This window comes from Balaenoptera acutorostrata, chromosome 2 (genome assembly GCF_949987535.1).
Source record: "Balaenoptera acutorostrata chromosome 2, mBalAcu1.1, whole genome shotgun sequence".
NCBI lineage: Eukaryota > Metazoa > Chordata > Mammalia > Artiodactyla > Balaenopteridae > Balaenoptera > Balaenoptera acutorostrata.
The window spans coordinates 158,926,341-158,998,429 of NC_080065.1; the positions used below are offsets into that span (position 1 = coordinate 158,926,341).

Below are 72,089 nucleotides of genomic sequence, written 5' to 3' on the forward strand. Positions count from 1 at the left end.
TGTTTGAGGAGATGACTTTTGTAAAGTGCCTGGCACGGTTCCCGGCCCACAGTGGCTCTCTCCTTTGCTGTGCTCGCATCCCTTCCTTCCCACCCATCTGCTCTATACAAGCAGAAGTTGCTGTTTTAACGAATAACCGCCCCCCCTACCGAGGACCAAGTTCAATCCCATGAAATGAACTGATCATGGTAGAATTTCATTCAGATGCTGAGGGAGAGGGGGGAGAGGGATTTGAGGTGGCAAGGGTAGGGAAAATATAGGTTGCTTGGCTAATATATATACTATATATATATATTTTAAAAATCTATTCTGTTCACAAGGGCTATCCCAATGAATAGGGCCAAAACTGGGAAGCAAGAGAGTGTCTTAAAAACAAAGTCTTAAAACCCACCTGCATACCCTTCCCCTTCCCCGTGTCCTCAAGTCCATTCTCTATGTCTGCGTCTTTATTCCTGTCCTGCCCCTAGGTTCAGAAGCTAACACACCATTGTAAAGCAATTATACTCCAACAAAGATGTTAAAAAAAAAAAAAAAACCCACCTGCATCATGTTAGGGTTAAAGCTATCAGAAATAGAACCTCCCTCGCCCTCAGATGGCTGTTCTGATGGTATGCCTGGCAAAGCTGTGAGTAAGCATGGATCCTGCTTGCAGGGGACGAGTGGCTGCCTGGCATGGCCCATGAGTCACTGCTGCCTGCCCTGGCCCCCTGCCTGCGAGGTGGCCACTATCTTTGGACATTTTAATTTTCCTTTGTGGGGAGGGGTAACTATGGCCTCCGTGCCCTGTGGCTGTTTCCATTTTGCACAGCGCCTGGACAGAGGCAGAGATCCTTCAAGAACTCTTTTTTTTTTTTTTCAGGGACATTGGTGGGGGCTGGTGGCGGGGATCTGAGCCCGTCTGAGGTGTGCAGAAGCAAGGCTGGTGCAAGTGTAGCAACCTTTCAGGATTTGCAAGATGCTTAACTATGCGCCATCAATTACTGCCAAATGTGGTTGTTATGCAAAGTAGCTTAATTGGCCTACCGGTTGGTTGAGTTTTAAGCCCATGGATTGTACCAGTGCAAGAGAGGGGAAAACAGATTTGACAGATGCAGGATGGGGCTGTGTGGTTTATATGAACACAGAAGCAAAACATCTGGGGACAGAATGGGCCTTAAATGGAAAATGGTCAGGTGATAGACGACAGATCGATAGATAGATCAATTGATGGATGGATAGATGGATGGATGGATGGATGGCTGTTAGCTGAGAGGGACCGAGGATAAATGCAGACATCAGGAGTTTGGGGTTGTGATAGTTTTAAAATGCAACCATGACCATATGGAAGATGCGCTAGACAGATGCTGGATACGGAGAAGTCAACCCGGGATTGAAGATAATGATTCACTCTAAAGAGTTACTCCACATTGTAACTGAAGCAGAGTTGGCTGTAGACATCATCAGTTGAGTTGTGTCACCAGGGGAAAATGTTTATTCATGGAGACTAGAGTTAGGTTTTGAGTGTGTGTTCAACAGATTCCTGATTTTGAACTGCCACCCCCAGGAAGCCAGGTAACCTTGGGTGAATTATTTAACTTCTTTGGATCTCAGTTTCCTCATCTACGAATGAATGCCTGTTTCTCGGAGAGTGTGGAATGCGGTAAAGGGCATGCCTGGCATATAGTTAGAACTTGGTCCATGGTTGTGATTATACTTTCATGTATTACTTTTCTCAACACACTTTAACTGTACTTGAGCACATACTTTGTGCCCAGACCTTGCTAGGAACTAAGGATACAGACTTGTTTGATTCATTTCACAAATATTTGCTGAGTACCTACGATGTGCTTTGCAGACACTGCTAAGCCCTGGAAACTGACTTGGGTGGAAACAGTAAAGACCCCTGCCCACAAGGTGCCTCCAGCCTGGGGAGGAAGACAGACATTCAAATAAGGAAAATACTTGTCACGGACAGGTCCTTGCCGAATGCCAGAACTTCAAAGGGCTCCAGTGCAATGGGCTCATCACAGGGATTATCAGCCCTTTCTGCAGACGAGAAAACTGAAGCTCAGAAAGGTGAAGAGACTTGCCCAGGTTCCCACACCTAGTGACTGGCAGAGCCTCAGCTGGAACACACACCAGCCTGACTCCAAAGTCCACGATCTTTCTCAACAGCACACAGCTGCCAGGGTGTGTTTCAAGTTTCTGGATCAAGACGTCCAGCGAGGCAGGGTGGAGAATATGCACGGACACCAAGAGGTATTCAGTTTTCAGAGGCTCCAATTTGGGAAGGATGTAATTTGAGGACTACAGAGGAGGGCTTTGAGAAGAGTAGGCTCCTACTGGCAGCAAGGGGGTGCTGGGTGTGTCTCGGTGTGTGTATGTGTGTCTGTGACCGTCTTTGTGTGCCTCTATTTCTGTGCATGTGTGAACGTGTGCATGTACCTCTGTGTCTGTGTGTTTGCATGAGGAGGGGAGGCGTGCAGGTATGTGTGTATGTGTACTTGTGTATGTCTCTCTCTGTGCGACTGTATATCTCTGCATGTGTCTGTATTTATGTGTGTCTCCGTGTGTGCATGTGTATTCAAGTGACTGTGTGTGTCTGAGTTGGAGGTGTGTGGATAGATGTGTGTCTGTGCCTATGCATTTGTGGGCATCTCTCGATTTGCATGTGTGTCTTTGGAGACGTGTGTGTGTGTGCGTGTGTGTGTTGGTGTCTGTGAGTGACTGTGAGTGTGTGCGTGCCTCTGTGGGTGTGTGTGGGGTGAGCTGCCTCCCTCCCCGTCCCCCAGGTGTTTCTGTGGAGCTAATCTAACTTGTGCTTCAGAACGGGGGAAACGACAGCGTCGGTGCCTTTCGCCTTATCTCCCAGGCTGCCGCTCTGCCAGAGGAAATTAGATTTGCTTGGCACAATCTGCTCCTTATGAGGTCATGTTGCTGTGATCTGCACGTTCTGCTCTCCTAGGTATTTGTCTTTTGATTGCTTGATGAATACCTGCCAATGTAGAGATTGAAAGAACATGAGTTTGGGTTATTTTTTAAAAAATAAGAAACATCCAGGAGTGGAACAGTAGCTGTCCATCTTCTTTCTGGACTTGGGAGCCATGATAAAGGAGATAGAGCTTTGGCTTTGGAATGGTAAGAGCTCTGTTCAAGTTTCCAGTTGTCCCCTTCAAAAGCTGTGTGACCTTGGGGAGGACACTTTACCTCTCTGAGCCAGGGTTCTTTACCTGCTAAATTCAGAAGGTTCTTTGCAGGAGCAAATATAATAATAGATGAAAATGTTCTCAGAAATCCACAAAGTCCTTAAATCCTATGATGTCGAAGCAGAGAGGCTGAGCGAGAAGACTCCAGGCTCGGAGGTCAGGCAGATGTGTGTTTGGATCCTGGCTCTATTCTTTTCCTAACGTATGACCTTCAGCAAGTTATGATGCCTCTCTGAGCCTCAGATTGCTCCTCTGTTAAATAGGATATTATTTATAAAGCTCTTAGCTCACTGCTGGCCACTGTGAGGGCCCCCCCCAAACGAGAGTTGTTAATATTTTGGCTAGTGCAACAGGGGTGATGGAAATATGAATACCTGCCCACTTTCAAACTGTCAGTGAGTGTAGGCAAGACATGGCCTCTGGAAGTGAGGGTGAAATGGACGATGTGATAGAAGTGATTTACTCTCATTTGTTTTTACGACTTCAAGATGCAGAGTGTTCTTGGCCTCACCATATTCCTGGCAAGCAATTCGCGTATCATCTAGAACTCAGAGGCTGTTCTAGTTGCAGAAAGGAGCTGAGACTGAGGCAGCCTCCAACCCAGAGTGGTCCAGGCCAACTGCCGGGGGCCAGCTTTCCCACATGTCCAACCACATCCCTTCTACATGATTCCCTCACTCCAGCAAGACCTCAAACCCCCTTGCCTTGGAACGTGCTGTTCCCTCCCCTGGAATACCCCTCACCACCACTCTAGCCCCAGATCGTCTGGGCTGGGCTCTAGGTGCCTCTGCTCAGGCTAAGACAGATGTCCCTGCTCTGTGTCCCTAGCCTACCCTGGATTCATCCCACTGTGCATGACATCCAGGGCATTTGAATGGTCCGCTCTGTGTCTGGCTCCCTCCCAGCCAGTGCCCTCCAGGAGGGCAGGGACAGGGGACCACAAAGCCCTCGGTGGACATTTGCAGAGTGAACACATGGAGATCAACTGTCTTCTTTCATTTTCTGTCCCCACCTCCTTAGATGCAATGCCTTCAGATATCAATCTATTCATCTGGACCCGTTTCTGACAACCATTTTGCTCAATAACAGAGATCCTGGAGAGCTTTGCTTTGTTGATTTGGTTTGGTTTGGAAGCAGATGGGTTTCTCTCTGCTGGACTGCTTGTCTTTAATAAGAGTGCCACGCAGGCCAGAGAACAAAAGATGCCCAAGTGTTTGACTAGCTTTATCCTGTGTTTTAGGGCTAGCATGTGGGTTTGCCATAAGGACCGTGGTTGTCCATGTGGGCCTGTGACATCAGCTTTGGAGAGTGGTTGGGGACCTAGGTTCTGGGATTGGACTGCCTGGTCCCAAGCCTCTGAGCCTCTTTGTACCTCAGTCTCCTTATCTGTAAAAGGGGATACATCATAGTACATACCCACCTCACAGAGGTTTTGTCAGCATTAAAGAAGATCATTCAAGTAAAGCCCAGTGTCTGGTGCAGAGTGAGTATTCAATGAAGGTGAGCTAGTATTTCTGTTGCGCTGCATTTAATGGAATTATCAGCCCAGGATCTCCACTGTGACTGTAACAGAGAATGAGCATCTGCAGTGAGACATCAGCCTCCATCCTGCCAGAGCTGGGCTCCAGGGACTAGATGATGGAATTACTCTTCAATTTCAAATGAGTTTTTGTGATCAGGTGGGCATAATTCAAGGAGAGATATAACGTCTATCTGTACCTGCTGAGGCGTGAGCCTTTCTCTCCCTTAACAGCCACCTGGCACACTTAGTTGGTCACCTTACTTGGTGCTTGGGCCACCTGATGACACAGAGCAGGGTCAGTAAATGACAGCTCTCAGGCCAAATCTGGCCCACAGCCTGTTTTTGTAAATAAAGTTTTATTGGAACATAGCCATGCCCATTCACTTGCGTATTGTCTATTGCTGTTTTCGCACTATAATGGCAGAGTTCGGTAGTTGCAACAGAGACCACAAGGCTTGCAAAGTCTAAAATATTTTCTGTCTGGTCCTTTACAGAATAGTTTGCCGACCCCTGGTGTTAGATTGAAGCAGGATTAAAGCTGATTGAGCTCAACCAGTACATCGGGCACCATCCGATCTCTCTCTCCCTCAGCCCTGACATCTGGTTGATCACCAAGACCAGATTACTTTGCCCCACTCTATCTCGTACATTTGGTCCCCCATCTCTTCCTCAAATGCCACAGCCTTAGTTAAGCCCTGTCCCCGCCCCTCTTGGCTATCACACACGAGAGCCACCACCAGCCCGTAAGGTGTCTGGGTGAATTAGATAAGGATATCTTCTCTGGGTAGATGCAGCTCCACAGCACATCATTGGGCAGCAGGAGTGCCTCTCTGCAGGAAAACCCGCCACCTAACCCTATCGATTATACCCAGTCAAGCATGGCTCTTACACCTCTTGGTTCTATTGATTATACTGTCTCCTTGCCTCCCTGTCCAGGCAGCCCTCCACACCAGAGCTAGAGTGATCTTTCTAGCCAACTATGTTCCTCTCCTGCTCGACCACTCCACGGCTCACCCTGCCCTCAGGACAGAGCCCATGAACATGACATTCAAGGCCTGCCGTGGTCTGGTCTCGGCTGGTCTCCCAGTCTCATGGCTCACCACCTACTCAGCCCACATCACACCTGAGTGTTGTCATGCAATTTGAGGCCCCCCAGACCTAGACTTCCACACTTGCTCATACTTTGGGGATTGGCACAGTCCTCCTTAGTGAAATACTCTGCTCTGGAAAATTTCTAGTCATCCTTCAAATCCACCACAAGCATCTTCTCCCTGTTTTGCCCTCCCTGATTCTCCCAGGCAGACTTGGGCCCTCCTTCTATAGTTCAATTCAATCTTCACAAACCATGGTCCACAGCCCATAGATGGGTCAGGATAGCAGTGTAGTGGATCTTGACAAGCACGTCTTGAAAGATGAACTAGACTAGAAAACACAAAAGTACATCGCTCTTTGTCAGGTGTGGTTATAACATAGGACGAATAGCACAGACTCTGGACCTGGACTGCCTGGGTTCAAATCTATCTCTACAGTTGATTAGCAATGACCTTGGGCAAGTGATTTCATCTTTCTGTACCTCAGTTCCCTCATCTAGAAAACAATGATAATGATAGCACTTCCTTTATGGCTGCCACGAAGATTAAATTAATATACTACTAAATATATATTTATATATTATGTATAAATATATATATCTATGTATTTACCTTGGAGATATTGCAGGATCGGTTCGAGATCAACACAATCAAGCAAATATTGCAATAAAGCAAGTCACACAAATTTTTTGGTAACCCAGTGCATATAAGTTATGTTTATACTATACTGTAGTCTATTAAGTGTGCAATAGCATTATGTCTAAGAAAACAATGAAACAATGTACATACCTTAATTGAAAAACGATGCTATTAGAAAAATGGCACTCATAGACTTGCTCGACACAGGGTTGCCACAAACCTTCAATTGGTAAAAAACGCAATATCTGAGAAGTACAATAAAGTGAAGCAAAGTAAAAGGCCATATATTATCTGCTTAGAAAGATCTCCGGGCACATGGTGAGTGCTATAAACATGTTAGCTAGTGTATGTGTGCACATGTGCATGTGCGTGCACGTGTGTGTGACCGTGGTTTATGATGAGCATTATCTGAAAGCCTATGCTCTGGCTGCAATCTATTCTGATCCTTATTAAAGCAATTATTTGACTATGTTATGATTTTTTTGTATTATTTTGCTTTTCTCTCTCCTTTGCTAGACAGGGAGCTCCTGGGAGGCAGTAAGTACGTCTTATTTATCTCTGCATTCCAAGCACCTAGCATCAGGCTTAGTCGATCGATGTTTTTTGAGTAAATGAGAAAATGAGGCCGAGATGCTGAAGCTGAACCACCCCAGGGTCTCCTTCCTGCAATCGCAGGACCAGAATCCTCCAGCCCCTCCCCCCAGCCCCCACCTTCTCCTGGGAGAAACACGCCAAGCCTGCCTGGGATTTGGGCGACTTTCTCAGGCTATCTGGTCCCCACGATGAGAATACGTAACTACATCTCACTGTCGGCAAGAGGAAGAAAGGCGTGAGGGACCCTCGAGCAAGAAACGGAGCTTCCAGACTGATGCTGAGGAAAATGGAAACTCCAGCTGACCTAAGAGATTTCTATAATGAGAGAAAACCAATTTAAATGCAAATAGCCCACAGCTAGTTGGGGAAAGATTCCGTGCTGCCAGAAAGGCTGGGAAAACAAACACAGCCCTCATCACGAGGTCGATTCACCATTGGACAGGAGGATTGCTTTATCCGTTTAGGATTAAAGTCTAAACTAGTGACAAAAGTCACATGCGTTGCTGGCAGCATTTTCTGGTGCTTCATGGTGCCTACTGAGAAATGGGTGTCCCTAAGGGGGGCTGTCGTCAGCCACTATCATTTACGGAGCCCGTGGCAGGCGTCGATTGCCTGGCAAGGCATAGAGGACAAAAGATGTCCCATAGATGGGCACTACCTCTGAGAGGCTCACAGCCTAAGGACCTTTAGACCCTAAAGTCAATTCTGGGGCCATAATAAGAACTAACATTTTATGCAGCATTTACTATGTGCTAAGCCCATGGCTAAATACTTTATGTGATGGTAACTCAGCAAATTCTCACAGTGACCCTGTGAGGTAGGGCCTATTATTATTCCCATTTTATAGATAAGCAAACTGAGGTTCTAGGACCTCAGGAACCCCAGACAGGGTTCCAGGACTCTGACTCATACTCCCCCGTGATGTGCTGGGAAGAGACACGGGGTGCTTGTGCCCTGTTCTCTGCAGAGCAGAGGTGCCCAAAGTCAGGATGCCTGGGGACAGAGGCTGCCCCTGGCCTTGGCCTGGGGCAGCAAAAAAATAACCCTGTTCAATAAAACAAGAAGTGTGGGTTGCTCTGCCACTAACTGGCTCTGTGACCTTGGGGGTCACTTTCCCTCTCTGGGCCTCATTTGCCTATATAAAATGAAGAGGGTAGCCTCAAATTATTTTAGGCTATAAAATCATATTATTCTAGGACTCCAGCTACCTTCAAGAATAGCCATTGTCCAGCTGATAAAACACCTCCTCCACTCTCCTTTGTGCCCCAGCCACTGCCCTCTACCCCTGCTGGCCCATATCTGTTGCAACAGAGCACTTTAATTTCCTCCTTTGGTTTCATAATTCAAGGACAGCACCATCTGCCACATTAAATCCACAGTTTCTGATAGCCTCCTTCTAAAACAAGAGATGGATAAAGGCTTCATCTGGTTATTTCATGGATGAAGCAAGAGCTGGCAAAACCAAGTGGGGACAGCTTTGGCCTTGCAAGCTGCATTAATCCCCTGATCTTCTGGGAGGGCCCCAGAGCCCATTCTGTCATCTTCACCGCCTACTCTGGCCAAGTCATCATGATGATGATGATGAGAGATGACATTTACAGAGGCGCTTCTGAGTCAGGCATTTTCTTAAGTGTTTTGTGGGGTAATTTATTTCATCCCCACCACATCTCTGCAAAGAAGGGGCTAATAATCATAGCCCCACTTAACAGATGGAGAAACTGAGGCCCAGGAGGCTTCAGAAACTTGCCAAAGGCTGAATTTGAACTGGCTGGGGAAATAAACAAATGCACCCAAAGATGGCCAGCCCTAGAGGAACTGGGTTTCATAGCTGAGTGTTCTGACTTCTGCTATTTGAGGAGTTGAGGCCACTCTCCTTTATTAAACATTCATTCAACACATTTGTATTGAGCCGCCCACAGTGCGCCAGGTGCTGCTCTCCAGGCAGCGGGGAACAAGCCCCAGGGGGCCCCGCTCTCCTAGGGCTGACCTTCTCCTACAGGAGACGGGCCCCAAACAAGCAACTGAATATACAGACACAGTCATTTTAGGAAAATACAATAGGGGGTGAGAGAGAAAGAAATGGGTGGATGGTCAGAGAAGGCCTCTTAGAGTGGAGAAGTTTTGATCGGAGACGTGGGCATTCAGCCGTGCCACTGGACTCCTCTGCCTTGGCATTAGGGACATTAGGGGCCTGATAATTCTTTGTTGTGGGGTCTGTCCTGTGCATTTTAGGATGTTTAGTAGCATCTCTGGCCTCTACCCACAAGATGCTGGTGGCAGCCCACTCTCCAGTGTGACAACCACAACTGTCTCCAGATGTCACCAAATGTCCCTGGAGGGTAAAGCTGCCCCTGATGGAGAACTGCTGTACCATGAGGTCAGCAAAGCAGGCAAATGGGTGGAAGGGGTAGCAAAGTAGGCTGAGTATATAAGAAGCAGAAAGAAGACTGGTTTGGCTGGAGGGCAGTGGGCTCCTTTGAACTCTCCAGAAAGCCCTCATCAACACTTACAGAGTGTTACAGGAATTGCACCAGCTGTACCCAAGGACACAGCACATGCTCCAAGGTGGTCACGGTCAAGGTGCCTGGGGAAGGAAGCTGTCAGCATGGGGCTGTCCATGGTAACAGAATATTCCGGACATAAGTCCAGCAGAGAGCTCCTTGGAAGGCAATGACCACAGAGCTGGAAGCCCTAGGGAAGGCAGTGTCTGGACCGCCTCGCGAAGAGGAGGTAGCAGGTGACTGAAGCCCTCACCTTCCCAGCATCCTGGCCCTTCCGTTTCCATTAGCAGCCACCCCGCCACCCCACACCCCGGGCCCCATCCCCCATCGCAAACTATTTTGGTGGATTTCTAATCACGGTGCCCCCCTAGCCTAGCCAAGGGGCTGTCATGAGACCCAGGCTTGGCTATTGAATTCTTTCTTCCTGGAATTAGAATACTGGGCAGAGAAACCCAAGGGCAGAGAATGGCTCAAGACAATTTTTCTAATGGAAATGGAACAAGGCATGTTCTTTTGTTCTGGCATATTTTTTACTCTCTCAACTCCCTAAGAAGCAATCGTTTCTCTCTCTTCCAAGGCCTAGTTTTTCAGCTTTTCCTTGTAATACCCTTTCCATAGATGTATATCTATTTAATTTACCGGAGTGGGATTCTGATGCTTGAAACCACAATTAAAATAGAAACAGTGCATTGTGAACAGGGAAAAAGAGAGGGTAGATTTCTGATCCATTGCACTTGGTACTTGATATTAAATAAGCTGTGTGTCCCTCTCTCTCCTAGCTGCAACCAGGAGATTCTCCAGGGCCAGAACTATGCCTTTTCCTCTTTGTACCCACAGTGCTCAGCTCAGGGCTGGCTTCTTTTCTGCATTCACCATGGCTCGTAATTACTTATGTCTTTGTGGGATAATTTGTTTACTGTCATCCTCTCCCACTATGCTGGAGGTCCCACGGAAATAGAGCATGTGTAGTCTAACCCAGCAGGGTGACCAACCATCCTGCTTTGCCTTTGTCCCAGGTGTTTCCTGGTTCTGGTCTTCCAGTGCCAGGACCAGGAAAATGCTCAGCGAATCGAGACAGTGGTCACCCCACCAGGGCCAGGCATATAGGAAGCCTTTGAGCACCATTTGTCCCTGACACTCAAGAACTACATGTTGAAATGGACAGTAGAGGCAGTCCAGCATAAGATATACTCTTTTATTCCATTACATTTCCACACCTACTATGTGCCAGGGAACAAACTTGCCAGAAGCAGGGGATTCAAGGAAGGACATCCCAGCAGCCATGGCTGCAAATGCAGATTGGAACCAGACGGGAGGGGCTTGCATGTCAGGCTAAAGAATCTGGATGCAGCACAGGTGTGGCAGATCCCAGCCAATTTAGAAGCAGGTCAAAGACCTGAAAAGGGGAATAATTTAGGAGCGAAGCCTCAGCAGCTCCTCCCACGCTCTCTGAGGAAGGCAGCACTTGCAGAGGCTGCCGAACAAGGGGATGAAACCTGAGGTCGTTTTGTCATTTCTTCCGAGGATCTAGGCTGGGCAGAGAGGGGTCTTGGCTACTTCCTTTTTCAGCTGAAACATAGCCATCCAACCGCTCAGTTCAACATGCAGAAAGTCCACCCCCGGGAAACGTGAATTCATTTGTGGCTGTGTGGTGAATCACACATCTTGGCTTCTCATGGACATCCAGAGACCGGAACTATTCCAGGAAGCCATCCTCCGGATGGATTTCACTCCTGCTCCATCAGCAGGTAAAAAACATAGATGGGCAGCCGACATACTTTGGGGGCCTGGAAATCATCACAGAAGAACATTTTTCTAATTCAGCCCCCTAGCCTTCAGAGAGGGCTAAGAATCTTCCTAAAATGACCTAACAAGTGAGAAGCAGAGGATGGGCTGGTCTTTCCTTAGCTTTTCTCAATAAAGAACTGAATCAGGGTTTCCCTGGTGGTGCAGTGGTTAAGAATCCGCCTGCCAAGGCAGGGGACACAGGTACGAACCCTGATCCGGGAAGATCCCACATGCCACAGAGCAGCTAAACCCGAGCACCACAACTACTGAGCCTGCACTCTAGAGCCCGCGAGCCACAACTACTGAAGCCCACGCACCTAGAGCCCGCGCTCCGCAAGGAGAAGCCACCGCAATGAGAAACCCGCGCACCGCAACGAACAGTAGCCCCTGCTCGCCGCAACTAGAGAAAGCCCGCGTGCAGCAACGAAGACCCAACGCAGCCAAAAATAAATAAATAAATTGGGAAAGAAAAAAAAAAAAAAGAGCTGAATCACATAGAAGGGATCCCCTGGCAGACAGGAGAAAGTTCTAGAAGGTGAAGAGACAGAGAAATAAAAACACTGAATCATGTGATTAGGGACTTTTTCCTCTTTAAATTGTTTTCAATCCTTCTTATTACACCAAGAAGACAATCTTACTGTGGTACTAATAGGTCTGTCACACCTCTCCAGATCTCTCTTTTAAATGGAAATCAAACAGGCTTCAAGAGCCCAGAGTCTTCAATGGGCAACCCTATTCCTCTAGAATTCAATAATACTGCTTTATTTTCATGATATTTCTTTTTATGAGTAGCTTCTATTTGTGGCTTTCCATTTATGGTAACGAGTACATCTCCCTTTTGAATAAATGTATTTTGAGTTTTCAATGTGAGACAAGTTCAAGAAAAATAATGAGGGAAAGACTAGACCCAGTGGTATACAGCTGTTGCACAATTATTGGTGGTCCTCAAACAACTGAAGCTTGAAAAGAGGGGTGGAGGTCAGAGGTCCCATGACCCCAGGCCACTCACTGGAGGAGGCTCCTTTCATGTCATTAAGCAAATGTCAAGCCTGAAATGTAAAAAGTGGCTCCTTAAATGAATTAGCGACAGACACTGGAAAATGCCAGGGAATTCTTCCCATGACCTTGAACAGACAGAAACCTCCTGAGATGGGAGAGAGTAGATTTATTTGTTTAACTTGGCAAGGGACCGTCCTGGTGGGTAAGGACGGGTAAGGGTAAGGGGTCTCCTTTCTAAACAAAAAGATGGACAGTGAATTTATATGTTTCCTATGAAAAACCACTGAAGCAGTAATAAAGGCAGGCATGGTGGTAGAAAGGCAGTAGCAGCAGCTTCTACTGCTTGGCACCCTGTGATAAGTTCTTCTGTGCTTCTGAAAGCTTCTCCCTTAATGCAAGCTCCTTATAATGCTAATGCTAACATTATCTGACATTTAAGGAGCAAATACTATGTGCTGAGACCTCTTCAAAGTTCTCTATCCATTCATTTAGTCCTAACACCAACACTAGGAGACAAGTATTATTTTATTATTATTATTTTTAATCAGTCATTAATTTTATACACATCACTGTATACATGAGACAAGTATTATTACTCCCACTTTACAGATGAGAAAACTGAGGTGTTAAGAGGCTAAGCAGCTCCACAAGGGCATAGCTAGAACAGGGTAGAAGTAAATTCAAGCCCAGGCAGCTGGGCTCCAGAGCCTGCCCCCAACTATCACACTTCACAGAGGTGAACGAGTACAGACTTTATCTCCATTTTACAGAGGAGGACTCAGGGCTTGGAAGGTAGAAAAATTAACCTAAGATCATGCAGCTACTGAATTGTGAAGTCAGCTAAACCGCTTCCCTAGGGTAAGCAGCATTTTCCTGAAAGCAAGTTATTTCATTAATTAACAAATGTTTATTGAGCATCTACCATGTGGGCAAGACCCCTCTTCTTGCACACACGTGCTCTTGCACTAGCCATTTGCAGTTGGGGGCAGTAGGTCCCTCCCGCTCTCCCCCAAGCAGGAAGGAGTAATTCGGTGACTTCTTCCTGGGACCTCTGGGTGTCTGGTTGCATCTAAGGCAGACCCGCCCAGAGGCTCGGCTATGTGGCAAAATCAGCCAACCCGGGCAAAGGCTGTAGAGACTTGATTCTGGTCCCAGTTCTAACATTTTCTGCCAGAGTCTCTGCACCTTCCAACCTCAATTTTCTCACCTGTAAAATGGAGCTCATTAAAATGGTCTGACTTAACTCACGGGGTCATTGCGAAAAGCCAATGAGACGGCGTGGGCAAAAGTCTTTTCTTACTGCAGCTCCACATGATTGGCAGCCATTAGCTCACACTGGTGAATTTGTTTTTTTTTTAAGAGAAATTACTGTTTGCTTCTAACTGCCAAAGTTTGGGAGCTACAGAAAAACACACAGAAGCAAATAAAAAATTGTTCATTATCCCACTATCCCTTGATGATCTCTATTAACCCGTTGATGTATTTCCTTCTGGTTACATAAATATAAGTGTAAATATAATCATTGCCTGACTTAAAATCCAGTAGCATCCCACTGCAGTTAGAATAAAATCCAAACCCGTTGTAAACACCTCACTTTGGTTTTCAGACTCTACTTTATCCTGCCTGTGCCTGCCTCTCCCCTACCTCTTCTCTCCCTACTCACACACTCTTTCTCTTCCTTTATTTTTTTGTTTCTAGTACTCCAACTGCATTGTCCCTCAAGGCCTTTGTCGCTCTGCCTGAAAGGCTCTTCCCCAGATCCTCATGACTAGATGTTTTTCAATATGCAGGTGGCAATCAAAATGTCAGCTCCTCAGATAATCCCTCCCTTGTTACTCACTCTAAACTAGCCCATCTTATATCTTCTTCATGGCATTGTACTACTCTCAGGAATTACCTTGTTTATTCCTGAACACAGTCTATATGCTCGTTGTCTGACTTCCCCCCAGTAATACACTAAACTTGCTCCCCTCCATACCCACAGTGCCCAGAATATTGCCTGGGACACAGCACATTAACTACTTAATAAGTGAATGAATTAGATTAATGTACTTTCAAGCTGGGATAATATTATATTAATGTTTTGCAACTTGATATTTTCACTTAATATGGTGTGACCACAATGACTTTTAATGGCAGTGTAGTATTCCATTGAAGGGATATATCATCGTTTTTAACCAAGTCCGTGTTATTGACTGGTTGGGACATTTTTTTTTTTTTTACTTTATTTTGTTGAAGTATAGTTGATTTACAAGGTTGTGTTAACTTTTGCTGTACAGCAAAGTGATTCAGTTATAATACATATTCTGTATTATATTCTTTTTCATATTCTTTTCCATCATGGTTTATCACAGGACATTGAATTTAGTTCCCTGTGCTATACAGTAGGACCTTGCTGTTTATCCATTCTATATGTAATAGTTTGCATCTGTTAACCCCAAACTCCCAATCCATCCCTCCCCCACTCCCCCTTCCCCTTGGCAACCACAAATCTGTTCTCTATTTTTGTGTGTGTGTGTGGGGGGTACATTTCTGATTCTTGTGTTTGCAAGTGATACTATTGCAACTATCCTTGTACACACACTGTTTTGCACACCTCTATGACCATTTCCCTAGGATTAATTCCTAGCAGTAAAATCATGGGATCAAAGGGGGCTTGCATTCATCCTCTTGATATATATTGCCAGACTGGCTTGAAGAAAAGTTGTACCATCTCTGAGTTTGCTTTGATGACCCTTAGCATTTGTTCTTCTTAGTGGAATCCTCTGAAGGCAAAGGGAATGTCATTATCTCCTTACCTAAGGTTGAGGCCACTGGGCAAGACAGGTGATGTCTACTGACTGCAGAAACCTCCTTCCTTTCCAGCAACAGGTACACCTTCGAGCACTGCTGACTAGGCCCAGCACGTGATTTGTAGGCATCCTCTAAGCAGTGATGCTCTAAGGCTAGAAATCACTTCAGCTGGGCTTGAGGAGTTTATCATTCTGGAAATTGATGATAGCCAGCCCCAACCAGATTCTATCCCAACTGGATATTCCTCCTTTTGCTTCCAAAACACGCCTTGGGCTCGGCCAGCTGGCCTCTCGCTGAACCCTGCCCATACCTGGCCAAGTCCTGTGTGCTTTTGCTCACCTGCTTTCTCTATACCCTCCTCCATCTCCTTTCTCAAGGTCTAGTGCTACTCCCCGCCCCCAACTTCTATGAAGTCCCTCAGGGAGCCCCTCCCAGCCCAGAACTGTTATTACTCTGATGACCAGTCTCTCCTCTGGCATTTCATCATCTCACTGCCCTGTGCTGTCTAGTTACCCTTGTGCCTGAATAAGTTGAAATCTCCAACTGAGGGTTTTTCTCCCTCTGGGATCTGGTCCATTGTAGAATAGTCAGGACCTTTGGAAGAGTCAGGCCTGGGATTGAGCCTCGGCTCTGCTACCTACTAGCTCTGTGCCTTTGGATGACGTATTGAATCCTTCTGAGCCTCAGTTTTCCCGTCTATAAAATGGCATTATAATAGTACTGATCTAAAAGAGTTGCTCTGAGAATCCAATACTAAGTGCTTCGCAAAGTGCTTGACACGGAACAGTTGCTAAAAACAATGGAAAAATAAGAATGTTTATCTTCATTTCGTTTGTCTCTACCTCCACAGAGGCTGAACCAGTGACATGAACAATGTTAAAGGAAACATTTGTGGATGGAATGAACATATATCATATAAGAATTCACTGTGTGTGTATTTACCTTACTAAACAGCAGCCAGGGGGACCAGAACCAGCCATCTCAGAATCTAGGGGCAAAACCAGGAGAAAGGAATCTCTGTCATTAGCTGACTTCTTGCTAAGACCTGGGTCCAGTGCTCTCTTGAGAGTGAAGATACATTATCTGATTTAATCCCCACACCAACCTGACAGGAAGATATTTTTAGGTCTCTCTGATAACAAAACCTACCCTTTTTGGACCATCTACTGTGTGCTAAACCTAGGCAAGACACTTTTAAAAAATGTTATTTCATTGAAACCCTCACACTATCCTAATGAGATGAGGATTATTATTCCTGAAGATGAAACAGGGTCAGAAAGTTTAAGTAAACTGTCCAAGGACTGACAGGTAGTAAGAGAAGAGGATGAGCCAGGATTTGAAAAGCAAAACAAAAACAAAAACAAAAACCCATTACCACCCTCCTCCCCCAAAAAACTAGAAACTTCTGCTACACCACCTGACTTATTGACATTCTCACAGAACAGAGCTCTGCATTCAGTTGGCGCTTAATAGGAAGGGGGTTGCAGTCACGTGGTGATCTTGGACCTTCTCACAGATGCTTCAAAGAGAGCAGTTTCTATTTCCGGTGCCCACCACGATCTCCAGGGAGGTTGCTCCCCGCCCCCTCCTCTGCCTATGTTCTTGTTTTTCTCCAGGCCCTATGACTCAGCACTCAGCTCCAGATGGCTTCCTGCATTTCCAGCCTTGTTGGCTGGGTTGCCGAGGCCCTGGTGCAGTAAACTAAAACCGAAAACATGTTACAACTAAGAATGGAAACCCTCTCTTCTCTGCCCTTTAATATGAAGACCGTGGGGTCCACGACTCATGCTGGTTGGTCCCTCTAAGGCCTTCCCTTACACTGTTCATCCCTTCTAGCCCCGAGACCACCACACTCCATCCCAGGGCATCCTTGATGCCTTGAAGATGGTACCCAGGGGCCAACCTGGGGGCCAGGTTCTGCCACCGCTTTGGTTGATTGACCTTAGAAAATTTTCTTTCTGAGCCTCAATGATCAGATGGGGACACTGACATTGCCTGCCTCTGAGGAGTGTAGGGTTAGGGTTGCCAGAAAAAATACAGAATGTCCAGTGCTATAAACTGAATCCTTGTGTCTCATCAAAATTCATGTGCTAAATCCTAATGCCCGATGTGATGGTATTAAGAGGTGAGGCCTTTGGGAGATCATGAGATCAGAGGCTTCCTGAATGCGATGAGTCCTGATAAAAGTGACCCCAGGGAGCTCCCTTGTTCTTTCCACCACGTGAGGACACAGGAGAAGACGGCCATCTGTGAACCAGGAAAAGGGTTCTAACCAGACACCAAATCTGCCAGTGTCTTGATCTTGGACTTCTCAGCCTCCAGAACTATGAGAAATAAATGTTTGTTTTTAAGCCACCTAGTCTATTGGCATTTTGTTATAGCAGCCCTAATGCACTAAGACACCCAGTTAAATTTGCATTTCAAATAGACAAAGATTTTTTTTTTTAGTGTAAGTGTGTTTCAAATATTGTGTTCAGATCTAACTAAGGTGTCCTGTAACTTCATTTGCTAAATTTAGCAAGTCTATGTGGCGTATGGAGTGAGGTGACAAATGTGAAAGTTCTTTGTCACCTGTCAAGAGCTTAATAATGTCTTAACCATGAGACATGTGCATATCAACCCCTGGGCCACCAGCCTGGTCTGGAGAATAGAACAAATAGTCTTACCATCAGGTAATGGAGAATCTGTACCACCTCAGCCTGTGAATTGGGAAACCTGGGTCTTGTTTGTCAATCAACTGATCTTTGGACAGTTCACCTCTGGGGCTTCAATGCTTCCATCTTTAATTCTCCCAAATACTGGAATGAGAAACTTTGGGAAAATAGGTACCCAGAACTTTCCCTATGGCTGATTGACTGGCACATGTCTGGACCAAATCTCCTTTTGACTATAGGGTTGAAGAAGAAAAAAACAGCATGACTTACAAGTGAATTATGCAGTGAAGGATGGATTTAGCTCCAAGAGCACTGCTTAACACAGAAGAACAAAAAGAAACAACTAGTATACCATATAGAGACTACTTGTTTATTTAGGGCTTTGGGTGTCTCCTCCTACCAGAATTCTGAGGGGAGGGATTTTTTTCTGTTTTGTTCCCCAGTACTTAGAAGAGTGCCAGGCCCAGGCAGTGTGGACTATTTGACTACCTGAAACCAGTTCAGCTAGCTACATTAAAGACAAATAAGCGTCATAATCTTTGGGGAAGGAACTTTTCTGAGACCAGTCGTCCTCCCTTCCTTGCTCAGGAGATGATATTCATGGTGCCACATGGCCCCAAGTTTATTTTTGTTTGTTGGTTTTTTGTTTTGTTTTGTTTTGTTTTTATTTTTTTGCTGCACCACGCAACTTGTGGGATCTTAGTTCCCTGACCAGGAATCAAACCTGGGCCCTCGGCAGTGAGCATGCAGAGCCCTAACAACTGGACCACCAGGAAATTCCTGGCCCCAAGTTTCTTTTTGTTTTTGTTTTTGTGTTTTAAGGAACTAATTTTTTAAAATATATATATTTATTTGTTTTTGGCTGCCTTGAGTCTTCGTTGTTGTTTTGCGTGGGCTTTCTCTAGTTGCAGCAAGCGGGGGCTACTCTTCGTTGCGGTGCGTGGGCTTCTCATTGCGGTGGCTCCTTTTGTTGCGGAGCACGGGTTCTAGGCGCGTGGGCTTCAGTAGTTGCGGCACGTGGGCTCAGTAGTTGTGCCTGGCAGGCTCTAGAGCACAGGCTCAGTAGTCTTGGCGCACAGGCTTAGTTGCTCCACGGCATGTGGGATCTTCCCGGACCAGGGCTCGAACTCATGTCCCCTGCACTGGCAGGCGGATTCTTAACCACTGCGCCACCAGGGAGGTTCCAGGCCCCAAGTTTTTAGAGCAATTTTTACCACCTGTCAACAAAATCTCCCCTAATCAGTGACCAACTCAAGTGTCCAATGACTAGGGCCCAAGGGCTGGGTTGCCTGGTCTGCATTCCCCCAAACTCCTCAAAGATCTGCCGCCATGTTTGTTTGTTTTAAAAGAGATTTGTCATTGGCTGCCAAGACACTAATGAATGCCCAGTACCCAGTGAGTATTTGTATTCCATGACTGGCGGGCTCCACCAATAAAAGAAGGGCAGACTGACCTCAGGAATTTCTTAGCATTCAGAAAGTCATCTTGGAATTTGCCTCTTACAAGCAACTCTCCAAAGGGGGGACTGATATTGTTGGGGACATGGGAGTGGCTCACCGATTCTTGCAGCTGCATTTAGGTCCCCTCACGTCAGTGTGGTCCTTCATTCAGCTCTACATGAACTGTCACTATGTCAGCATTCTCCCCCTTAGTTCTCAAAGCTGCTCCCCCATCTCCATTCCTGTCACCTGCCCTAATCCAGGCTTCCCCATCTGTCCCAGGACTTGCAGACTTTCCTCCTCAAATCCATCTTCCCCACCGCCCCAGAATGATCCTTTAGTAAACCAAGTGTCAGCTGCGGTCAGCTTGTCCCTTATCTCCCATTCTATAAAATTTAGGAAGCCTGACGCTCTCCCTAAAATGTTTCTTTGTAGGAGATAGGGGGACACCAGGGTTATACTCTCATGGCCATTTCTGGCTTTGAATACCTGCTTCCACTGAATTCGCCCAGGATAGGAATTGAATACCTTGCACACGCATGGGTGCCATCCAGTCATAGATCACATCAACCCAGCTGTGGCTTTGGCCCTTTTCCCTATTTCCCAACACCCAAAACTCATACCAGTCATTTTTGTGAGCATTATACTTTTCCGAATTTTTCTGGATGGAGAAATTTATATGTCAGCAAAACATCAACTTAAGTGTTTGTTTTTTTTTTTAATTAATTTATTTTATTTATTTATTTTTTTAGCTGTGTTGGGTCTTTGTTTCTGTGCAAGGGCTTTCTCTAGTTGCAGCAAGCGGGGGCCACTCTTCATCGCGGTGCGCGGGCCTCTCACTATCGCGGCCTCTCTTGTTGCGGAGCACAAGCTCCAGACGCGCAGGCTCAGTAGTTGTGGCTCACGGGCCCAGTTGCTCCGCGGCATGTGGGATCTTCCCAGACCAGGGCTCGAACCCGTGTCCCCTGCATTGACAGGCAGACTCTCAACCACTGCGCCACCAGGGAAGCCCTTAAGTGTTTTTAATTATGTACTTTGAAATAAATATGAAATGCATGAATTCATTCTCTTCATTTAAAAAAAAAAGTTAAAGCATCAGAGATAAAGCTAATTAGATGGAACGGAAAGATGGAGGAACATGATTTCTCGACATCACCACTGAGTCCCCATCCAGCCCTGGACTGCTTACCTCTTGGACTTCCTGTTGCGAGATACAAATAAACTGCTACACACTAGGCTACTGTGAGCCAGGTTTTTTGCTCTTTGCAGTGAACACAATCGTATCTGACACATTCCTCATCCGGCACTGAACCTGCCGCTTCTCATCAATTTCTAGCCTCTTACCCATGTTTGTTTTTCTACCTAGCATTTCATCACTCGCTGAAGATACACTATTTCTTAATGGTTTAAAGTTTGCTGTGTTCCCATAAGAACGTTGGCTCCCGTGAGGAAGGAGCTGGTCTTGCTCCCATGATATCCCTAGGGTCCAACACAATACTTGGCATATAATAGGTGCTCCATACGTCTTTGTCAAATAAATGGGTGAATACAAATTTGATCATGTCCCTCCCTGTTTAGAGGATAAAATCCAAACTGCTCAGATGGGCAATCAAGTCCATTTCTGCCCTGGACTCTGCCTGTCCTACCTGCCCTGTCCCAAACCACACTTTTTGCTGCTGCTTCTGTCTGCACTGACTGCTGAGCCTTTGCCCAGGCTGCACACACACATTATTGAGCACCTACTCTATGCCAGGGACTCTTTTAGGTCTAGGCGAGAACTCAATGAACCAGACAAATAGAGTTTCTGTCCCTGAGGAGTCCAGCAGAAAGGACGGACGTTGGCCAAGTAGCTACAGTGTGTTCAGTCTTAATAAAAGGGGGGATAAGGGAATTATGAGAGCTCCTCAGTCTCTATGCAGCAAACTCCTATTCCTCCTTTAAAGCCCAGTTCCAATGTTACCTCCTCTACGAGGCCTTTTCCATGTCTCTGGCCTGAGGTAGGTGTTCCCCATAGACACTTGCTACACAGCCCAAGCCACAGAACTCAGCCCACTTTATTATCTTTTCCACCTCCTTGTGTGTCTCTCCAGCCAGCCTATGAGCCCTGTCTTACTGCTCTCTGTATCCCCAAGGTCCAGTGCAGGGCTCGTCATGGACGTTTTTATGAGTTCAGCAACTGACCTGTCCCTTCCTTGGCCTGCCCCCATCCTCCCCAGCCCCCTTTCCCTTGCTCAAGTTTCAGGCTGCCTTGGTCTCTCCCTTCCACACTCAGCTCCCCAGGCATTTCTTCATCTTGTTCTGAATTAACCCTTCCTCTCGTGAGGGAAACTGTAGATTGGGGAAGTACCAACTTCCTCTTGGGCTGTCTAAGCAAAGCTTACGTAAAAGGCCAAGAAAGATCACCCTATCTAATAGTGATTGATTTTATGCTTTTGTTTCCCTTTATTCCTCAGGCTAAGCCCCACTTGCCCTCCTCCTCTTCCTTGTCTTGCGTTGTCACCCAACTATACTCTCTTCCCAGAATACACCAGATTTCTCATGCCTCTGCACTGCTGCACATGCTGTTCCCTCAGCCAGAAATGCTGTTCCCCTACCCCTTCTTCTTAATGAAAGCAATCACACGCTTTGAGGCCCAGCTCACATGTTAGCTCCTCATTATGGCTTCTCCGATGCCCCCTCTCCCATCCCCAAGCAAAATGAATTGTTCCCATGGTGTTCTATGCTTCCTTGACTATGACCTCATCCCAGGACATCTTGGAGGTTGGTCCATAGTACACTTACTCTCAGACAGCGAACTTCTCACCATCTGGATCAGCGACAAGTCTGCGCCCAACCCCTCTTTGTCCTGCAAGTGTTCAGTCTAGGGCTTGGCAGCCTCAAAACCAAATAAATGATTGCTGCTGTGGGTGGCTGAGGTCTTGGACAGGGGGTGAGAAGGAGCGGCTACCCCTTCTGGTAATAGCACCTGGATTGGTCCCTGAGGAATCATCTCTCCCCTTTCCACCCATCTGGTTTGGGTGGTACTGATCAAGTCTCAGGGCAGAGAATATGATCCAAGGTAACCCAATCAGATAGCACAACTGACCTCAGTGCTTGCCCAGTGCTGGTTAGGCCATCCAAGCCTGGCCAATCAGAGCATGGCAGCAAAATTAAAGATAAGTATGGAAATTGGGGGAAAGGAAAATGAAGGCAGAAGAAAAATGATACACCGAAAGTAGAGTCAGTGTCCCTAGAAAGTGTCCATGAAGTCCAGGATATTTGACGGTCTGGCTACTCATGGCTCTGTGCTTCCAAAGGACCAAAGTGTTCCTACGCTAAAAATCTGTGTGGGAGAAACAAGGTCCATCTAGAGTTAAACGAAGCAGGATGAGGCTGTGGTCAAAGAGCATGCACTTTGGAGTCAGACCATCTGAGTCTGAATCTTAGCCCTGCTGTTTGCTAACTGTCCTTTATCTCTCTGACCCTCGGTCTCTTCATCAAGAAGAGGAGAAAGAGGAGAATATCAATTGTCAGGGTCACTGTAATAAGTAGGAAGTGCATGTAAGTAGCAGTTATTCAACTACTCCTGTTATCCTATTGTCATTATTAGTTGGTGGTCTGGTACAATAATCCAGGGTAGGAATGCCAAGGCCAACGACGAGGCTTAAGCTGGGACGCAGAGAGAAGAGAGAATAAATATTATCCAGGTGGTGTTAGAAATCTTTTGTTAGCAAATGACAAAAACCCAACTTTAAAACATGCATAAGCAAAGGGGAACGTATTAGTTCACGTAGCTGAAAAGCGAGAGGTACATTTTGAGTTTCACAAATGACTGCAAGGCTGGGTGTCCTGCTTGCACGCTTGTCTCTGGGGTGACCTCATTCTCAGGCGACCACCATGCGTGCGGAGGCTCTAGTTGCTACAAGCATCTAGCAATCCCTGTAGACAAATAGAACGTCTCTTTCCCAGCATTTCTGGTGAATATCTTGGAACTGAGTCTCACTGGTTATGGGTTCACTATGTTCCCATCCAAGAGCCAATCAAGGGCAAGAGAGAATGCTCTGATTGGCTACGCCCAGGCCATGTGACCAGATTTAGTGTTTGGGAGGAGGAGCGAATCTAACTTCACCCAGGCTGAGGGGGAAGCGGGTCTCCACGGAACACTGGGGTGTTGTCACCCAAAGAAAGGGGGATATGCTGGGAAAAAACCCCAGAACAACAGCTGTGCCCTACAGAAGGAGATTAGTAGGGCCCCAGCAAGGATTAGACGTGGAAGGCCAGAGAATCAACAAGCTCAATGCTAACCGGGCGGTTTTGAGCCTGCGGCCCCCGACTTTGGTCCCCCACTGGCATCAGGAACATGACTCAGCAGCGAGACTGCCACACATGGGGTTTTGCAACTGACCTTTCCCCTCCTCCCCAGCCCTGAGTCGGTGTGTCCCAGCTGGACCCAGCTCCTGCCTGGAAATGCCTCCTGCCTGGAAATGCCCCCTGCCTGGGCCTCTGCCAGTTCCTGGGAGAGGGAGGGTCTCTGGCCTCCTCACCCCAGCGCTCCCATTTCACCCTTCCTCCTTGCCCCGGGGCAAAGTCTGGGGATTGTTGAGAAAACGGTCAACCGCCACCTTGCACTTTGGTTGCGCAGCACGTGGCCAGTGCTTTGTGACTCCCCAGCCCCCAGCCAAGCAGGGGAGAGACCAGGACTGCTTTGCAGATGCCCCAGTGCCCAGAGACAAGCATGGTCAAGGGCTTCTCAGCCTCCAGAGTGATAAAATGGGGATAATAATAACTGTCCCCATCAGTCCTCGGTCAGTAAATAGCAGATAAGGTCACGCTGAGAGCACACCCTCTGAGAGCGGGGGCTCCTGCCCTCAGTTGACCTTTCCTGAGCACCTCCAGCATTCCAGGCTTGAGCTGTTTAGTAGGACAGAGAAGAGAATTAAATCCAGTCCCTGCCCCCAAGTTGCTCAGGAGTTAGTTACTCTAGGAGACAGGTAGCAATCAGCCCACAGTACAGAGTTCTTTTATAGAAGAAAGCAGCAGGGGCTTGGGCAATACACAGGAGGCATAGAGGAGACAGCCTGGGGGCAACTGGGAGGGGCCAGGCCAGGGCGACAGGGACTGAGCTGACTTCCAAAGGAGAACTTGCCGGCTGGTTGGAGAAAGGAGGGAAAGGGCATCCCGGGGCAAGAAGCATGTGCAAAAGCAAAAGTTGCTTAGGAGGCTGTTAGTGGAGCCCAGGGCGCAGGGAGAGGAGATGCGAAGAGAGAAAATTGGAGCAGCAGATGGGACCAGTGTTTAGAAGTTCTAAATGGGGGAGAGGTCAGGTCTGATAGAGACCTCTGGTTCAGGTCTTTTCATCAGAAACAATTGAACAGAAGCTCTGGCAGAGTAAAGGTCTCCCTTCCATAGGAAATTGACTTAGCGAAGATTTGGGGCTCCCGGGGAAAGAAACAGGGAAGCCTGACTTCCCAAGAAACCCCATCCCAGCCTCTTATATCCATTGGCACATCTGGTGCCGGTTTTTATTTCCTACATTGTCACCCCCATAAATCAGTCTCCTTCCTGAGAAGTCACAGGATGATTGGACTGTAGCAGTAGTCAGAAGGAGACGGCACATGGCTCCTGCCCACCCCAGCTGGCCAGGTCAAGCAGCCAGGCAGATGCCCAGCCAGCAAAGCCTGCATGTGCTGAAGGGGCCTTACAGGAGGGCCTTCTCTTTCTGTCCCCTTGTTTTGTCATTTCAAAGTCAAATTGCTGTTTGTTTGGGAAAGGCGAAAGACCCTTGGCCATCTGTTCCTGGCTGTGTGACCTTGGCCAAAGCCTGTGAGCCTGAGCTTCCTCAGCTGAAAAGGTGATGCGAAGGGGCCCTAGATTCAAAGCGCCTGTGTGAGGGGGAGGGTGCCACGCTCACTCCCTTCTCCCAACTCCCTCCTTCGAGAAGCCTGGGAGTCTCCTCTCCCCCGCCAGACCATTGACTCTGTCACTGTGCAGCTGGGGAGACTGAGGTCCAGAGAGTTCTGGGACTGACTCCAGATCTCACTTGGACATAAGAAAACCAAGAACCTGATGTTGTTTTCCTCTCCTTTCCCCCATCAGACCATGCTGGGGGCACCGGGTAGCAGCATACACCCCAGGCAGAGATTCACCCCAGATCAGGTCACAAACCATAGTCTACATATTTCAAAAGTCATACACCAAGTTAATGAACAACTAAAATATGCTTTACCGCCTAATGTGACGGGGCTTCCTAATGACCTGGAATTAGGCCTAACTCTGCAGTTTTACAGCAGAACATGGCAGCTGCCTTCCCATCCTCCGTGTTTTCTTGCGCCGTAAGGGGGCAAGTAGCCCACACATGGCCCCCAACCCCCGCCCAGCAAGCAGCACCCACTGGCCACCCAAGAGAAGATGGAATGGGGGAGAGGCCTGCAGAGACCTGGGAAGTGGGCTGGGACATTTAACCAGGAATCCCAGAGTCCTGGGAACCCAGAGTCCCGCTTGGAGGGGAGATGCATGGCCTCCAGCTGGGCACATCCCCTCGGTTCCCCAAGACTCCTCAGTTGTGGGGAAGGAAGAGGGCTCGAGTGGGGTCCTCTGGACTGCAGGGCCCCAGGGCTGAAGTCCCTCTTGTCCTGGTCAGAGGGTGCTGGACAAGGAGTCGGGAAGAAAACATCAGGTTCTTGGTTTTCTTATTTCCAAGTGAGGTCTTGAGTCAGTCCCGTAACGCGCTGGACCTCAGTCTCCCCAGCTGCACAGTGACAGAGTCAATCTATCTAGTCTCTGAGCTTCCTTCTGGCTCTGGCCCAGGGTCCTAACGCTGACCCTGCCCTTCCTCGGGCCAGCGGGTGTCATTCAGCAGCTTCCCTAGACCTTCCTGCCTGGGGCTGGCACCTCCGAGGGCACCGTTATCCTCAGGATTGAGCACCTGTACTCCCTACACAGCAGGCGCAGAATCGGGAAGCAAGCAAACTAACAAAAGCTTCCATTTATTTCATCTGTGACCTGGGATCATAAACACAGTCTTGCCAATACAGGTGCCCAGGTCTCCCAGGTGGGCCAGGCTTCATTACATGCCTGTTTACAGCCTGGTTGGTTCTCCCAAGCCAGGCCTATCATCAGGATTTTTTAAAGAAAATAAGTGAATTAGGCAAATGGAGAGGCCAGAGGGTTCCTGTGAGTTCTGCAGGGCTGGGGACAGTCCTGGTGAGGACAGATAAGGATGGAGGACGAAGGGAGGGGAGGAGAGGAGATGGGGGGAGGGGCACAGGAGGAAGAGCAGAATCATTATTACCATTTGGTGAGTTTTACCAAAACTTTTATATAGATTTGCTCAGTGATTTAAGGATTTCACAGAGCAGTAGAATTCTCTCCTTTCCAATGCCTGATTTTGGGAGCTGAAAAATGAGTGAGTTGCTCATTTTTAATTTTGCCAAGGAAACACATTAAAAAAACAAATATCCATTCAATTGTTTATTCATCTGAGAAGTACTTATTGAGGGTCGACTACGTGTCAGGCACTATTTCAGGGTTAGTGTGATATAGCTGTGAATGAAATAGACAAAAATCCCTGTCCTCGTGGGGAAAAGTCAGACAATGGACCAAAACAGGAACTAAATTAATAGGTCCGATGGTGTTAAGTACCACGTGGAGGAAGAACAAGGCAGGGAAGTGGATAGGACACACCACGATGGGCTGTACTTTTAAACAAGGGTCAGGGAAGGTGTCCTTGAGAAGGAGACATTTGAATAAAGTTCTGAAGCTGGTGAGGGAGTGAGTCTTGTGGGTGGACAGGTGAGTGGATTAAGGGTTCCAGGCAGAGCGGATGAAGAACAAAGGCCCTCAGCCCTTTCAACCACAAAATAATAAAAATAGAGGAAAGATATAATCTCAGAAGAAAGGCCAATCCTTCTTAAGGGAGGGCAATTGGAAACCTATTATGGTGATAAATATCACCACATCACTATCTATGTCTATGTATCTATCTACATAATATAGAGAGAGATCTATAGATTCAGATACATAGATGTATATTCATCGTCATTATTTTTCTCGTTATGTCGTGCAAGAGTAAAAAACTTGTCCCAAGTCAGTATCTGTCTGCAGATGAACATATGGCAATGTATTGTTTGCATTTTTTAAGTGAGGAATCTGAGCCTCGGAGAGGGAGATGGGCTTGCCCAGGGTCATAGCAGCTGGTACCCACAAGGTCAGTATTTTACCTAGACCCAGGGCCTGTGCTCTTAACCATGAGCCACGCTGGCCTGCTTTGCTGCCATACCTCCTGACCCCAGCCCCAGGGCTCCACAAGTGCTGGTTAAAAGAACAGCTTGGCCATCTGGTTGAACCTGATTTTTGTTCCTTTTCTTCCCCAAACTGTGGGTCCAGGAAGTTGGGGAGGTATGGACAGCCACTGAGCTGGCAGGGCGGAGGGTTGGTGGGTAGGGCTGCAAACTTTGCTCCTTTCTCGAGATCAGTGGGCAGCTCCCTGGCACTGGGCCTGCTGGGGCCTTTGTGTTGGCATTTGCCCCGATCAGGAAGTCTAGTTATGCTGGCCGGGTGTGGCCTAGGAGACAGCATTGCTTCAAACCAGTTCATGCCAGTGAGCATGTTACAGGCATCTGCTCAGGGCCCCACTCCATGTTGGGAACTTTTTTTTTTTTAATTTATTTTTTGGCTGCGTCGGGTCTTCATTGCCGCATGTGGGTTTTCTCTAGTTGCGGCGAGCCGGGGCTACTCTTCGTTGTGGTGCGTGGGCTCTAGGTGCACGAGCTTCAGTAGTTGTGGTGCACAGGCTCACAGTTGTGGCTTGCGGGCTCTAGAGCACAGGCTCAGTAGTTGTGGCGCATGGGCTTAGTTGCTCCGCGGCATGTGGGATCTTCCCGGACCAGGGCTTGAACTGTGTCTCCTGCATGGGCAGGCGGATTCTTAACAGCTGCGCCACCAGGGAAGTCCCTACGCTGGGAATTTTGTAGGCCATCTCACTGAAATGAATCCTCTCCACAGCAGTGAAAGGCTCATTCAGTCATTCAGACCTTCATTCCGCCAGAGTTTACGGAATGCCGTTTCACTCCAGAGAGCGCTGTCTGAGCCTCAAATATGTGCCAGGTATTGTGCCCTGCACTTGTATTCTTATTTAAAGAAGTATTAATTAACCTATCTATGAAACCAGAAACATAGAGACATAGAGAACAAACTGCTTGTTGCCAAGGGAGGGGTTTGGGGGAGGGATGGAGTGGGAGCTTGGGGTTAGCAGATGTTAAGCTTTCATATATAGAATAGATAAACAACAAGGTCCTACTGTATAGCACAGAGAACTATATTCAGTATCCTATGATAAACCATAATGGAAAAGAATATTAAAAAAAGAATATATATATGTATAATTGAATCACTTTGCTGTACAGCAGTAATTAACACAACATTGTAAATCAACTGTGCTTCAATTAAAAAATAATTTAAAAAAATAATGAAGTATTAAATCAGAGCATGATATAGGGAGAGATTCTTTGGGGTGGATGGAGGGGTTTATTCAGATTGGAGGAGACCTGGAGAGGTTCTGAGAGAAAGTGAGATCTGGGCTGGGTCCTGCAAAGCCGGGGCCTTGGAAAGTTTAGGTGGAGAATAGCATTCAGGCAGGAGGAATGGCCCAAGCAAAGGCTGGGCAGCCAAATAAAGAAGGGTGAGTTTGAAAACCAAGAGCTGACCCTCTAGAATGGGATTTCCCTGCAGGACAGTGGAAAGAGAAGTGGTCAGTCGGAGAGGAGGCTGGGAAAGAAGGTTCCCCCACTGGTCTCCGCGTGCCCTTGGGTCAGTCACTTACCTCTCTGACTGTTTGCTGTCCTGTAAATCAAGCTTCATTATCCTCATCCCACCTGTCTTACAGGGAAGTTTTGAAGGTCTAGGGGACCTTATAGATTTTGCTATGCAGAGAAAGGGGTCACTTGCTTTCTTTGGCTTTCTTTTGGCTTTCCTTTAAGTTCCCACAACCCCTGTTTAGTCTCTGTCCTGTTGGGCATGTGGGACCTCAATAGTGTCCTCAGGGCTGGTCTCCAGCCATAGCTCACCAGGCCCCCGAGGAGCTCCTGGAGGTCAAGGGTGTGTCCTGCCCATTTGCATCCCTGGGGCCCACACATGGCCTGTGCATGAGGTAGATGGTCAGAGCCATGGGATCAGCCTCACCCCAGTCTGAGTCCCCAGTCAGATTCAGATTGCCTGTGTGACTCCCAGGGAGTCACTTCCATCTCTGAGCCTCAGTTTCCTCATTGGTGAAATGGCAGTGATAACAGGGTGAGACTTAATGGGCAGTGGCTGGCGAGGCTTCCTGGCTGACCCATCCCAGTGAGTCCTCCATGACGAGCTGCAGTCACTGGTGTACACCAGGGCCCTCACCACCTTTCCCAGGAAATCCAGGGGCCAAGAAGGCTTTGCTGGTCCAACTCACAGGACTGTGAGGGCAGGAGGGGAGCCCAGCTGACGGTCACTCCAGTCATCCTCTTGGTCGTTTACTGAGTCACTCACTCACTCATTCCCTTCCACAGATGTTTACTGAGCACCTTCAAAACACCCAGCACAGCACTGGGTGCTTTGTTGATGCAAAATGTGTGAGACAAGCTTTCTAAGCTCAAGAGAGAACATATAAGAGAATTGAAACTAGCCAGCAGTTTATAACTATGTGTCCCCCCCTGGATGGAGCAGGCAGTGGTCTTTTGAGTCGAGAGACAGGAAAAGACACAGAAACTGGGAGTTGGGGGTGTGGCAGGGGCACGCCTTAGGGAAGACCTCCCAGAGGCGGTGGCCTGCGGCCGGGTCTGTGGAACTCACATGGGTGGGGAGAAGGGGGCATTCCAGATAAAGGGAAGTGCTCACTGAGCAAAGGTACAGAGGAAGGAACACCTGCTTGGCTGGATTTGACGGGTGGAATCTGGTTAGACAGGTGGCCGGGGTTAGGCCGCAAAGGGCCAGGAGGCTGAATACTTCCTGGAGTCTGGGAATCCAGGCTGTTGACAGTATGACAATGTGATGCCATCAAACCCACAGGCTCCTGGAAGGTGGTTTGGTGGCCGGGTCAGCTATGGCTCCCCTCCATGCCCTTTAGGGCTCCTGCCCACTGGATAGGGATTGGTAGGAAGAAAACGGTATTTCTGGATTAGCCTCTGCTTCCAATTCATGTGCGACCTCAAGGAGCTCACCGTGTTTCTTAGAGCCTCGGTTTATAAACATATAAAATTGGAACGACTGGGCCAGATGATCTCAATTGCCTTTCCAGCTCTGGGACTCTAAATCCTCTGACTGTTGATTCCAGACACACGTGTCACTGCAAAGCTACCCATCCAACTTCTTGGCAATCACCCTCCCCACCAGCCAGCCACATGGTCGGCCTCGGCTGCCATGTTTGTGCCACGTGACCTCTCCCCACTGGCCAAGCTAATTGGAGCGGATTCTAAAAGATTCCTGACCCTAAAGAGACATACTCCATCCATACTCCATAGCAATCAGACTGATCCTTTGGAGAATTTAAACCAAGATACCCAGGTCCTGGATCAATCAGATAGGGTTAGTCTATACCTCCAATATTCTGAAGAAAAATAACTAATATTTGCTGCACACTTGTTCCCCTGTGCCCTTTATTTCATTCTCACATCACCCTGCAAAGTAGGCTGTGTTAGTATCCCCGTTTTACAGATGGAGAAACTGAGTTCCAGTGAAGTACCATACTTGTCATGTTATGGCATGCAGCTGGTTAAGATACATTCCAATTTTCCAGGGAAAAAAATTTCAATATATTTTTCCTCATACATATATTGAAAATAATTTTAAGGTATTTGTAGAAGAAACCATTTCATTTTGTTCATGTAAATACAATATATTGTATACTGAAATTCCAGTAAAAAATTCCAAATAAGTTCTATTTATTCTGAAATAAAGCATTTCTTGGAACTGGCACAAAGGATAAAGAATGTAAGAAATGAATCTAACATGGGCTTTGTATACTGGGGAGGACTTCCACCAAGATCATGTGATCATATGCCATTAGGTCTATCTGTCATTCTAAGTCTTCATTATGGGCCTTTATTAATAATATAGACACATTGGCTATATTTAGTGGAGAGGGGAGAAGGAAGTATGTGGATGTAGAATTTGTCTACATTGCTGCCATTTGTCTATAATGTTACTCCATTGGCAGAGGCAGTAACAAAATTCCATAGATAGGATGTGACCTGGGTCTTTATCGTTTCATGCTCTTGTCTCCCCAGGGCACGATGGAGAGCTGGACCAGAGCTTGAAGCAGGAAGGGAAAACCTGCAGACAATATGGCTCTGCCAGGGAGAGTGGATCACGTGATCAGAGAAGCCGCCCCAAGCATGGAGCTGCAGAAAGAAGTCTCTGGCTCCCCTGAAGCCGAGCGCCTTTCCTACAGCCCAAGTCTGTCAGGCTGCTCTATATCTTGATGATTGGCTCCCTTTTCCAAGTAAAAGTCTGTTCCTAGCAACCAGACAATTCCTGATGAAAACCTCAGTGTTATGATTATGTCCTGTTAATAAATGTTACAGGGTATGAATCCATAAACTTGACTGTGCAAGAAATGTTGCATTATTATATTTCCTTGAAATCCAGTTAAATCTGACCCTGAGTCCACATTCTTGCCAACGTGACTGGAAATTTGGTCTCAGTTGTTACTGAGGTGAGGCGAACCCTCTTCTTTAGGGCAGCCCACAATATGGTAGACTCCCATCTGAGATGGGTTTTCGGGGCATCTTTCCAGCCGCGGCTGCTGTCGAGCTCCTCGTTGCCCATCCTGTGTGTTCCCCTTTTGGAAGGCATCCCTGCTACTGCTATACCAGGGTCTGGCCTCCATAAGTTAAATGTCCGCCCTCCCCAGCCACCTCCACTGACACTGCTGATGTCCGCTCCCTTCCCTGTCTTGGAGAATCTCCCCTGTCTCATTGCACTCAAAGGCCCTTGGCTCTCTCTTCCCTGCAGGATAATAACCTCAAGTTCAGGCTTTTGAAATACAGAAGCCAAGGAGGCAGACTGTCATTGAGCATCTTCTATTTATAGCGTGGGGCTACCTGTTGGCGCTGGAGAAAGGAGGAGTGAGTATGAGAGCACAAAACACAAAGCAACACCCCAGTGGGTAATTCCGACACTCTGCAGATGTCTGTTCCTGATGGCTGTGGTGTCCACTGCTTCTGCCGACCTCCCTTTTCCAGGAGTGGCCCTGTGGCCACTGGACCCAGTTCCTCCACTGACATCTGTGTGGGTCACTGGAACTCCTGCCTGGAGCACAGACCTACTGGCTCTGAGGGATGAGGGAGAGAGGCAGCACCTGGGTCCCAGCCCCTGGCCCACTTCCTAGAGACTGGGGTGCTGCGACAGGTGTGGTCAGCGTGGGGACCCGGCAGCCCCCAGTGGGTTGTTGCTTCCTCAGACACACTTCCCAGAAGCATCCTTCCAGGTCACTGCCATCGCTCCTGGATTATTCCTTGGAGTAAGTCTAGGTTTATTGTTATTAGATGTGCAAAAGTCATTTCCCTTAAGCTCACATCTGACCTCATCTCCTTGTTTAAAACCCTTGGCCTTAGGATCAACCCCAAACTCCTCCATGTGGCTTTCAACCCCTTGTGTCATCTGGTCCTCGCTCACCGTTCCAGTCTCAATCCACACATTTGCCCGCTTCACATTTGCTCTCCACTCCAGAATCCCATGCGTTCTTTTCCTCTCTTCCCCAGGTCCTCTGCCTGGGACTGTTTCAGCAGCAGCCTCATTGGCTGGCCCTCGAGCCATCCTTTAGTGTCAGGGGGCACAGGGAACACTGGCCCTAAAGACCCTAGACCTGGGTTTGAATGCCAGCTCCACGCTGGCTGGATGTGTGACCTTTTATTCTCTGAGCCTTAAGCGTCTCATCTGTAAATTGGGCATCTGTAAATAACCCAGTTTCACAGGGCTGAGGTGAGGATTCAGTGAGGAAATGGATATAAAACACAGAGAAGGACTTCGCTGGTGGTCCAGTGGCTAAGACTCTGTACTCCCAACGCAGGAGACCTGGGTTCTCTTCCTGGTCAGGGAACTAGATTGCCACATGCCAAGATCCGATGCAGCCATATAAATAAATAAATAAATAAATAATACATACATAAATATTTAAAAAATAAATAAATAAAACACAGAGGATGGCTAGAAAACGTGCCCCTCTGCCATATGCTCAGTGAATCAAACCTTCTCTCATTTCTTTGACTGATGTCCCCTCTTGGCACTCTACCCCCAGCTGAATAGAAGCAGAATATAGTTTATTGAGTTTAACTGGTGACTGACAAAAAGATTCTTGGCCAGGAGTTTGAGTAATAAAGTGAAAAGAATGAAAGCGATAACCATCATTTATTGGCACTTAACCGTGAGCGGGGCCCCGGCCCCGTGGGCAATGCTTGAAGACATCACCTCATTTAGTTCACAGATCCCCAGAGCAGGAGAGTTTTTATTTATCTGTTTTTATGGACAACGAAACAGAGGCTCAGAGAGTTTGTGATTTATTCAATGTCCCAAGCTTATAAGTGGTCCCGTCCAGTCGGAATTGAATCTGAGTCCAAATGTCAGGCAGTTAAACACACCCATCTACACACATATGCATGCTTTGCACTCACATCCACAAATGTGTGCACCCATATTCACATACACACACATTCCATAGTGCGTTTTCCAACACCATCAGCAATTAACTCAAATCTCAGTGGACACCAACAGGGCATCCTACAATTTAACTCAGTTCAGGCACTATTTACCCGGTGAGAGCATCAGATCCCACAGGTTAAGGGCTCAGTCCTACAAGACTGTCCAGTCTCCCTTTCAGATGCCAATCACAAGTCCAAGTTGTCACCTGTGTTTCTGATCTGTCAGTTATGAATGAGAACCCATGACCCTCTCCTTGAGGTTCAACTAATTTGCTAGGGCAACTCACAGAAGTCAGGAAAACATTGTGCTTACTAGATCACCAGTTTATTAGAAAAGGATGTAACTCAGGAACAGCCAACTGGAAGAGATGCATTGGGCAAGGCATGGGGAAAGGAGCTTCCACGCCCTCCAGGAGTGCCCCACTCTACCTGCACATCCGCGTGTTCACCAACCGGAAGTTCTCCAAACCCCATCATTTTGGGGTTTCATGGAGGCCTGGGGAGGGGGGGTGTGAGACTGAAAATTCCAATGCTCTCTATCACATGGGAGCCTGTTAGAAAATAAAATCCAAGTCCCTCTCCCCTCACATTAAAATCTGCATTTTAGAAAAATCTCCGAGTGATTCATACATATGTTAAAGTTTGAGGATAACTGTTCTAGAATCCTTGGTAAATAGTAGATGCTCAATAAATGTCTATTGAATAAAATAATAAAGAAAAAAACCCAGAAAATTCCAACCCTCTAATCCTGGTTGGTTCCCTGGTAACCAGCTTCCCTTCTCAGGGGCTTTCCAAAAGTCACCTCATTAACAAACTCAGGTGTGGTTGAAAGGGGCTTGTTACACATATCCAAAGACAACTTTATTGTTCTTATCACTTAGGAAATTCTAAGGGTTTTAGGAGCTCTGTGTCAGAAACTGGGATGAAGACCAACTACATATTTATTATGAAGCACCATATCGCACACATACATGCACTCATACACACACGCCCCCGCACACATATGTACGCACACATAAGGAAGGGTACAGGGGATGTATTATGGGGGACTGGACCTATGGCTGACTTGGAAGAAGGAGATGACACGAACAGTGAAGGGGACAAATGACGCCGCTCTGCTCTCAAACAGGGAGAGGAGAGCAGGCTGAATTTAGGACCCTGGCCTCTCCCCTCACCTTGCTTCACGGACACTGTGGTTTCATTGGGGTTTAAGGGGCTGCTGCCTTTCCTGAGACGCTCTTCCTCCCACAGCAGCCCACATGATTGGGGCCTGCAAAGAGATGTGCTCACTGGGAGGAGGGAGTTGGGGGGAGACTGCGCCCTGTGCCAGAGCCCCTCAGACCTTCACCTGACCTGACGCCAGCAACAGAGACGCACTGACCCATTGGCAGAACACTTCCCTGATTTCTCCAGCTTCCTGATGCTTTGTCCATGGTGCAGGCACTTGTCATTTCCACAGACTGTGATGCACATGTCACTTGCGTAAATTCTGATTTAAATTTGCTTTTGTAAAAGAGAAAATCTTAAAAAATAATGTCTGTGAATGCCTGTCAACATTTTAGTCTTTCAGACATGTCCTCATTTTAGAAGTGACCAGTCTCGTGCCCAACAGGCTGGCCCATCCGCAGTGTTACTCATCCATCCATTCATTCATTTTAAAAAATGGTTATGGAGCAGCTACCATCAGCGGGTCACGGTGATAACAACCAGGAACCAAACAGACAATGTTCCTGAATCCAAGGAGACACGTGGGGACATGGAAATCAGGTTATCAAACAAAGGAATAAGCAAAATAATTTCAGGTAGTGGTGTGTTATAGAGATGATTCAAAAGGTTCTGTGATACCCAGAATAACTGAAAGCAGGGACGCAAACAGATGCTGGTATGCCAGTGTTCATAGCAGCATTGTTCATAGTAGCCAGAGGTGGAAATACCCCAAGTATCCATCAACAGACAAATGAATAAATAAAATGTGGAACAGACACACAATGGAATATGACTCAACCTTAAAAAGGAAGGAAATTCTGACTGCAACATGCATGAACCTTGAAGACATGATGCTAAATGAAATAAGCCAGACGCAAAAGGACAAACACCATATGATTCCACTTACATGAGTTACTTAGAATAGGCAAACTGATAGAGAAATTAGAATAGAGGTTGCTAGGGGCTGGGAGAGGAAGGGGGATGAGGAATTATTGTTTAACGGGTACAGAGTACCTTTTTGAGATGATGAAGGTTCTGGAGATGGAAGGTGGTAATGGTTGCACAACACTGTGAATGTACTTAATGCTTCTGAAGCGTACACTTAAAAATGGTTAAAATGGTAAATTTTATGTTATGCATATTTTATCACAGTAAAAAATATTGATTTTTTAAAAAAAAAGTTATATGATAGAATGGGAGGTCTGATTTTCCTAAGATGGTTGAGGAAGGCCTTTCTGGAGAAGGAACATTTGATCAGAGTGGAGGAGGCAACAGGATCCAGCCGGCTCGGCTAAACGATGGTAAGCGAGTGGGCTGAGATCATGTGGGAGAGGGGGGCAGGGCAGCACCACATGGGACTTTGTAGGCTGGGGTAGGGAGTGCAACATTTATTCTAAGAGCAATGGGAAACTACAAAAGGACTGTAGCCGTTGGCACGACATAATCAATTTCACACTTTCAAAAGACCACTCAGGTTTCTGTGTGGCACAGAGATTGCCAGGGGATGCCGAGGGCACAGTGGGGAGGCGATAGGGCAGTACAGGCAACAGGTGAAGTCCATCTCCTTACACGTGTCACCCTCCGACACCCTCTCCCTGACTGTTGCCGCGTCATGGGGCCAGTGGGCCACATGTTGGGAAAGGAAGATGAGGAAATCAGAGTGTTGAAATCTGCTGGTGCCTCTGTCAGAGGCAAAGGTTCCTCACTGCTGGGGACGGGGCCTGGCCCACGCGGCCCCTCCGTAAGCCTGATTCACCCAGCTTGCCAGAGGAGGGAAAGGCACAGTGAGTGACCTGATGGCAGGGCCAAGAGCAGGCAGGCAGTGGCTTCCAAGAGCACAGGTCTGAGAGTCTGGCAGAGCTGGCTTGACCCCGACTCTGGCACCAACTTCATGCCTTGGGCAGATGAGTTCACCCCCCTTGGCCTCAGTTTCCTCATCTGTAAAAGCATGATAACCGTACTTAACTTTGCAAGGTTGTTGCAAAGATTCAGTAAGATAATGTGTGTTAAGCTCTTAGCACGGTATCTAGCACAGGGTAAACACTCAGTAAAGATTAGCATTCTCATCATCATTATTTTGCTCCTGTAGATCTAAAACATTTATTCACTCTGCTCTGGGTACATTAGGACCATGAGACATCCCCATCAGAAGATTATAAATTAAGTCCCTTTGGTTAATAGGGTTGGCTCCTTTTTTATACTCTGTGAGCATCTCAGGGGCAGAGTCTGGATCTTCTTTGTTACTTTTCCCCCTTTGGGTCACACAGTAGGCTCGGCCACCTGTGTCCCTTAACACCTGGAGCTACATGTCCGATGCCTATTAGACGTGCTCCATTAAGGCAAGACCGCCCCTCGCCCAGGCATCACCGTGTTGACAGGGCACTGGTTAAGAATCTGGGCTTCAGGTACATATCCTAAATAATTGAAAGCAAGATCTTGGAGAGATACATGCACATTCATATTCATAGCAGCAGTATTCACAATAGCCAAAAGGTAGAAATAACCCACGTGTCCACTGATGGATGAATGGATGAAAAAAATGTGGTGTACACATACAGTAGAATATTATTCAGTTGTGAAAAAGAAGAAAATTCCAGTCCATGTTATAACATGGATGAACCTTGAAGACATTATGCTAAGTGAAATAAACCAGTCACAGAAAGACAAATACTGTATGATTCCACTCATATGCAATACTTAGAGTAGGCGAAATCGTAGAGACGGAAAGTAGAGTGGTGGTTGCCGAGCTGTAGGGAGAGGAAATGGGGAGTTGCTGTTTAATGAGTTTCACTTTTAAAAAATGAAACGAATTATGGAGCTGGATGCTGGTTGTGGTTGCACAACACTGTGAATATATTTAATACGACCGAACTGTACACTTAAAAATGGCAAGATAGTAAATTTTATGTGTATTTCACCACAATAAAAATTTTTTTGGAAAAAACAAATGTAAGTAATATCATGTGTCTTCTGTGATCAAAACCCCCAATGACCTCTCTTTTTACTCAGGGCAAAACAAAGCCCTTACAGAGGCCCTCAGAGCCCACATCATTGGCCTGTTACCCCTGTGACCTTGACTCCTACCACCCTCCTACTGGCCCTCTGCTCCAGCCTCTCTGCACTTCCTGCAATTCTTTGAACACGCTTAGCAGGCTCCTGCCCCAGGGCTTTTGCACTTGCCCTCCCGGAACCCAGAATGCTCTTCCTGCTGATATCTCTATAGTGTGCTCCCTCCACTTTTTCAGATCTCTCCTCACAGGTCATCTTATCAGCGAGGCCTTTCTGCCTCCCTTATGAAGGGGAATGTCTCTCTAGGACTGCCCCTCCCCCTCTATGCCCTTTACCTTGCTATATTTTTCTCCATAGCTTCTATCACCATCTGACGTGCTACGTATCACACTTATTAATCTTGATCATCATCAATACCCTCCCCCCATGAAATGTCAGCTTTGTGTGGGCCGGGATCTTGCCTGCTTCATGACCTACTGTCTTCCCAGAGCCCATCTCAAGCACACAGTGGGTCCTCGGTACATATGTGCCCAGTGAATGAATGCATGAACTCAGTGTGCCCATCTGCAAAGAGGTGGTGACCTGCAGGGGTTCTCAAGCTGTAAGAGTCTATGAATGGGGACTTCCCTGGTGGTGCAGTGGTTAAGAATCCGCCTGCTAATGCAGGGGACACGGGTTCGAGCCCTGGTCCAGGAAGATCCCACATGCTGAGGAGCAAGTAAGCCCACAACTACTGAGCCTGCGCTCTGGAGCCCGCGTGCCACAACTACTGAAGCCTGCACGCCTAGAGCCAGAGCTCTGCAACAAGAGAAGCCACCACAATGAGAAGCCCGCGCACCGCAACAAAGAGTAGCCCCCGCTCGCCGCAACTAGAGAAAGCCTGCGCGCAGCAAAGAAGACCCAACGCAGCCAAAAATAAATTAAAAAAAAAAAAAGAAAGAAAAGAGTCTATGAGTGGTTGAGATTCACTGTGTTGTGTCTTTCCTAGAAGAAAGAGCATCGCTGTCTTAATCACCTCAAATCTAAACACTCCAGAGGAGTTTACTGGGTAATCCCACGGCCTGGCCCAACCAGGACAATGAGACTGACAGGGTTTTTTCCCCATTTCTGCAGTCAAGTCCTTGTCTACAGCCAGCCCCTGCAGCTGGCACCTTTACTAAAAGGGTTGCTGTGTGCCCAGGGTACCAGGGTGGACTCCTGGATTCTCTGGGAAAAGGATAGGAGAAACGCAAACACTTCTCCCTGGGGTGCTGGGTTTGCCGGTGACATGCGGCAGAGCGCACAGCAAATTCTTTACAAGCAGAGCACGAACCTCTCTCCCAGCCCTCTCCACTCAACCTGGGAATTTTCCTTCCTGTGCACTGTGGCAAGCCTGCCCTGGTCATGGCATCTGGCAACTTTTCCCCGAGTCCCTGGCTTTCTCTGTACGTTACCATGGAAATGGGTCCCCGGCTCTCCAGAAAGACATATTCCAGCGACGTTCATTGGCACTTCCGAGGCCCCGAAAATGCGTGCGCACGCGCATACACACACACACACACACACACACACACACTAACCTTGGTGCAATGGCTCTAGCTGCTCCGTGACACCACCAACATGAGAATGAGAGTCACATGGTAGGGACTTAAGACTCACATGGACGGCTCGTGTGGCTCACGTGCAAAGAGGAGGGGAAATAAGCTCGCTTCACAAATGCCATAATCTTTGCAGGAATCTCTTGCTCTCTCCCCCTTGCATTCAACTGAGAGGCAAAACCAGAAGAGGAGCTTTTTGCTCTAAGGCAAATTAAATCATTGTTCTAGGTCTCCTCAGTAGGGGAGGGAGACCAGTGCCTTGCTCTACTTAAGGGCAGCTGTGACTGCTGTTCCCTCCCAGTGTGCCTGCCTGTAAGAAGGGTATGTCCGCCTCCCAGGCTGGTGAGGACCCACGCTCTGGTCTCAGGCACTTTGGCTTCCCACAACTTACCAGAGGGGTCGTGGAGGGAGCCTCGTGTATTGGCACATGTGAGGCTACGGGGAAAACCCACTGTTTGGTGTTTATAGATGAGATCTGGATGTGCACATATAGCTCAAGTACATGCTTCACATACACACACATGCGTGCGTGCCCACACCAGGCATACACCTACTGAGATCATTTCCACACGCCGAACACACAGTGTGTATCTACGTACAGACATCCGGCCCTGCATACTCTCACAGGCACAAACAGACCCATGTACAAGCCTTTTCTTCTGCTCCCACACCTACCAAGCACATATTTGCTCATGGAGCACATTGATGGAATGTCAATTTACCAAAAGAGGACCCATTCTACCGCAAAATGATGAACTCCTCCACCTACGCAGGACCTACAGAGGTGGGGGACAAAATCTAGCTTTGTAACCCTGAGCCCAACACCCACTCGAGGGTATCAAAGCGTTGAGACTGAAAAAGTTGAGAGGAAAGACCCTCTTGGGAGAAGTCAGAATGCTCTCGGCCCCGCCTCAAGGCAAGAGATGGGAGGGAGTACTTCCTTCCCATCTGAGACCTTCAGAGGACCACTTGGAGAGCTTGGCCTTTGCCCCTGGAGTTTGGGGGAACATATAGGGCTGGTGTTTGCTCCCCATCCAAGAGGTCAGTGGTCAAGATGAGGCTGGGCTGGGGAAAGAAGAGCGGAGGGGTGCTGAGCTGGGAACGGCCATCACTCCAGACATATGGTGGGGCAGAGAATGCATGAGCATTTCCCATGGGTGTGTGGATCGTGCAGAAGAGAGAGCTGGCTGGAGGCTTTGTCCAAAAAGGCCACCCAGATGCAATGACCCCAATGAGGAGTCTATAAGAGGTGAAGCTGGTACACAGCCAGCCAGCAGAGATGATCTGTGCCTTACAGTAACTGCCGTTGGGACACCCCCAATGGTAAGGTTTTCAAGGACCCATGGGATACCCAGGAGAGAAAGAGTCAGGCTTAACCCTCTGCCAGAGCCAGGGGAAACCAAAGCCAGGGACCATGGGTACCAGGAACCATAGAAAGATGAGCTCTACCCAGCCCCACCTTCCATTTTACCTGGAGGAGCCAAAGATGGCCTGGGCAGGGGCCCTAAGCAGACCCCAACTTGGGGGAGGAGACACACCTTCACTTTAAATAAAATTTGGAGTTCCTTTAATTATCCAAACTGGAAATTTTAATTATGGAAATGAGACTATTCTTGGGAACATAAGTGTCTGGGGAAGATTTGTTACTATGTAAGATAAGTGACCAAAGAAACGATGGCTGAATTTCCACCTCTCAAAGATTTTATCCAAGATAGCTGGGAAAAAGGAGTCAAGCTAACAGTTTACAAGGGCAATCATAAGAAAAAAGGAAGTTCCTTGGTTGGTGCCTGTCACCGAAAGAGCTGTGCTTTTCTACCAAGAACTGCACATCCATACAGGGTCAACCTGAAGAAAAGATCCAGCAGAGAGCTTTCTGTATCCAACCCACACTCCCACCAACACACAAACGCTGTCTCTTTGTGACGTTGGGCAATGCAATAATTTGATTTCTTCACCTAACCCCGCCCCTCCCCCTACACATACACGGACTCACTCACCATTAACGCTATGGTTTTGCTGCAAACCAGCCACAGACAAGCTAGGAAAGAGGGTTTCGGCAACCTTTATCAAAATATACATTCTTTTTCCTTTTACATTCAAGGATACCACGTGAGAAAAACAGCAATTTGAGACCCCCGGATGATGATGTCTTCTCTTTTAACGTTTTTGTCTTTGGCCAAAAACGTCGTAGTGTGACCTTAGACCAAATATTAGGTTGAACCATAGAAACTGCAATGACCTGCAAAACTGACTATTTCATGTTTCTATCTAAAACTGTATCTTTTTGAGATTCTATGTATCAAATGAGGATAATAATTCATACCTAAAGGATTGTTGCACAGATGTACAATAAGTACCAGGACCTAACCTGGTAGCCAAATCCACCAGTTTTCAAATGCATCTTTGCCAGAGATTGATGGGAACAAGGTGCCCTGCTGCCCAAAGCTGGGGCTTAGTTTTCCGATGTGTTATCCTCCCTAAAGTCTGGGAGGGCAAAGGTCTTTAGAGTCCCTATTTTGTTCTCCTTTTTCAAAAGGGCTCTTTCTTATCCTCTGACCTTTCATTTATACAGCCTCTTATTCTTGTCTTAGGGATGGGGTTGCCAGCCCTCCCTTTCTGAGGATATCATTGCTATTGTTCTTCTTCTTGTTCCTTGGCAGTTTTCTTTTGCCCTCAGCATCATCTCTGTCACTTTTGTGTTCCCCTCTTTTCTGTTTGTTTTGCTCCAGAGGCTTTGGCTGCTGTTCATGGTTAAGAGCTGAAAAGCTGTTTGAAAACTCATCAGTGAGGCTTGTTGATTGGTGAGCTTCACTCTTGTGCAAAAAAGTGGTGAATTGGTTTTGCTCTTAGGCTAGTTAGCTTCCCTAGAGAGGAGTCCTTGAACCTCCTGCCTGGGGGTTATTACCCTGGTACCCAGGAGGGATCTCTGTATTCAATATGGAGACTTACATTTAATACCTCTGTAAAATAGTCTTTTGCACCTGACCTGAGCTGTAGGAAGATCTCTCCAATTCATCTTCCCCCCAAAGATAAGCATCCAGGCTTTTGTTGTCTGCATTTACCAGCTGAGGGAAGGAATGGTGGTGGTGCTGATGGTGGTGCTGGTGGTGGTGGTGATGTTGGTGCTGGTGGTGATGGTGATGGTGATGGTGGTGCTGGTGGTGCTGGTGATGGTGGTGGTTGTGGTGATGGTGGTAATGTTGATGGTGGTGATGGTGGTGGTGGTGCTGGTGGTGCTGGTGATGGTGGTTGTGGTGATGGTGGTAATGGTGGTGGTGGTGATGGTGGTGATGGTGATGGTGGTGATGGTGGTGGTGCTGATGGTGCTGCTGGTGGTGGTTGTGGTGATGGTGGCAATGGTGATGGTGGTGGTGGTGGTATTTGCTGTCTCCTACTTCTGCAACCATTCCTATTATTTTCAGCTCCACTCCTCACCCCATCTCCAAGCTACCTGCTATCCAATTCCTGAGATGTTTTGGGGTCCTCTGACTTCTCTCTTGTAGGCTTAGGTTAAAGCTTTCTCTGGTTGGTAAAGCTGATTACTATTCACCAGTATGTTGTCCCTTTTCATAAAATTAATTGATATATCTGAGTTCCTATTTTTTGGTAAACTATACCTTTTATATTCCTTTGTCATTTTAGTGCTGTTTGAGGAAAAAGCAGATGAAAATGAATGGATTTGATCCCTATTTTAAAATAAAAGTTCCCCACTGCTCTTTTATAAACCTAAATTTTGTTTCTTTTCATCTTATTTTATTTCCAACATGAAGAATAGGATCCGTTTGCAAGCACCCTGAATGGTCCAAAACCCACTAAGAGCTACAAGCTTCTCCAAACCATACGAACTCAGACACCGGGGGCCTGGATTTCTCAGAAAATAAAACAGCCCTGGGCCACTTCAATTTTTTCAGTATGTCTGAGCAAAGTTTTAAAAAATGAAGATCTGCTGAAACAAAATTGAGGAAAATTGAGATATATTTTAAACATTTGCATTTGCCAAATGTATGCTTTCAACACTGAAAAAAAATTCCAAAGCAATATAATTATGCTATTCACAAGATAATTACAGGATTTATTAAATATATTAACTCATGACACACAGGCAGAGTGGTACAGTAATGAGATGCAAGCTTAACGCACTGTGATGAATACCTTCTTTGAATTGTCTCATCTCAGTTAGAGGCAGCATCAGCCTTCTAGCCCTTGGGACTTCCACGGATAGGGTGGCATGGAGTGTGCTTCCATCCTCCATGCGCCCCTGCCTCCGCCCAGCACTCACACCCCAGTGATGAGATACGCCCCGAAACATCAGCCGGGCAGCTCCCACCAAAGGCGGCGAGAGCAGAGTAGCAGGACTGGTGAGCAAATACTTGCCCCTGTGCCGTGGGCAGGCGAGCCAGACGCGCTCAGCAGCATGCCACAGGTCAGCTGATGCTTTCTTCTCCTGACTCGCATCACAGGCCTGGGTCTTACACATGACTGGCTCTTTGCAGCTGAATGTCTCCTGGGCCCTGACAGCGGAAAAGGACTTAAATGACCAACATGGTATCTCCCTTTAAGATATTCAGGTTACCCAGACTCAACCCTACAAGGGCTTGGAAACTTCAGTATATTCCTCTCTTTTCAGGCCACCCTAACATTTAAAGAAATGGTATACAAAACAGAAAAAAAAAAAATTACCCCTCATCTCACTACTCGCCAGCCAAGTAAATCATCCAGATTTTCTTCCCATGTTCTCTGTGGATGCTATGATGATATAGATACACACACACACATACACACACTTGTGTACCTTAAGATAAATAGAACACTGGCTCAGAAGTCAGACAGAGCTGGATTCAAGTTCTGTCTCCTTTCCTTATCAAATGCATGGCCTTGAACGTGTGACAACTTCTCTGAACTCCAATTTCTCATCTGTACAATGGGGATAATAATAGTATCAACTTCAAAAGATTATCTCAGAATAAAATAACGTGACATAATGCATGGGAAATGCTGATCACTATGCCCGCCACATAGTAAGTGCTCAATAAACAGTAGTCAGTTACTGTCATTGATTCTTTAATTCAGTAAACATTTATTAAGCATTTTTTAAGGTCACGCAGCAGGAGAGAGAAAACAGAGTGCCTTTCCTCCTAAAATGCATCATCTAGGGCCAGAGGTGGACATGTAGACAGAAAATGAGAAATTCCATTGCATGCACGCTAGCAAGGATGAGGCCTGAACTGGGCTAGACAGGAAGATAGGGAGGAAAGACCAGACTGGTCAGGAACTGGTTAACGCGGGCTGTCGGGGGGTCTGGGAGAACTTGCAGGGAGACAATTTGGTATTCTGCCTTTTTATGCTGAACATTAAATTACAAGCACTTTTGATGTTGCTGCCTAATCTTCCCGTCAGTTTTAATGACTGCATAATATTACACTGCTTCAAAGGACTGTATTTTCCCTCACCTTTCCCCTGTCATTTGGTTCTGAGGTTACCAATTTGTAGCTATTAGAGATATCACCACAGTGAACATGGGTGTGACAGTTTCTCCTTTCAGGAATTATGTCTGTAGGATAAATTCTAGGTCAAAGGGGATGAACATTGTTTAATAGCTCCGGCAGCTCACTGCCAAGTTGTCGTCAATGGGTTCACGCGCTGAATATGATCATCACTTTATGTGTTTTGTCAGAATAGGTGAAGTTGGTACTTCAATGTTGTTTTTGTTTCCATTTCTGCGATGAGTTGTTTGGTGGGGGAAATTGAATGAAAACGAGTATCTTGGGTAGATCTAAGGGAAGGAGAGTGCAGGAGATTGTGACTGCGGGGACTGAGTTTGAGAGGCGGGTTTCTGCCATGCCTCATTGAGGCGGAGGAGGAGACGGTAGCTTATAAGCCAACGCCAAGTGCGTTTCTTAATTGCATTGTTTGTATTTTCCCTCTCTTCCATGGCGGACTAAATGAATCATTAACATGGTAATCATCACTCCTGTATGTAATCATCACAATGTATGAAAAAATTGTCATTTCTAACCCTGACTGCCTTCTCAGGAAGGTGGTGACTGTTGAATAGCAACCCTTTGTTCTGCTGAGCACTGGGAAATGTTTGGAAAAGCAGTTGAAGGCAGGATAATATTTGTGGATCTTCCACTATTTATTTTATTTTATTTTATTTTATTTATTTATTTATTTATGACTATGTTGGGTCTTTGCTTCTGTGCGAGGGCTTTCTCTAGTTGCGGCAAGTGGGGGCCACTCTTCATCGCGGTGCGCGGGCCTCTCACTGTCGTGGCCTCTCTTGTTGCAGAGCACAGGCTCCAGACGCGCAGGCTCAGTAGTTGTGGCTCACGGGCCCAGTTGATCCGCGGCATGTGGGATCTTCCCAGACCAGGGCTCGAACCCGTGTGCCCTGCATTGGCAGGCAGATTCACAACCACTGCGCCACCAGGGAAGCCCAGATCTTCCACCATTGATTGGCAAGTTGTTGGAAGTGTTGCTGTTGTCTGCCTGCTCTATCTATCATGGCCTCAGGGAAGGAGCAGGGTGAAGGCCACCCCAGGATAGAGGAGAAGATTAGATTGCCATGAAGTCCTGAGCTGAAGGAGGCAAGGAAGGGGAGACCCGCCCCTTCTGCGCCCGTGTGATTGTTCCATGGAGAAGAGGAGGCTGAAATGAAGAGGCCAGAAGGATGTGTGTCTGGTTTTCCCAGGTCAGAGAGGACAGCCAAAGGAGGACATGGTAGACACATCCAGGTGGGAGGGAGGATGCTGAGAACAGGGGATGGGGTGGGGGAGGAGGAGTGCTTGTGACTTGCTTTCCTGGGCACGGTGGGCAGGCTGCACAGCTGAAGGGGGACACTACACAAGGTCATGTCCAGCTGTCAGGGACAACAGCGCATGTCCCAACAGTGCAGGGACAGAAGCGGGCAGCTGGATAAATGAACCCGAGGCGGCATGAGGTGTGCGAGGTTTTGGCAAGTTCCCAGGGGCCCCAGCAAGGGACACTGAGACACAGAGAAGGGCTAGTGTGAATGGGTTTTAAAACCAGAGGCAAATAGCTGGATCACGGACTTCAGCGATAGTGGCCACCCAGTGCCCCAAAGGCCAGTGAGAAGAGTTACCCTTGGCAGGCACCAATCCAGGGACCAGACTAAAGTGGGCAGTCCACAGCAGAATGGACACCAAGAAGAATACAGAAGAGGGATTAACATACATACACTACTATATATAAAATAGATAACCAAAAAGGACCTACTGTATAGCACAGGGAATTCTACTCAGTATTCTATAATAACCTACATTGGAAAAGAATCTGAATAAGAATGAATATGTGTATATGTATAACTGAATCACTTTGCTGTACACCTGAAACTAACACAACATTGTAAATCAACTGTACTCCAATAATAGTTAAAAAAAAAAAAAAAAGACCACAGAAGATGTATGTCTTACAAGGCCCCATCAACCCTGACACCAACTGCTATTTCATGCCACCCATATTTGGGAGGAGATGCTGAACTACTTTAGATAACAAAGGGAAAAGAATTTAGAATTCTGAATTTTAGGAATTCTAGGAAGGAGGGAGAACGTAACGGAGATAGATGGGAAGATGTCTCAGACAGCTTGACTCCTCTAATGGAATACCATTGACTAGGTGGTTTAAATGGCAAACATTTATTTCTCACAGTTCTGGAGGCTGAGAAGTCTAGATCGGGGCGCCGGCATGGTTAGGTTCTGATGTAGATCCTCTTCGTGGTCTGCCATCTTCTTTCTGTGTCCTCCTATGGCACAGAGCAGAGAGAAAGGAATAGCTCTCTTCCTCTTCCTATAAAGGCACTAATCCCATCATGGGGCTCCACCCTCATGACCTAATCACCTCCCAACCCCTCCTCCTAATACTATCCCATTGGAAGTTAGGGTTTCGACACATGGATTTGGGGGGATAAAGCATGCCGGCCATAACAGAAGGGAAGAGATGACTTAAGTGCCAGCAAGATGGTGGAAGGCTGTGTGCTTTGAGCTAATCTTCCTTCCTTTGACCCCTAAATTTCCACTAAAATCTACTCACCTAACTTGACTGCTTGTCATCAGCTGATATTTTGTAAAAACCAAAAAAAAAAAAAAAAGTCATTTTCCAGTCCATGGATGTGAAATAGCTGTGTGGCCTGGCCAAGTCACTCATCTCTATGCCTCAGTTTCCTCTTCTGTAACATGGGGCTGGTTTTGGCACCCTAGGATTGCCTGTAAGTCGTTTAGTAAGTGAATGGCCACAAAAAGCACTCAGTGAATGGAAAGTATTGTTGTTGATATTATTATTATTACTTTTGTGCCTAGAGAGCATCGGGGTCACTTAGAGGGCTTCTTAAACACAGACGGCTGGGTTCCAGCCCTAGAACTTCTGATTCAGTAGGTCTGGGCTAGTAGGATCCAAGGATTTTCATCTCTGCCAAGAGTCAGGTGATGCTGACGCCGCCAGCCCAAGAACTGCACTTTGAGAACCACTGGCCTAACTTGCTGCTTATGAAGCCACGGGGCAGGCTGTGGTGCTTAGCAGAAGGCAGTGAAGTGGTGCAAAGAAGTGAAGGAAGAAAGGCAACAAAAGCTTGGAAGTTCCAGCACAGAGTTTCACAGCCCGTATATCGCGGCTGGAGATGTGTATGCCCAGAAATTGATCCCTCATCCTCAGCAGGATCCTGAAGACAAGGGCATCCGGCTTCAGCTTCAAGGGAAAATGGGGCTGAAACCCCCAGACAAGATGCCTTTCCCTGATACGCATATGGTCCAGACCTTAAGGGGATTTGGCAGGGTGGGGGAACACTGGGATACCTGGCCTATTGCCTCTGGCCTTAATCATGGTCAACTATTTACTCCAGGCGACCGTACAAGCATGATCGTTTCCGACATGTGCTGTGACTTGAAAACATTTGGGAAGCCTCTCTCTACAGCTGCACTGTCCAATTCGGTAGCCACTAGAAACATGTGTCTAGTACAAACTGAGATGCGCCATAAGTCTAAAATACATACCAGATTGTGAACATTTAGAACCAAAATGAGAAACTCATTAATAATTTGTTTTATATTGATTGCATGCTGAAATGTTAATATTTTGAATATATTAAATATGCTGCTAAAATTATTTTTACTGCTTTCTTTTTACTTTTCTTAATGTGGCTATTAGAAAATTTTAAATTGCATATGTGGTTCCCATTACATGTACAGCAAGTGCTGCCCTAGGAAGAAAAGTTAACACTTTGCAGAAACTGTAGTTGGTTTGGCCTACCTGCAAGGGGGTGTGTGTGTGTGTGTGTGTGTGTGTGTAGTCGAGCCCTCAGGGAAGGCAGAGCAGACCCAGTGGCAGGCTAAGTACTTGGACTTGAGTCTGTAGGAGACAGAGAATGATTCAGAAGCTGTGAGAGGCAGAAGGACCGGATTAGATTGTTTAGAACGATACCTAGAAGCAGAGTGGAGGAGGGATTGGGAGGTCTCACAAAAAACAAAAGCCCTGAGAAGCAGTGCAGTGGAAGTGAAAGGGAAGCCAAGCTGATGGTTGGTCACACAGCCCAAGTCCACACCAGATATATTCAGGCTCAGGCCAGCCTAGTGGTTAAGAGTATGGGCTTTGGCGTCAGACTGCTCTATTTGATTCTCAGCCCTTCCACTTAAGGTCAGCTGTTTTACTTAACTTTCTGGGTCTCAGTTTATTCATCTATAAAATGGGAATCAGTATCATTGCATTGTTACGAGGTGCAAAGTTGTTCAGAGATGTAAAGTGCTTAAAACAGTGTCTGTTTGGTCCTGCTTGGTCACATGCTCCTCTCTCATTTTGCCAGGAGGATGTGGTCTTATGATTGGATTAGCCTGGGTCTTGTGCCCAGCTCAGGTGGACGGGCAGCTGGATCTGTTACCCCATGAAGCAGGGAAGCATGCCAGCACCCACAAACAGCAGCTGCCCTGTCTGCACCACCCTCCTGGCTCAGTGACCTTGGGCAAATGACTCAATGAATCAGAAGCCCAACTTCCACTTCTATAAAACCTTTCTAGAGAGATTGTAAGGATTACACAATCCCTGCCCCCACCGAAGGTGACCAGCAAATAATTTAAGGCGGTGCTGCCATCATTGGCAGTAAAGACCTGGGGCTAGGCGATTATCTGAATTGGGGAGCTGGCTTTACTGATTATCTGGGGCAATTCAGATTATCTGAATTGGGGAGCTGTCCTTTCTGGGGGTCAGATCACACCTCAAACTCTCAAATCAGTGTCAACAGAAAGGTCAGCTGGGACTCTGGGGCTGAGACCTGATGGGTGGGTCCAGGTCCGTGTCTGTTTAATAAACATCCCCCAGCCTTCTGGAAAGCTTCCTTCACTGGCTATGCAGTTTTGGTCCAACCTGTTCTCCTTTTTGTGAGCTGGGGTTTCGTAAGAGGCCAAATTCCAGGCTGGGGCAGGATAAACAGGATCGAATGGCTGATGATTGGTGAGCCGGCCTGGAATGCAATTTACTGCAGATTTCCGTGGAGGAGAGCCGGTCACCCCCTGGACAGTTTACAGGGAGGCTGTTAAAACAGGAAGGAGCTTCCAGGCTCTGCAGGATGGCTGCTTGGCATTTTTCTCTACCCTTTTTAAAGGAATGGAGATACCAGCTACCAGCTGGGAAATCTCTGCATCAATCTGCTTTACAAAGAAATAAAAGCCTCTTGGCCAAAGCTTTATGTTTGTCCAATGCTTTGCAGCTTACAAAAGATTGTCAATTCTAGCACCACTCCAGTTTTGCAGGTGGGGAATTTGGAACTCAGAGAGGGGAAGTGACTTGCCCAAGGACACATAGCCAGGAAACGGCAGGGCCAGGATGAGAAAGTTTTCCACAAAGCAAACCGGGCAAAAATAGTGTTTGTGTTCAGTCTTCTAGTTCATCAGCTACCCCTTCTCACTGGGGGTTAGCTTGACTTGAATACAATCTGGGGGTGACGGGATTGAGAGGGTCCCTTGTTCCAATGTGGGTATCATCATGAGGAAATATTTTTCCTTTTACCTATCTCAGAATTTTAGAAATCTGTTTTCTTTTTTTGAATCTGGTCAGTGTTTATTCATTATTTATTCATTCATTATGCAATCTTTTTTTAAAAAATTGAAGCATAGTTAATTTACAATGCTGTGTTAGTTTTAAGTGCACAGCAAAGTCATTCGGTTATATACACATATACATACATACGTATGTATATATACATATGTATGTGTATACATATTCTTTTTCAGATTGTTTTCCATTATAGATTATTACAAGATTTTGTTGAAATCTGTTTTCTTGACCTCATACTGTTCCCTTCTCTTTAAACACAGCCCCAGCCTCTTCAACCTAACCCTGGTACCTGTCCCATCTCTAAAGGGATTTCAAGGCAGATAGGTCAGTAGGAAGAGATTTGAGCTCAGTTCCTAGCGTGACTACAACCCTACTGCCTGACCTTAGGCAAATCACTAACTCTCTCTGGACCTCAGTTTTCTTATCTGAAAAAGGGGTATATAAAGTGGAGCTGAGTCCCAAAAGCCCATCCATGCTTCTAAAGCTTCTAGTCTGAACCCCTGCCTGTAGCTCGGCCATGAGAGAGCTGGGGCCCAGGGCAACATCTGACCCTTCCCTGCTTCTTGGTGACCTGCCCTGTTGGGGACATACACAGGCCTCTCCAGGCCTCTGAGGGATGGCCCTGGCTGCCCTCTCTGGTGAGCTAAGTGCAGCATCCGTGAGAACTGATGGTGGAGATGAAGACAGCCCCACTAAAATAAGGCACGCTCGCCCTCTGCCCCAATGCAGCCTGCCTTCCTCAAGGCAGCTGCCGACTGGCCTGGGGGAGGACTGGTTGCCATCCCAGAATGAGCAGGGCTTGGGGTGGGCAGGTTCCATTAGCTCATTCTCCTAATTGTTCTGGCTGGTGATTGTTTCTCCTGATTAATTTCCAATTAGCACCGGGAAGCCCAGTTTGGGGTGGATTCTGCCAGTTTTCCAGAGCCAGTTCTCAGCTATTTCTGGCTTGGCCAGACCCAGGACCTTCCTGCTTCCATGGGAGCTGCCATTCTGGGAGGGCCTCCTGGGCACTGACACCCTGTTGCCACCCTCAGGACAACACTGAGAAACTGGTCTCATTATTGCCAATTTACAAACGTGGAAACTGAGGCTCAGTGAGGTGAAGTGACCTGCCCAGGTTCCCGCAGGCAGTAAGTGAGCGGTGAAGTTGAATCCTGCCTTACAGATTTTCAAACACACGTGCAGTTTCGTAAAATTGCCGCCTCCGTGTTCTTCTTTTCCCACCAGAGTGCTTGAATCATTTAGAAACAGTTAATCCACAAATAAACCTCGGGCTTTGTCTTTCCAATTGGAAACCCAGATTCTGTGACAATCGGGCCTTTTTTCTAAGCTAGCCAGGAAATCTGGTCATATTAGGAAGAAGCAAAGCCATTTGGGTTTTAATAACATGGTGAGAAAATAGTGTGACTTTAAAGTCTTTATGAGCCCTGGAATGCATTTTCCAAAGCGGGAATTAGCTGACACAGGCAGAGTGTCAGCTGGAAAAACAAGGTCTGTGTTAGGTGGCCCAGAAAAAAACCTGCTTCTGTGCCCAGAGCCTCCCATTGATTTCAATTGCTGGTTAGCACAGGCCAGCAGAACAATTGTCCCATCGGTGAATGTGCCATTAGGAATGACCCCACGCAGCTAATGGGGGTTTAATACTGGCTTGCTTGGTCCTTGGTATGCTCCTGTCCTCATTTTCAGTAAGAAAATTACCTGTGTCTGTCATTCCCTTTAAACTTGTACAGTAATAATTAGCCAGCCCCCAAAGAGAAGCTGGTTACCTTTAACCTTGGCTGGATGAAAGCTCAGTGACCCATTAAAGTGTGTGAAGTCATTGGACTCTGGCCGGCTAGGGAGGAATGCAGCAGATATTTGGTAGCAAATGGTTATGATAACTCACATTTGTTCATCATTTCACAATCTTCAGAGCTCAGGGTAACCTTGAGGTCATGAGCCAGAATTCTCACTTAAGGGTCAGCAAACCATGGCCAGCCACCGGCCAAATCAGGCCCACCCTGTATTTTTGCAAATGAAGTTTCATCGGAGTACCTCTATGCCCGTTCATTTACGTATTGTTTGTGGTTGTTTTTGCACTGCCACGGCACAGATGAGTCCCTGTAACAGAGATTGTGTGGCCTGCAAAGCCTAAAATATTCACTATCTGACCCTTGATAGAAGTTTGCTAACCTCTGCTCTAATTCACAAAAGCCAAGTTTGAATCCTGGATCAACCATTTACCAGCTGCTTGATCTTGGACAAATTACCTCCTTTCTCTGCTTCAGTTTGGAGAAACTGTTAATTACCTCCTTGCTCTGCTTCAGTTTGGAGAAACTGTTAATTAAAGGTAGTGTCTATGTGGTAGACGCTACCAGCTCTCACCAACTCCTTCAGTTACACACGCTGTCTTGCACTTAGGCGTGACCAGGGGACTTGCCCTTAGCAATGAAATGTAGGTGGAAGTGATGTGTATCACTTCTAGACAGAAGCATTTAGAGCTGGGGTTGGTTTTCCATGCTCTCTTTATCTGCCACTTAGACCAAGGAGGCCATGTGCCCTGGATGTTGTAATTACAGGATGGTCGGTTGGGTTCCCAGATTCTTGAAATGAATAGAGATCCCCTCAACTTACAATGGACGTTTAGTATGGGTGAGAAATAAATTTTTGGTGTTTAAACCACTGAGATGTAAGTATTATTTGTTACTTCAGCAAGATCTAGCTTATGCTAACTAATCAACCTACTTCATAGGGTTTTTGTTAGGATTAGATGAGTTAGGTGTGTAAGATCTTTAGGATAGTGACAGGCATATAATAAGTTCTCAGTGAATGCTAGCTGATATTACTTATTACATCAATTATTATGCATAAAAATAATATGCATTATTTTTATGAAATAAAATATGAAAACTTTTTTTCATAAATTATCTCATTTTAAACTTCATAATAACTATGAGGTGGTAATTATTATCCTCATTTATTTAGTCAATAAACATTTAACGGGTACCTGCTTTCTGTTAGGTAACATGCTAGACTCTAGGATGTAGAAATCAATCAGAAAAGCTTTATGTTCACAGAGGTGAGGTCTGTTGAACCCAGATTTTAGAGTGGAAGTGATGTTACAGGAAGTTGTTGCACAACTGAATTTTGGAAGGTAAGTGAGGGTTTACCAGATGAAGAAGGTGAGGAAAGTCATTCCAGGCAGAGGGAACCATCATATGCAATGACATAGAAGCTGAAATTATATGCTCTTCTGGGGGAACATTGAGTGAATTGCTGCATTAGAGGGACAAGATTTTGGTTAGGGATATAGCAGATAATATTGTTTGGCTAATCAACATATATTTGCAATCCACTTCTCTCTTACCAGCTTTACACTACAGAGAGAGAGCAAGATATATGATTTACCAGCCTCCTTTGCAGCTAGAGAAGGCCATATGACACAGTATCATCCAAAAAAGATGTCAGGAGACATTTCCTTGGAAATTTCAGATTAAAACAAAGAAGCCAATGAAGAGAGCTCCTCTCTGGTGGTCCAGTGGTAAAGAATCTGCCTTACAATGCAGGGGACGTGGGTTCAATCCCTGGATAGGGAAATAGAATCCCGCATGCTGCAGGGCAACTGAGCCCGCACGTCACAACTACTGAGCTCGCATGCCTCAACTAGAGAGCCTGCGTGCCGCAAATTACAGAGCCCACGTGCTCTGGACCCCACATGCCACAACTACAGAGCCCATGCGCCCTGGAGCCTGCGTGCCACAACTAGAGAAGAGAAACCCCCATGCCACAACTAGAGAGAAGCCTGCCCACCACAATGAAGAGCCCGCGTGCCTCAATGAAGATTCCGCAAGCCACAACTAAGACCCGACACAGCCAAAAATAAATTTAAAATAAATAAATAATAAATAAATCTTTAAAAAAAAAAAGAGAGAGAGAGATCTCCTCACTGTTATTTGTGAGTGTAATGCCTGGAGCTGTGGCAGCCATCTTGTGATAATAAGGGGAAGGCCAAGAGAATTGGGGAGACATGGAACCAATATCTGGACCTTGAGCTGCTGCTGAAGCAACTCTGGAAGCATGTCCCCCCAGACTTCTTGCCAAGTAAACAATATACATCCTTGTGATTTAAGTGACTGCTCATTTGTTATTTGTAGCCAAAAGTATACTAATGGGGAGTTGTGAGAAGTGAGACTGGAGAGCTTAGCAGGGCCTAGATCATGCAGGGCAATAGGGGCAAGTCAAGGATTTTGCATAGGAAAGGGAAACGCAGGTTTAAAGAGGGCAAGTCACTACCCAGGATCCCACTGCTAATTGGTGTCAGAGCTGGGATTTACACAGAGATCTTCCAAGCCAAGACCAAGTCTCTTTCCACTGATGTGTAGGGCATTTTGCCTCTTCAGCTGAATGGTCCTAGCCAATCTCTACAGGAGAGGCTTGCTCATGGCTTGTTTTGGCCCACTGGGGTCATTTTGAAACAGGAGGGAAGGAGGCAGGGCACAACTTTTGAAAGAATGACATAGCCGGAGGACATGACATAAACAGATTAGAACCAAATGGGTCTAAGATGGTGGACAAGTCGACTTCCACTAGACCTTGAGCCTCAGTATATGCTCACTGTAACACAACAGCAAGCTAAATGACACACCCACAGGCCCCACGACAGTTCCAAGACTGATCATAAGGATCAAAAAGTGGGCAGTGACCCAATTCCTGGAAATCCCCACCCCTTCCTGAAATAGCTAGAATACTCCTCCCACTCATTAGCTAGAGTGGGAGAATACTCCTCCCACTATGAAATTACCCACCTCTATAAAAACTGACAACCCCATACCCTGGTGCCTTTCTCACTTTCTGAGATGGCCCACACTCTGTCTGTGCAGTGTGTTTCTCTCTAAATAAATCCACTTCTTACCTATCACTTTGTCTCTCACTGAATTCTTTCTGTGATGAGACATCAAGAACCTGAGCTTTGTTAAGTCCTGAAACCAGGTGTGTGATCTCACTTGGAAGACTGTAGGTTTTGGCTGGGTTCGAGTCCCAGCTGCGTAGGTTCAAGTCCAATCTGAGGCGCACAGTTTCAATTTCTAACCACATGCTATATAATTTGGGATTTTGCCAAAGCATCTTCCTATTTGGGGACCACATCTGTGAACTTCATAAATAAGGAGACTTGAGGAAGTGTGTGGAGAAATCAGAGAAGGTGAGGAGGTAAAGCAACTTAAAACCGAATTGTGGACTTCCCTGGTGGCACAGTGGTTAAGAATCCACCTGCCAATGCAAGGGACACAGATTTGAGCCCTGGTCCGGGATGATCCCACATGCCGCGGAGCAACTAAGCCCATGCGCCACAACTACTGAGCCTGCGCTCTAGAGCCCGTGAGCCACAACTACTGAGCCCACGTGCCACAACTACTGAAGCCCACGCACCTAGAGCCCGTGCTCCGCAACAAGAGAAGCCACCGCAATGAGAAGCCTGCGCACTGCAACGAAGAGTAGCCCCCGCTCGCCGCAACTAGAGAAAACCCGTGCGCAGCAACGAAGACCCAACGCAGCCAAAAATAAATAAATTAAATAAATTAATTTTAAAAAATAAATAAAACTAGATAGCTTAAAATCTATAAGAAAACAAAAAACAAAAACCGAATTGGGCTTGGGAGAAAGACTCACAAAGACCCAGGACATGGAGGAAATTAGAAGCAGGAAGAATAGTGCCAACCCTTCCACCATCTAGGTTTCATTGGCTGAGAAGAAAGTTTACAACCACAACATCCTCCCCTTCTACACATGTAGCATCCTACACAGCTTCTCTGTAGTTTGCACCTCTCTTACACATGTTACTGCAACAGGCAGCTATGAGACCCTGAGCTCCTCAGGGCCAGGACAGTGCCAGACCCAGCTGTGTCTCCCAGAGCCTGGCTCTGTGTGCCACCCAGGTGGGCACTTACCATATCTGCCCCATGTGGACTGAAACTTAAGATAAAGTAAAATTAGGAGTGACCTCATCTTTAGGGTGGCCACCCCCTCAAAAGACAGTGTCATAAGTTATCCTAGTTTTTCTCCCCCTAGGCTCCTTAAGCCAGGTAGACCCAACTCACACATCAACCCCACACCCACCCCCGAAAATAGCATCAAAGACCAGCTGATATTCAGTCTAGTTTAACAGTTAAGAGAGCCAGTTCTGAGAGCCCAATGGCCTGGCTCTGCCACTTCCTGGCTGTGTGACTATGGGCAAATAGTTTACCATCTCTTCTTCTTGGTCCTCTCATTTGTTTAAGAAAGTATTGACTTCATATACGTGTGAGGATGAAGTAACACAGAGAAACTGCTGACATGCACTAAGCCCTTGATGTATGTTATTATTATATTATTATGATGATGTCAGTTGTTACTGTTATGATGATCATGATTCAAGGCAGCCCTCAGGACCCTGACCCTCCCTTTCACCCTCTCTGGCTCCTAGTGCTAATAGAACACGTATCTGGAGACTCCTGACTGCTGACATCTATCCTGCCGTTGTCCACTCTGGGTTTGGAATCAATGTACTTGTCCCCAGGACTTGGAGCCCAGCATTCCCCTATAGGTCCTGGCTGAGTCAGCCCCTCAGGCTCCCGTGTCCCGTGTTGCCCCTGGTAGGACCAGCCCTGACCTCACACTACCCCCGTCCCTTCCAGACTCGCCTCCAGCCTGCCATCCCTCTCCGCTCTCATCGGTGGGGGGATGGGGGAGGGGACGTGTGCCCTGGCAGCCCTGGCTATGCCGAGCCTTGTTTGTGTATTTCCACCTTCACGCTTCAGTGGCTGTCGCCCCTGACTCATCAGTTAGTTAACAAGCTCCAGAACCATGCCTCTTCCCTGTGGCACTTCATCAAACAGCCCATCTAGGCTGCGAGAGCGCGGGCTCCGTGGGGATGTTTCCGTGGGAGAAGTTTGCTTGTCTGTTTTTCGATGCAGCTGCCCTCCCTTTCTCATTGCACCGAGAGCATCTCAAGGGCAAAGTCTCTGTCTCTTCTTTCTTTTGCAGTTTCTGAATATGGGTGGAGAATTTTGCTTTTCACAGCAAGGAGTCATGAGCCGTCTGGCTGGCTGATGGGGAAGGTGATTATTTTTAACAATAATTGTAGCTCACACTTACTGAGCACTTACTATGAACCAGGAAGTCTGCAAAGCACTTTCTGTGCATCAACTTATAGAATTTTCACAATAATGCTGGGAGGGCAGGTGCTTTTTTAAATTACTATTTTACAAATAAAGAGACTGCGGCTTAGAGAATTACTTGCCCAAGTCACGCAACTAGTAAGTAACCAAGGCAGGATTTCACCCCAGCCTTTCTGACTCCAAAACCGTGCCAAATCTGTGCTTCTCAAACTTTGGGGGGGACACAAAATCACTTAAAGACCTTGTTAAAGTGTAGCTTCTGGGTTGAGACCTAAGATTTAGCATTTCCAAGAAGCCCTCACAGGACGGTGATGCTGCTGATTGAGTATATACTTTGAGTAACCGGAGATCGAAATTGTACGATATTCCCTCCTGGTATGTTACATTGACAACAGGATGTTCAATTAAGTTCTTTCCTGGAAGGAATTTCCTGAAACAGAGTCATGGAGAGGGTTCGTGGCTAGGAGTCCTGGGTTTGAACTCCAGCAGCTATTTAGTTATCATGATCTTGGGCAACTTCCATTCTTAGAAACTCAGCTTCCTCATGGGACGCATGAGGCTAATTGTACCACCTGATGAATGATGATGTGATAATGCCCCTGAGACAGGGCTCTGTAGACTGTCCAGAAAGGATGGTTATTCAAGGAAGAAGAACCAAAATAATATTATTACTGATAACAACTCCCACTTGAATGGATCGTGGGCAGAGTCATTCAAGTTTTCATTCATTCCCCAAACTTTTTTATTTTTTTGCCATCTGATGATCAAAGGTGAAGAGATTCATCAGTGTTTCATTGCACTAATTAGGAGCTTTCACTACCTCAGTATCTGAGTCCTATAGAACCCTCGGTGAAGTGTGGTTTTATACCCACAGACCGATTCTCCCAAACCCCTTCCATCTTTGGCATAATAGATGAAACAGGAAAATAGCCTGGGTCCAAAAAAAATGAGATCACAAAGAGAGCTTTACTGAGCAGGAATGCTGAACAAAGCTGACACCCACCACTGAATTCCCAGCCATGGAGATCCAGCATGGAGAGCAAGAGATGGCTGGGATAGACATTGCTGGTCTGACCAACTGACAGATTAATGGGATTTTATGTACTTCTCTTTCAGTCTTTTAATTTGTCCTCTGTAAAAAACTAGATACAGGGGGTTCGTGATGGCTACAGCTTCTTTGCTGTTCCTCCCATTAAGAGATGGAGACCTAGTTTTCCTCCCCTTGAATATAAGCTGGCCTTGAGGCTTGGTTTATAATAACCAACAGAATATGGCAAAAGTAATGTTCTGGGTTTCTTATTTTTAAAAAGAAGACTGACAGCTTCTGCCTTCTCCCTCTTGGAAGCCAGCTGCATGCTCTAAAGGAGCTTCAGCCAGACTAGTGAAGGGTACGAAGCCAAGGCATTGGAGAGAGGCCCTGAGGGTGAGAGGCTGCCTTGAGCAGTGTAGCTCAGCCAAGATTCCAGTGGAAGGCAGGTCATGAGTGCCCTCAGTTACACCATGTGGAGCAAAAGAACCAGCCAGCTGAGCCCAGTCAACCCACAGGATTTTGAAAAATAATACATTACTGTTGCTTTAAGCCCCTACGTTTGGGAATGGCTAGTTATACAACCACTGATAACTAGAACACTGGACATTTCTGGAATCTAAATTTTTTTCTAATCGTCCTTTCTATTTATACATCCAGCAAATATTCCCTATGTGTTAGGCCTGTGGCTCTTAGTGTGATTCCCATAGCAGCAGTATCACTGGGAAACCTGTTAGAAGTGCAAATTCTGAGCCCCACCCCAATCTACTCCATAAGAAATTCTGGGGTGGGACCCAGCAACCTGATTTAAGGAGCCTTTCAGGTAATTCTGATACAACACTCAAGTTTAAGGACCACTGGGCTAAGCCAATGGTTCTCTACCCCACCTGTGCATCTTAATCACCTGTGAAATTTAAAAATCTTTACTTGCTCAGGGCTTACTTACCCCCAGACCTACTGAATCAGGTGAGGCCTAGGTGTATGTGACGTTTAAAGAGTTCCATACTGATTCTGTTGTGTAACCATGTACTATGGAGGAATGAAAGATGACCCTCATGAAGCTGGGCCCAGGAGACCAAGGCTTCTCAAACTTTAATGCATAAATGATTTACCTGAAGCTTTGGTAAAAGTGCAGACTCTGATTCAGCAGATCTGGGATGGGGCCTGAGGTTATGCATTTCTAATAAACTCTCACGTGAGGCTGCAAACTTCACTTGGAGTAGCAAAGCTCTAGGGAGTCACCAGCTTCTCTGAAGGGTAAATGGCTTAAAAGACAGTTTTATATTACGCACACACACAAACCCACACACACACACAAACCCACACACACCCTTCTATAAATGCGTCAGTCGGAGGTAGGTCTAAAAAGTGCTGTTGAGGCAGCTTCACCGTCCGCACTGCACAGCCTTTAAGGCCCTGCAAGAGATGCTGTTTGAGTTTGCCTCAACAGATGAAAGGTGAAAAGGATTTTGTCCAATAGACATGGAGAAGGACATTCTTTTTCTTTTTTTAAGTTGTGGTAAAATTCACATAAAATAAAATTTACCATCTTAACCAGTTTTCAGTGTACAGTTCAGTGGTATTAAATACATTCATAGTGTTGTGCAGCCATCACCACCATCCATTCCCCATACTTCTTTTCATTTGTTAAAGCTGAAATTCTATATCAGTAAACAATAACTCTCCGTTCCCCTCTCCCCTCAGCCCCTGGTAACCACATTCTTCTTTCTGTCCCTAGGGTTTTGACTTTTCCAAGTACCTCATCGAAGTACAGTATTTATTTTTTTGTGACCGGCTTATTTCACTTAGCATGATGTCTTCAAGGTTCATCTGTGTTGTAGCGTATTGTGGAATCTCCTTCCTTTTTAAGGCTGAATAATATTCCATTACATGTATATATCACATTTTGCTTATCCATTCATCCATTTCTGGACACTTGGGATGCTTGCATGTTTTAGCTACCGTAAATAATGCTGCTGTGAACGTGGATGTACAAATATCTCTTTGAAATCTTGGTTGCAATTCTTTTGGGTATATACACAGACACGGAATTGCTGCATCATATGATAATTCTATTTTTAATCTTTGGAGGAACTGCTATACTGTTTTCCACAGCAGCTGTGTCATTTTACATTTTCACCGACAGTGCACAAGGGTTCCAATATCTCCACATCCTAGCCAACACCTGTTATTTTCTGTTTTTATTTATTTTATTTTTTTATAGTAGCTACCCTAATGGGTGTGAGGTTGGGAAGAGCCTTTGTTAAGGGAGCCGAAAAGAGTCACTCACAGTGGCTGGGGTCTAGCTGGGGCAGCATGGGGAAAGGGAAAAGAAGCCAGCAATGGTTTGTGGCTAGATTATGAACGACCTTGAACATCAGGCTTTAAAAGTCCGAATTTTATCCCGTGGTCCCTGGGGAGCCATGGAAGTTTCTTCAGCAGGGGAGTGATATTTCTGTACCATCATTTCTGAACCTGGTTCCCACATAAGGTGGGAGGGCTGCCCTGATTGCCCTGATGCCTGCAAGATGTGTATGATGAGATTGAGTGACACAGAGTGACGACTTGGGGGCTTGGAATGAACGCAGCAGACCAATATTTTGAAACCAGGGTGGCTTGTCTTCCTTTAAAGAGAACAGTTCTCCAATCTCTTTGAAGAATTGTCCCGAGGAGGAAGAAGAGCAAGGTTTCCATTCCCAGAGAGCATAACTCCGGTCACATGTTCCAGTAAGTAATGTTCTCCTTACCACGATGAACAGAAAAATGTACGTGATGGAATGAAAATCCCACAGGCCAGCTTGCCGTGGGCAGCCTCGCTTACTATGGAAAATTCCTGATAAAAGTCAGCAGAAGAATTTCCTAGCTAGTGACTATTATTAACAGACGCTTCAGCCTTGCGCTGACATTCAAGATTGGGTTCTTTCATGTGCCATTGCACAAGCCAGGTGATTAAACCCCTCTGTTTTTTAAAAGCAGAGAGAATGCACCCAACGTTGCCAGGCTGACTACCCTTTTTTTTTTTTTTTTTTTAATGAGGATCTTGAATCAGATGCGTATGTTTTGATTGATTGATTGATTGATTGATTTTGGCTGTGTTGGGTCTTCGTTTCTGTGCGAGGGCCTTCTCCAGTTGTGGCAAGCGGGGGCCACTCTTCATCGCGATGCGCGGGCCTCTCACCGCCGCGGCCTCTCTCGCCGCGGAGCACAGGCTCCAGACGCGCAGGCTCAGCAGTTGTGGCTCACGGGCCCAGCCGCTCCGCGGCACGTGGGATCTTCCCAGGCCAGGGCTCGAACCCGCGTCCCCCGCATTAGCAGGCAGACTCTCAACCACTGCGCCACCAGGGAAGCCCTGACTACCCTTTTTAATAACCCACGCGGTCCTGCTCAGTTAGCATGAGAACAAAACTGCAACCATGAAATTATTTTAACAAGTACCATAAAAAAAACAATTTGCTTGAGTGATGTTTAGGGAGAAGGGGGGGACCCAGGGGGGGACCCACCCTCTCTCTAAACTAATTAAACTATGCTATATGTCCTTGTGTAGTTGCTGACATTTTTCTGGTTCACTCAGTTTGAATGGTTGCACAAGGATCAGCGCCAAGCTCCCAAATGGCTAACTCAAAACAAAAGCGAGGTCTCCAGAGTATTCTCGAGCATCCAGCAAATTGAGGGAAAGTTATTTTGGGTTAATCAATGTACTTCAGTTGCAATCACATCTTGCCTCCTAGAAAAGACTGAACACAAATAATCAGTGTTTGAAGTCCAACCCAGAATGAACTAGGAAGTGACACTGACCTTAGTTTATTCCTTTTATTTTATTTTAATTTTTCTCAAAATCATACTCTACTTGGATAAAACCGTTGACAGTGGTCCCTCATTGTCTATCCACTCAACCCCACCCCCCTGATAACTTATGTTTTTCCCACTCATACCACCTATTCCTGGAAGCCACTGGCAGTTTCCTTGAACATCTTTACAGGCAAGTGGTCTATTCTCAGCCTGATAGGGACCAGACATTGATTAATGGCTGGGAACTTTGGTTTCTGGCAAGACAAGCCTTAGTTTAGGCTGGAGAGGCCTTTGGGTGTTGGTCAGGCTCTCATCAAAGCCAAACTTAAAAGCATAATGAGAGTCTTGGACACAGCACAATTGCGTACGTGTGAGACATGAGACCCCTTCTGAGAAACGAGCTGGAATATCGTGCCCTTATACTCCTTCAAACCTATGTTTACCAACCCCTTTGGAGTTTAAAGAAAATGTTTCCTTTTGAAAAGCTCTTTACCATTGACAAAGCAGTAAAATTTGTGGACTACTGGCTCCCTTTTAAATTCCAAAGAACTGCAAAGCACAGATAAAACATATAATTCAATTCATTTCCTTTTAAGCATAACACAGCCAGCACCTGCCACGTGTGAGATATTGATGGGGTACCATCCTTTGGGTGAACAAGATGAAACAGATAGAGGTGCTTCCTGACTTCAAGGAAATTAGACTGTTCTAATTTAAGAGGGGAATCAGTATGATAAATAGTAGAGCTGCTCATAATGATAAACCCTAACGTTTTCATTACCTTCTACAATGTGCAAAGTGCATGCATATCTGTGTATGTGTATACACAACTACGAGGCTGTTCTTATCTCCTGGCAGTAGGTGATGGCAGTCTCTGACTGCTCTGAATGCTTCTCCAACTCAGTGGAGTCATGGGTTCACTGTGGACGTGAAGACGACCAGGTGATTGACTAAGAAAGTACAGACTTTTGGAGTCCGACTGACATGTGAGTCCTGGCTGCATCACTTGCTAACTCTGAGCTTATCCCATGAGAGATACAATGCCCACCTCTCAGGGTCACTGAAAGCCATCTCCAAGATAAAACATCCTAACCCAACCCCTGGCACATGGCTAGCTCTCAAGGCCTATCATGTCCCTTTCCCTCTCATGCGGTTCTTGCTTGATTAATCCCAAGCGTGCCTTGTAGAGCGGTAGTGGGCCATGCCGAAGCTCTACCATGCTTCCCAGGGTCCCCCGTCCAGGGCCATTCATGTCTCCAGCCCCAGAGCTCCACGAAGGGTGTGGCGTCACTCTTTGTGGAACAGCTGTCTCGCCTCTGTCTGAAGGAGGGGCTGCCGAGAAGGGAAGCTGCCAGGAAGAACAGCAGCCCAAGTTGGGCTACTTCCTGTTTTGAAACCCAGGGACTTGCTTGCAATCAAGGATGAGCAGTAGAGGCGTGAGGAAGGCAGTTCCCAACTCCCCATGCCTAAGGACCGCCTGTCACCCATGGTTACATGACTGCCGGTGTGCTCTTGAGCTTGCTTCTGGCTTTGCAGTAAGCCCTTCCTCCGTGGGGTTCCTTTTTATAGAAATCCAAGATCAAAGGAAGGCATTATCTGGTGGCCTGACCTGATATAGGAAGGATAGCCTGTTATTCAGCCTTGCAGATGCGTCCATGGTATGCATTGCCTCACCTTGGTCCCTCTGGCATCCTCTGTCCCTATGCACACGGGTAAGAAGAAGCAGAGCTACTAGTACAGCTGGGAGAACGCATTACTCACCACCCACAGCTTGCCAGGAACACAATGCCTGGACCTCAACTCTGGCACCACAGTCACCACCCTCTTTCAAACCACGACCATCTCTTGCCTTGATCCCTGCAATAGGCTCCTAATCTCTGCTTCCCACTCTTTCCTTCCTGCAACCCCGAGTCCATGCCCACGCTGCAATCAATATCATCTCTCAGAGCGTCACTCTGTGACCCAAGCCAGGCCAAGGAGAGTACAACATCCCTCTGGCCAGCGTGACCGGTCCAGGGATGGGCTGTAATCCAAGCTACTGCATAATTATAACTCCCATCTATTAGGCACTTGCTGTGTGCCAGACATGGGACAAAACTGCCAGCATCTCACTCCTTACCTGCACAATAATCCTATGGGGTCAGAGCTGTTATTATTAGAGGAGGTAGATGACTTGCCAAGGGAATCTAGTGAGGGCACAGCCAGAACTTGAACTCGATTCTTTCACACTGCAGAACCCAGGTTTACACTTAAGTGAGAGTGTGGACGAAGAGTGCTCTGGGGATGTTTTCTCCAAACGACAGGATTTGTCCTTTTTAGTATTTGTCTTCTAATAAGGATGGCATTATGGTGCAATATGGGCAAAATCAAGGAAAATTGAACAGCTTGGCTGCCCGGAGCTTGTCCCCCTCTGTCTCCTGCCAGCAATTGTGAGGGCAGCATATTTGCCACCTTATAATGAACATTTTATTTTTTGTACATAATACATCACCACATTGTAGCAATCTGGTGGATCATGGTGGGATCTTTGTGGATTGATCAGTTTCTCCCTCTGAAACTGATGTGGACATTGTTGTGCATTCATCTTGGGATGAAATCTCCTGTAAGAGTCTTCCTTTGGGGTTTGAGATGAAATAAAATTGGCTTGGTGACCAATACCCACATCCTCAGCACATGTCACAGACTCCCCAGAGAGGAAGAGTCTCGTGCTCTGGGGCAGAAACCTGGGGTCAAAAGAACTAGTCTTAAGAGCTGTCTGATCTCTGGCACGGTATGAGGACCCGCTAAACCCATCAGTCGATGGGATGATAATCCATCCTCTCAGGTCTGGGGGAGGGCTGGGCTCATGTATGTCACCTGCTTAGCATAGTGCTGGGCACATAAAAAAGACTCAATAAATTGTAGCTCTTTTTATTCATTTTTCTACCAAGAGGAAAAATTGATTTCAAAACTCAAGCTTAGAATCCTCTGTTTGCTTGTTTATGTTCTAACTTCCTTCCTGATCTGAATCTGCTAAAATCTATCTTTCTGTAATCTTGATTTGCTCTCTATTTATAAATTTCTACTTTATGGTATTATTGTATTGTATAGTATTATTGTACATATATAATATTGTATGTGTTATTGTAAGATGCACATAGAAAGGGGTCAATTAGATATATATAAATTGTTAGTGGGAAAATAATTTATCAAAATATTAAAATTTAAAAAATCTGCCGTTATCACATAATCTTGTAAACCCAGATGATAATAAAGCAGATTGATGGGGGAAGGGGTTTTGTGTGTGTGTGTGTGTGTGTGTGTGTGTGTGTGTGTGAGAGAGAGAGAGAGAGAGAGAAAGAGAGACAGAGAGACAGAGAAGTTTCAACCACAGCATATATAACTCTATAGTCTGTAGTCAGCTTGGGTCCCTGGTGACAGTTTGTCACCTGAGACAGTTTGTGATCTTTACCTGCTATCTTCTGATAAGTCTGGGTGACTCATTTCTCTCTGGCCTGCACATCTGTCGCAGCCTCTTGGCCACTCCTTGGGCTCCAGAATGGACACATTTGATCCACTTCCTATTGGATCCCAGTATTACCCACAAAGTAACCTTTGAACTTCCTAATCTAGTACAACCCTCTCATTTTAAAATTGAGACTCAGAGAGGTATTGGGACTTTCCTGAGATCACACAGCAAGTGAGTGGCACAATCAAGACCAGAATTGAGGTTTCATTCATTCCTACAGGCGCACATTTGTTTATTCAAAAAATATTTTTGAACATGAATAGGCATCAGGCATATTGCAGGCTCTAGAGACGCAGCAGTGGGCGAGATGAGCGCAGTGCCTGCAGTCTCTGGGCTCCCATTCTAGAGGGGCAGATGGACAAGGGGATTTCAGATTGTGCTAAGTGTTATACAGCCTATGAAGGGGCTCTGGGCTACAGAGTGAGGGGTCGGTGTGAGGACGTGACTGAGGCCACTGTAGGGAAGGTGGTCAGAAAGGGCCACTTTGATTATGACATCTGAGCCAGCAGCCAGCCCTGGGAAGATCTGGGTCTGGGCATGTGCATGAGGTCCCGGGGAGGACACCAGCTTGGCTTGTTCCAGGATCAGGGACGTGCTTTGTGGGGCTGGAGCCCAGGGAGCAAGCCGGAAGGAGGCCGCAGGAGAGGAGGTTGAAGGGAGTGGTACAGCCACTGTAAGGTCTCATGCTCTGTCCGCTGGGCCTTTCCTTCCATGTACAACCCAACCAAACTCACCCCTTCTTGCTGGATCAGATTTACACCCGGTGGTATTTTTAGCCTTCTCTCTCCAGCTCAGCGAATGCACCCCACATGAAAGAGGAGATGCATTTATCTTCGTGGTTGAGAAACGCTCACGTGGGAGAGGCAACGTGACGGCAGGAAAGAGCATGGGCTTTGAAGCGCAGGAAAAGCTGGGTCTGGACCTCAGCTCTGCCATTGAACTAGGTGTCCTTCATCAAGATTCCCTCACTGCTCTACACCTTGCTGTCCCATCTGTAAGATGGACTTAGTGACAACCAGTGTTTGTATAGTGCTTGGGCAGAGCCAGGCACTGTTTTAGGTCCTTTCTAAGTAGCATCTCAATTCATCTTCTTAAGGACCCACTTATGGTACTATTGCCGGCATACCTTGCTTTACTGCGCTTTGCAGATACTGTGTTTTTTTACAAATTGAAGGTTTGTGGCAACCCTGAGTTGAGCAAGTCTATCAACGCCATTTTTCCAACAGCATGCCCTCACTTTGTGTCACCGTGTTACATTTTGGTAAATCTTACAATACTTCAAAGTTTTTATTATTATTATATTTGTTAGGGTGATCTATGATCAGCAATGTTACTACTATAACTGGCTGAAGCCTCAGATGATAGCATTTTTTAGCAATTAAGTATTTTTTAATTAACGTATGTACATTGTTATTTTAGGCATAATGCTATTACACATTTAACAGAGTACAGTATAGTGTAAACTTAACTTTTATACGCTCTGCGAAACAAAAAAAAATTCACGTGACTTTCTTTATTGCAATATTCGCTTTATTGAGGTGGTCTGGGAACAAACCCCCCAAAATCTCTGAGGTCTGCCTGTATTATCAAGCCCATTTTATACTGATGAGGAAACTGAGACTCAGAGAGGGGAACCCAGAATTCAAATCCCAGTGGTCCTGCATCTTGCATGTGATGCCGCTGTCAGGAGGCTTCAAAGAACTAAGTTTGCAGCCTGGGCCCTCACAGTACTTAATCAATCTTCTGTTTCCCGTAAGGAAGCAGATGGATGGTGTTGCAACCAGATGCTCCGTGGCTGCAAATGTAAGGCAGTGGAAACGAGCAAAGCTGGTTGGCTGTGTGGCTCACAGGGATCCCCAGCTCACCTGCTAGATGCCCAGGACATTCCTCCTGCCTTTCTGCCATGGAAAAATAAATGGGTTCAACTTCTTCCCACTGTACTTACTAGTGGTCCTTCAGCTATGGTTTTTTTCCTCTGAAGTTCAACATTCGTCAAGGTCCCTGTGAAGCAGGCAGAGCATGGCCCTCCTCTGGGCTCCCACTGCACCATAGACATCCCGCATCAGCCCTTACGAAGCTCTGTGGTAATTACCTTACTTGCCCAGGGCAAGAACACAGACAGAGGCCCACATATCATAGGTCTAAATATTGAAAGTTATAAATCAAGCTAACAAACTGTTAAATAAAATATGTCCTATCCACATACCTTGAAAAATACATCTGCCTAACAATCTGGGAGCTAAGATGGAATTGAGAAATCTCAGACGCCTCAATTCTGTGCCTCAGTCTGATGACGTTAGGAGAGCTGGTTCCCAGCCCCAGGCCTGGCCCCTGCGCCACCCTGGTCTCTGTCCTGTTTTGAGATGGGCCTCGTGCAGGCAAACACCTGACAGTACCCCAGCCTCATGTCCAAGCCCCATCACCTACACCCTCTCCCCTCCAACAGCTGCCCTTTGACCTCCACTGGGCTTTCAGGTTTGCACATAGGCAGCTTGCTCAGCCTTTGGGAGGACAGATGGGGGAAGGAGTCTATGCAGGTCCCGGAATTGGGCTTTTAGCCATTTGGGCAAGGCTTCCATGGTCCCCGGTATGTGTGCATGGAACATGATCTAGAAAAGCGCTATCTTATAGAAATATAACATGAGCTACAGATGCTGGCCGCGTATGGAATTTAAAATTTACTCTTGGGACTTCCCAATTTAGATACTTTGAACAGTATCTAAAACCTCTACATATTTATATAAAATTTTCATTTTACCCAAATCTCCACACCCTTTTCTTCTTCTTTTTTTTAGAGAGAGGGAGAGAGAGCTGGAGTCTCTCTTTAATCCTGTCCCCTGGGTCCATAATGCAGTGGTTAAGAATCCGCCTGCCAGTGCAGGCGACACGGGTTCGATCCCTGGTCCGGGAAGACCCCACATGCCGCGGAGCGACTAAGCCCGTGCGCCACAACTACTGAGCCTGCACTCTAGAGCCTGCGAGCCACAACTACTGAGCCCGCGTGCTACAGCTACTGAAGCCCACGTGCCTAGAGCCTGTGCTCCGCAACAAGAGAAGCCATTGCAATGAGAATCCAGTGCACCGCAACGAAGAGTAGCCCCCGCTTCTAGATGCAACTAGAGAAAGCCTGTGCGCAGCAAAGACCCAATGCAGCCAAAAATAAATAAATAAATAAATAGGTTTAGTTTATTTTAAAAAAATAAAATTCACTCTTAGCTCACATTAGGAAAAAAAAGTAAAAAGTAACAGGGCAAATTAATTTTAGTAATTCATTTTATTTAACCCAATATATCCAAAATACTATCCCTTTAACATGTAAGCAAATGTAAAACAATATTCACGAGAAATTGTACGTCCTTTGTTTTGTGCTAAGTCTTTGAATTCCAGACAGCCCATCTCATTTAAGTCCAGCCACATTTCAGATGCCTGACAGCCACTCAATAGCTAGCGGCTGCCTTGTTTGGCAGTGCAGGTCTAGAACCCTGCTGCTCCAAGTGTGGTCTGGGGACCAACAGAATTCACAGCACCTGCAGAATCTCAGGCCCCACCCTAGACAGAATCAGCCTTTTAGCAAGATCACCAGGCAATGGATATGGACATTAAAGTTTGAGGAGCTGGCTGCTACCAAACGCCCCTGGACCCACTGACTCCACTGAGAGAGGGCTGGGCAGGGGTCCCTCTTAAGGGAGGCTTTGCCAGACTGTTTCTACGATCCACACTGCCTCCCCTTGAGCCCTTTCAGCTGGGCAGAAAACACCAGCACAGCCTGAAAAGGGAAAATGTGCAGGGCTTGGGGAATAGGAAAAGGATTCATAGGAAGCAGGAGTAGAGATGTGAAACGGAAAACAGAAGAAAAAGCCTGGTCATAAGGGGACAGCAAGCCAAGAGGCAGGTCTGGGGAGGGAAGCTTTGAAGAGACTCCACTATGATGAGAGATAATGGTAAATAGTTACACCGGTTTCTGGGCATGATTAGGTGGGTGTTTAGTAAATGAGAGAAGTCCAACGTCACCAAGTGGGAGGCTTCTGAAAAGAGCTGTACAGGGAAATTCTTGATCTCAAGCCCTTCCACTGCAAAATCAGAGCTGTGGGTCAATTGATTACATTTGCCAAAGGTTTGAACTGACATTTTGTACTGAAGGTAGAAGCCAGTCCCATACTGCACATTTCATGGAGGTTTCTCAAACATGCTGGAGGTGAGAGGTTCTATGGGAAGTTACGCAGGGGAAATTTCACTGTCCTTTCCATTTGCATAATGAATATTTTTTGAGAGCAGCCCTCCAGGTATATTTCAGACTGTTAGTTCAAGCTGGACCTGTATCAGGTTGGCTTGGGTGCACAATAACACCTTTTCAGATGTCTTCAGATGAAAATAAAGACAGAACGAAAGAAACTAAGGTCTTCCTGAGCACTATGGCTTTGCTTGATACATGAGGTATCTCCAAGAATGGGCATAATCTTCTCACATATGTGCAGTAAGCTCACTGCTGCCCCTCCAATGCCTGAACAAAATTATTTCCTATTAGGAAGAGCCAATCAGTGGGTGGGGGTAGGAGATGACCTCTTGCAGGCAACCAAGAGCCTGCAATGGGGACAGTTATTGCACCCATTTTACTGATGTGAAAAGTAAAGCTCAGTGAAGACCACATACCTAGAAAATTATGAAGTTGAGTTTCAAACCCATTTTTTTTCTGACTCCCAAAAATCTTTCCACTGCCTTGTTCTACCTGTGGATTTATCAATAACCCAGACCTGGGAAAGTTCCTGCAGTAGCAAACATTCAGATAAAGATTATAATTTGGACACATGCTGTCAATAGAAAAGAGGTCACCAGCTGGACACCTTGCCTGTGCTTTGCTTGGCAAGAGATCTTTTAAATTTTATAAATTCATGTTTGATATTTAACATTGGGAGAGATTCCACATTAAAATTCCAATTTCTGGGTATAGCTGAAGAAACATGAGAAGATCTGGCATCCCTGACCTGACATTCCCTCCTGGCAAAAGTCACTGGGAGCTGGGTAGCAGCAGCTGCATTTGGATGGAGCAGGGCACCCTGATTTGCCTCATTCCCCACCTTTCTCTACTGCCTTACGCTTGGCCAGTTCACCTATTTGTGTCATTGGCCTTGTCCCAGTTGGCCTTTTGCAGTCTCCCCCACGGATCTGATGCCTGCAATGCTGATGGTAGGATCCGATGGCATCTGTTCCCCACTCCAACCACCCAGATCTGCAGCCAAGAGTCCTTGAAGAAGGGCAGGGATGGGACAGTGGGAGCATTTGCAGGGAATTTGAGTTTTCCCGTGGGACCAACAGTGCGGGGACTCTAGGACTTCTTCGCGGGCACTGCTCTACAGCCCAAGACACAGCCCTAGGCAGGAGGCCTTGGGCATTGCCCCCTGGGTGTATGGTGTGGGTGTGAAGCCCCAGCCTGCGAGCAGTTTGGGCAAGTGGTCTGGCATCAAAGAAGTAGGGACAAGCCAGGCTGCTTTAGCTCCCAGAAGCTGGATTCTGCTGAAGCTCTCCAATTTTCCTGTGCAATTTCACATGCCTTAGACTCTCCATACGTCCCCTGGGACTTGTTTGAGTTGTAAAACATTACCCGGGGACTCATTCTCCTCTTGTTGAAACCACTACCACAGGAAGTTGTGTATAAACTTTGGGCTTCTTTCTTTAGTTGTTCAATTCTGAAATGCTGTTTGTTTGTTATTTGTTTTTTCTTAAGTACACTTATGAATTCATCTGGACAGGGTTGCCCCAAGAGCACTCCCTTACAAAGGAGAAGCAAGAACAATAATAAAAATGCTGCTGATGGTAGTATAGCTAAGAAATGAGGTAATGCAGGGGAAAAGTCCTAGCCCAGCTCTGAGCTAGCTCTGAGGACACAAATACTCAGGGAATTCTCAGTCCAGTGGGAGAGCCAGACACATAAACA

General features: G+C 46.6%; 1 long non-coding RNA gene across 1 annotated transcript; it reads left to right on the forward strand.

Moving 5' to 3' along the window:
* The first annotated feature begins 2,154 nt into the window (after positions 1 to 2,154).
* On the forward strand, positions 2,155 to 31,751 carry LOC130707290 (uncharacterized). Its single transcript, XR_009007186.1, has 2 exons — positions 2,155 to 2,238; positions 31,439 to 31,751. It is a non-coding gene; the product is annotated as an uncharacterized LOC130707290 (long non-coding RNA).
* Positions 31,752 to 72,089: the final 40,338 nt, after the last annotated feature.